Genomic DNA, 53660 nt, shown 5'->3' on the forward strand with positions numbered 1-53660 from the left:
ATCATTGCGGCTTCTCATGTCCATGGGCATTGCATTCCAGTATACTGTAGCTATTACAGAGAAGGCTGATTGACCGATTTTACTTTGTTGAAAAGAGACAATGGAATCCCCTCTAGTTACAGCCCTTGTTATCCCGAGGTGCTTTCCTTGAGCATGATATGCTGGCATAGGGTTTTTTCCCCCCAAAAAGTTGGATACAATATAGCACAGTTTTTTTTGTTATTTTATACATTCAATATTGCTCATCTTTATCAACGGTATCTTTAATATCGTATCCTACTGTATGTACAGTGGGGAGAACAAGTATTTGATACACTGCCGATTTTGCAGGTTTTCCTACTTACAAAGCATGTAGAGGTCTGTAATTTTTATCATAGGTACACTTCAACTGTGAGAGACGGAATCTAAAACAAAATCCAGAAAATCACATTGTATAATTTTTAAGTAATTAATTTGCATTTTATTGCATGACATAAGTATTTGATCACCTACCAACCAGTAAGAATTCCGGCTCTCACAGACCTGTTAGTTTTTCTTTGAAGTCCTCCTGTTCTCCACTCATTACCTGTATTAACTGCACCTGTTTTAACTCGTTACCTGTATAAAAGACACCTGTCCACACACTCAACCTCTCCACAATGGCCAAGACCAGAGAGCTGGTAAGGACATCAGGGATAAAATTGTAGACCTGCACAAAGCTGGGATGGGCTATAGGACAATAGGCAAGCAGCTTGGTGAGAAGGCAACAACTGTTGGCGCAATTATTAGAAAATGGAAGAAGTTCAAGATGATGGTCAATCACCCTCTGTCACGCCCTGGTCTAAGTATTTTGTGTTTTTCTTCATGTATTGGGTCAGGCCAGGGTGTGGCATGGGGTTTTTGTATTGTGGTGTGTTTTGTCTTGGGGTTTTGGTGTGTATGTATTGGGATTGTAGCTAGTGGGGTTATCTAGCAAAGTCTATGGCTGTCTGGAGTGATTCTCAATCAGAGGCAGGTGTTTATCGTTGTCTCTGATTGGGAACCATATTTAGGCAGCCATATTCTTTGAGTTTGTCGTGGGTGATTGTCCTATGTGTCGTTGTTCCTGTCTTTGTGTTTTGCACCAGATAGGGCTGTTTTGAGTTCTCACGTTTATTGTTTTCGTTAGTTTATTCATGTATAGCGTCTTCATTAAAGAAACATGAATAACCACCGCGCTGCGTTTTGGTCCTCCTCTCCTTCACCACAAGAGAACCGTTACACCCTCGGTCTGGGGCTCCATGCAAGATCTCACCTCATGGGGCATCAATGATCATGAGGAAGGTGAGGGATCAGCCCAGAACTACACGGCAGGACCTGGTCAATGACCTGAAGAGAGCTGGGACCACAGTCTCAAAGAAAACCATTAGTAACACACTACGCCGTCATGGATTAAAATCCTGCAGCGCAAGCAAGGTCCCCCTGCTCAAGCCAGCGCATGTCCAGGCTCGTCTGAAGTTTGCCAATGACCATCTGGATGATCCAGAGGAGGAATGGGAGAAGGTCATGTGGTCTGATGAGACAAAAATAGAGCTTTTTGGTCTCAACTCCACTCGCCGTGTTTGGAGGAAGAAGAAGGATGAGTACAACCCCAAGAACACCATCCCAACCGTGAAGCATGGAGGTGGAAACATCATTCTTTGGGTATGCTTTTCTGAAAAGGGGACAGGACGCCTGCACCGTATTGAGGGGAGGATGGATGGGGTCATGTATCGCGAGATCTTGGCCAACAACCTCCTTCCCTCAGTAAGAGCATTGAAGATGGGTCGTGGCCGGGTCTTCCAGCATGACAACGACCTGAAACACACAGCCAGGGAAACTAAGGAGTGGCTCCATAAGAAGCACCTCAAGGTACTGGAGTGGCCTAGCCAGGCTCCAGACCTGAACACAATAGAAAATCTTTGGAAAGAGCTGAAATTCCGTATTGCCCAGCGACAGCCCCGAAACCTGAAGGATCTGGAGAAGGTCTGTATGGAGGAGATGGCCAAAATCCCTGCTGCAGTGTGTGCAAACCTGGTCAAGAACTACATGAAACAAATGATCTCTGTAATTGCAAACAAAGGTTTCTGTACTAAATATTAAGTTCTGCTTTTCTGATGTATCAAATACTTATGTCATGCAATAAAATGCTAATTAATTACTTAAAAATCATACAATGTGATTTTCTGGATTTTTGTTTTAGATTCCGTCTCTCATAGTTGAAGTGTACCTATGATAAAAAGTACAGACCTCTACTGTCATGCATAGGTGTAATAGGTGGCAGGGAAGTCAGGCGCAGGAGAGTCAAATGGAGTGTAAAATGGAGTCTTTTAATAAAGTCCACGGAGTATGCTCCATAACACTACATGTACATAAACACACAAACATGGGTACGAGGACCCGACGCGCACCTATACAACAATCACACTACACTGACAATAAAACAATCTCTGACAAAGACATGAGGGAAAACAGAGGGTTAAATACACAACAGGTAATGAATGGGATTGAAAACAGGTGTGTGGGAAGACAAGACAAAACCAATGGAAAATGAAAAAAGGATCAATGATGGCTAGAAGACCGGTGACGTCGAACGCTGAGCACCGCCCGAACAAGGAGAGGCAACGACTTCGGCAGAAGTCGTGACATCTACATGCTTTGTAAGTAGGAAAACCTGCAAAATCAGCAGTGTATCAAATACTTGTTCTCCCCACTGTATATATACAGTTGAAGTCGGAAGTTTACATACACCTTAGTCAAATACATGTAAACTCAGATTTTCACAATTCCTGACATTTAATCATAGTAAACATTCCCTGTCTTAGGTCAGTTAGGATCACCACTTTATTTTAAGAATGTGAAATGTCAGAATAATAGTAGAGAGAATGATTTATTTCAGCTTTTATTTCTTTCATCACATTCCCAGTGGGTCAGAAGTTTACATACTGTACACTCAATTACTATTTGGTAGCATTGTCTTTAAATTGTTTAACTTGGGTCAAACGTTTCGGGTAGCCTTCCTCAAGCTTCCCACAATAAGTTGGGTGAATCTTGGCCCATTCCTCCTGACAGAGCTGGTGTAACTGAGTCAGGTTTGTAGACCTCCTTGCTCGCACACGCTTTTTCAGTTCTGCCCACACATTTTAAATAGGATTGTGGTCAGGGATTGTGATGGCCACTCTAACAACTTAACTTTTTTGTCTTTGACCCATTTTACCTCAACTTTGGAAGTATGTTTGGGGTCATTGTCCATTTGGAAGACCCATTTGCGACCAAGCTTTAACTTCCTGACTGATGTCTTGAGATGTTGCTTCAATATATCCACATAATATTCCTCCCTCGTGATGCCATCTATTTTGTGAAGTGCACCTGTCAATCCCGCAGCAAAGGACCCCCACAACATGATGCTGCCGCACGGTGCTTCACAGTTGGGATGTTGTTCTTTGACTTGCAAGCCTCCCCTTGCAAGCCTCCAAACATAACAATGGTCATTATGGCCAAACAGTTCTATTTTTGTTTCATCAGACCAGAGGACATTTCTCAAAAAAGTATGATTTTTTTTCCCCATGTGCGGTTGCAAACCATAGTCTGGCTTTTTCATGACGGTTTTGGAGCAGTGGCTTCTTCCTGCCTGAGCGGCCTTCCGGTTTATGTCGATATAGGACTCGTTTTACTGTGGATATAGATACTTTTGTACCTGTTTCCTCAAGCATCTTCACAAGGTCCTTTGCTGTTGTTCTGGGATTGATTTGCACTTTTCGGCACCAAGTATGTTCTTCTCTAGGAGACACAACATGTCTCCTTCCTGAGCGGTATGACGGCTGAGTGGTCCCATGGTGTTCATACTTGCATACTATTGTTTGTACAGATGAACGTGGTACCTTCAGGCGTTTGGAAATTGCTCCCAAGGATGAACCAGACTTGTGGAGGTCTACAATTTTTTTCTGAGGTCTTGGCTGATTAATTTAGATTTTCCCATGATGTCAAGCGAAGAGGCACTGAGTTTGAAGGTAGGCCTTGAAATACATCCACAGGTACACCTCCACTTGACTCGAATGATGTCAATTAGCCTATCAGAAGCTTTTAAAGCCATTACATAATTTTCTGGAATTTTCCGAGCTGTTTAAAGCCGCAGTCAACTTAGTGTATGTGTACTTCTGACCCACTGGAATTGTGATACAGTGAATTATAAGTGAAATAATCTGTCTGTAATTAATTGTTGGAAAAATGACTTGTGTCATGCACAAAGTAGATGTCCTAACCGACTTGCCAAAACTATAGTTTGTTAACAAGACATTTGTGGAGTGGTTGAAAAACTATTTTAAATGACTCCAACCTAAGTGTATGTAAACCTCCCACTTCAACTGTACATATTATACATTTTTCCTCCAAAAGTTCACAACTTGGTCATATTAAGTTATTCTAGGATACCAATCACTCCAAATCCACCGTTGTCGATTCCATTAAAGGAGGGGATGTGGTGTCCTACTATGTTGTGGAAGCAGTAGGCACAGTGTGCAGTGGTCACCGCCACCACCTTGGAGAAGTTGGAGAAGTCCACTCTGTACTTGCCCTCTTTACTGCGGGAGATGATGGGCAGGAAGTTGTAACCCCACATGATCTCCTGAGGGATGAAGGAAGTCCTGACCTGGCAGGCTGAGCTGGTGGTCTCGGCTGTGCCGTCCAGAAAGACCACCAGCTCAAACTCCTGTTTATGGAAGGTGTCCTCTGCCATGTCAAAAAAAGGGCTAGCCTTGTCAATCACATGGTAGAGTGTGAGAGGGCACACAAAGAAGAGGTTGTCCTTCCCAGCGTCCATCAGGAACTCAATGTTCACCTGGTCCATGATGATTGTCTCCCCATCGGGTTTGACGGTTGTCCTCAACAGCTTGCCGTAGATTTGGCTCCCGATCATCAGGGTCTTTCGTAAGTTGGCCACTCTTATCATGAGGCAAAGGAAGTCCTTCTTAGGACAGATGACAGCCATCTCACTGAATGTGATGGTCTTGGCCCTTTTCTTAGGGAGGGATATCTTGGACACGATGACTCCACATATGAAGCAGTGTATGAGGGCCCCTATGAGAGTCTGGATAATGATGAGGGCTACAGCAACAGGACAGTGAGGGGTAATGGCGCGTACACCATACCCGATGGTGGTCTGGGTCTCCAGGGAGAAGAGGAAGGCTGTAGTGAGACCGACGACGTTCCACACACAGGGGGTGTGATCGTTTGAGGGGTTCTGCCACTTCAGATCCCCGTTGTTCCGGGCAATCCAGAACCACAGCAGGCTGAAGATGAACCAGCTCAGGGTGAAGGAGGTGATGAAGAAGAAGAGGACAAAGCGCCAGCGGAACTCCACAAAGGTCGTCCAGAAGTCCACGAGGAAAGCAAAGTGGTTGCCGTATATGACGTTGCCAAATTCAATGTTGCAGCGGCCATCTTTGGTCACCAGCCGAGTTCTGCGGATTCTTCGCTCCACCAAGTGGTCCTGGATGAGCTTCTGGATACCAAACACCATTTTCTAGCTCCTGTCGTCTGTTAGAGAGGACAATGTGTTAATTTAAATTTGGTACACACCCAGAAAAATAAATCAAATATCCTTATCATCCACAAACTGTTAGATGTATACAGACTAAATACTATTAATACAGAGGGGTTTTCTGGGGGTTTTCATGAATATGTTTAATCTTCCAAGATTAACCTGCATCCCACCCTGTAACCAATCCCTCCCTCTGTGCCAGTTGTTTAATTAAGGTTCTTGGATGCTTTGAATTGAATGGAACAAGTATTATGAACCAGAATTCAATGATTAATAATGTCCTTATCCTTTGAAATCATTGTTTTTCAGATGAAATAGCTGCCCTTCACAACTTTCTAAATGCAATAATGACAAACCAAGCATTGGTCTATAAGAGGCTGTAAGAGAGAATGGAGTTGTGTAACATTCACTCTTGGATTCAGACTTGTGAAAAAGTTAATGTTTTACCTTCTTTAATTCTTAATTTCACACATCGTTATTAAACTATTTAGGTAAAACACAAGGTAATAGTCCCACTGACCTTAATTGTCATCAAAATATCATTATTTGAAACAGCTTAGTAGCACAAACGCCTCAGCCAGTCTATGATCAATGAAATGATTTCACCTGCTCCAACCCTCAGTCTTATTACTTAACTGTAAAGTGTTGCTCTAGTTACTAGCAGTTGCTATGCATCACTTGCACATTTTAATCCACACTTAAATCCTGTAATCCTGGGCACATGGCATAGTTAAGACCCCAAGTCATTACAGAAAGAAAGTTATTGTTGAAATATATCACTCCACTGACCCAAATCAGTCAGATCCCCATAACCTCCCTAAATCCATTATCATCTAGCCTATTACAATCATATATAGTTGAAGTCTGAAGTTAACATACACTTGTTGGAGTCATTAAAAATTGTTTTTCACCCACTCCACAAATTTCCTGTTAACAAACTATAGTTTTGGCAAGTCAGTTAGGACATCTACCTTGTGCATGACACAAGTAATTTTTCCAACAATTGTTTACAGACAGATTATTTCACTTATAATTCACTGTATCACAATTCCAGTGGGTCAGAAGTACACTAAGTTGACTGTTCCTTTAAACAGCTTGGAAAATTCCAGAAAATGATGTAATGGCTTTAGAAGCTTCTGATAGGCTAATTGACATCATTCGAGTCAAGTGGATGTGTACATGTGGATGTATTTCAAGGCCTACCTTCAAACTCAGTGCCTCTTCACTTGACATCATGGGAAAATCCAAATTAATCAACCAAGACCTCAGAAAAAAATTGCAGACCTCCACAAGTCTGGTTCATCCTTGGGAGCAATTTCCAAATGCCTGAAAGTACCACGTTCATCTGTACAAACAATAGTACGAAAGTATAAACACCATGGGACCACGCACCTGTCATACCACTCAGGAAGGAGACGCGTTCTGTCTCCTAGAGATGAACGTACGTTGGTGCGAAAAGTGCAAATCAATCCCAGAACAACAACAAAGGACCTTGTGAAGATGCTGGAGGAAACGGATACAAAAGTATCTATATCCACAGTAAAACAAGTCCTATATCGACATAACCTGAAAGGCCGCTCAGCAAGGAAGAAGCCACTGCTCCAAAACCGCCATGAAAAAGCCAGACTATGGTTTGCAACTGCACATGGGGACAAAGATTGTACTTTTTGGAGAAATGTCCTCTGGTCTAATGAAACAAAAATAGAACTGTTTGGCCATAATGACCATCGTTATGTTTGGAGGCTTGCAAGGGGGAGGCTTGCAAGCCAAAGAACAACATCCCAACCGTGAAGCACGGGGTTGGCAGCATCATGTTGTGGGGGTGCTTTGCTGCAGGAGAGACTGGTGCACTTCACAAAATAGATGGCATCATGAGGCAGGAAATTTATGTGGATATATTGAAGCAACATCTCAAGACATCAGTCAGGAGGTTAAAGCTTGGTCGCAAATGGGTCTTCCAAATGGACAATGACTCCAAGCATACCTCCAAAGTTGTGGCAAAATGGCTTAAGGACAACAAAGTCAAGCTATTGGAGTGGCCATCACAAGCCCTGACCACAATCCTATAGAAAATGTGTGGGCAGAATTGAAAAAGCGTGTGCGAGCAAGGAGGCCTACAAACCTGTCTAAGTTACACCAGCTCTGTCAGGAGGAATGGGCCAAAATTCATCCAACTTATTGTGGGAAGCTTGAGGAAGGCTACCCGAAAAGTTTGACCCAAGTTAAACAATTTAAAGACAATGCTACCAAATACTCTTTGACTGTATGTAAACTTCTGACCCACTGGGAATGTGATGAAAGAAATAAAATCTGAAATAAATCATTCTCTCTACTATTATTCTGACATTTCACATTCTTAAAATAAAGTGGGGATCTTAACTGACCCAAGACAGGGAATTTTTACTAGGATTAAATGCCAGGAATTGTGGAAAACTCAGTTTAAATGTATTTGGCTAAGTTGTATGTAAACTTCCGACTTCAGCTGTAGCTGCATATAAACTGGCACTTTCATAGTGATCAATGGTAGGGTATAGCACAGAAATATTTGATGGATGACCTCTGGCGATATGAAAGGCATAGGAGTTTTCTGAATAAATTTGTCTTGTCCTGCTGCCAAGTTATGCCAAATACTGATTTGGGTGGTGGTGCGCTTGTTAGAGAGTGGTGTGTACAAATGACCAGTGCCGTAAGCTTGTGCCGTAAGCTTGTGCCGTAAGCTTGTGCCGTAAGCTTGTGCCGTAAGCTTGTGCCGTAAGCTTGTGCCGTAAGCTTGTGCCGTAAGCTTGTGCCGTAAGCTTGTGCCGTAAGCTTGTGCCGTAAGCTTGTGCCGTAAGCTTGTGCCGTAAGCTTGTGCCGTAAGCTTGTGCGTTTGTTTCTACGCTCAAAGCTTTGAAACGTCCTGTATTGTATTTCACAAACAGAAACCCGATAATCACACACCATGCTTTGTTGTGAAGCTTTTCCTGTTGGGTCTCACAAAGCATTTTACCACTAATCATTATTTCTTCCCCATTGTTACTGTGTAGTGATGTAATGAATGCTGATTTTAGGTTTACTTTGATACGATGCTTGGCTGATGCTTTTCAGTAATATACTTTTGAAATAGTGATACTTTTATTAGTATTGTATGGTTCAATTGTCAATGTCAGTAATAACTCTTCAACAATGAATGGTTTCCTCAAGGAAATCTTATAATAATTCATTTAGGCGTGTTACACACTGCTCTGCAACCAATGCCAAGGTAATAGGGACCATTTCCACCCTTGTAATCATCAGTTTGTGATTAATTGCGATGTTTTGACTACACTTATTCAGATTTTAATGTTTGAGCCAATTAGATACTTCACTCAATATTTACACTGACATATGTAAACACATGTTGTACACTTTGCTTCTGCAATGAGAGGTCAGAAAGTCCGCTAATTATTTTACCTTTTGTGAGAAAGGTAATAACAATAACAATAAAAATATATAAAAATATATATATTTATTTTCCCAAGACCATTTCCTTTTAATGTTAAGATCCTCAATAATTTACAAGACGACAAACTAGCCTATACATGTGCCTGCACACAAAGTTAGGAGTGGAGTCATATCAGTCATACTACATACAATATGCTCACTGGCAGACATGCCACTTTCACTCATAGTGTTTTGGGAAGCAGCGCTTCTTTTAAGGAAGAAGAACATTAGCGGAATGGCGATTTAAAAATATATGCATCACATATTTGTAGGAGAGAGTAGCTCTAACACGACAAGCTCACCCTAGGCTCAAAGTGGCTGCATTTAAACATGATAGATATTATCATTACACTGTTGTTATAACAGGAGAATACAAAGTACTCACTGGATGATAATGGTCCAACTACAGAAGATGAGATCCTCCCTCAAACTGAGTTTTCCTGTGAGTGTGGAAACTGTGTTGCACCCTGGATCACCTCTGTCTCTGTCTCTCTCTCTCAGCCAGTCTCTGATGGTGTGCCCTCTGAACTGTAGTGTCTCAGTGCTACAGCTGTGTGTGCTTTTATAAAGCCTTGTACTGATGGGATTGGAATCACTTCAGGTGATGTTTACACACATACAAACATGAAGTAGGCTACCCATACAGCCCTCGAGCAGTGGGCATGTGTTTAACCCACACTGCGCTGGTACCCGGGTCCAGCCTGACTACCCCCTGGAAGCTGTGTGCCACTGTTTACTGTACACACACATACATAATCACACACAATGGGAAAAATAAAGATCTTGAATCGAGGGACAGCTTTTCTGATAAGACGTGTGACATAGGATTTGAGTTGTATCTGCTATTGAATTGTCAACCTGAGTCAAACAGTGATGCTGCATTTATGATGCACAGTCGCACAGTCACACAGTTCCCCTGATCTACCCGTAGCTCACAGCTCCTGAAGTGCTGTGACTTGCACTTTCTCCTTTTCTTATTCACAGATTACTGTGATACTTCTAAGGCCTGGTGAGCTCATCCCCATTGTGAATGAAAAGTAAACCTAGCAACATGCATAGGTTAGACTAACACAGAGAAAGGAGATGAAAGAAAGAGACCATGTCCTAGATCAGATAGCAGATAGCTCTCTTGGGTAAGACTGGTATTATCTTTGTTCATGATTGTGGAGGATATGTGTGAATGCGTGGGGTAGGGGGTAGACGTGGTGTGAATTGCTGTTTGTGTCGTCTTTCACCTCGTATTGTTTCCATGAAAAATTTGCGTTTTTATCTTCCAAGTCTACATGTCTGTTGACACACAAGAAGGGTTCATGGCTGACAAAATGATTACCGTACTTCATCTTCCTAGGTATAATGGTTTCCACTAGCTACCACAGCCAAAAAGTCCAAATTGGCTATATCGTAAAAATCATAAAAATGAATTAAAACAAATATTTGCTTTTTGGTCTTCATTTCTGGTTAGGGTTAGGCATAAGGTTAGCGGTGAGGTTAAGGTTAGGTTTATGTTCAAAATCACATTTTAATAAGAGAAATTAAGAGAAATTGAAGAAATAGGCAAGGTTTATGACTTTGTGGCTGGGGTAACTAGGGACGACCAGGTAGTTTTTTAGTTTTGTTTATTAAACAACTAACAACTAAACCGTGAAAAAGCCATACATGCACATTAGTAAAATCATAGAGGATAACACACAATAAAATCTGGGACTTATTCACATTGTGGTCCTCTTAAGACAAGATCAAACACAGTTGCACACAGAATGACCTTGAAATAATAAAACATAAAAACAAAGAAGAAAAACTATCTCATCACTGCAGTTACATCATAGGGCACATTCACTTGGGCACAGAAGACATCAAACAGTTTGGTACTTTGTTTTTAAAGCTGCCCAGAGAGGAAGTTGTTTTTATGGGCAGAGGCAACTCATTCCACTCTGAGGCTCCAGTACACAAGAATGTACCTTTCCCAGCATTACTCCTGAAACTGTATAAGCTATAATGCTTTAGTACCTGTTATAAGCATGTATGAGCCAGCATTATCTTAACATAAGGTTAATAATACACTACATGACCAAAACTATGTGGGCACCTGCTCGACGAACATCTCATTCCAAAATCATGGGCATTAATAGGGAGTTGGTCCCCCCTTTGCTGCTATAACAGCCTCCACTTTTCTGGAAAGGCTTTCCACTATATGTTGGAACATTGCTTTGGGGACCACAAGAGCATTAGTGAGGTCAGGCACTGATGTTGGGCGATTAGGCCTGACTCGCAGTCAGCGTTCCAATTCATCCCAAAGGTGTTCGACGGGGTTGAGGTCAGGGCTCTGTGCAGGCCAGTCAAGTTCTTCCACACTGATCTCGAAAACCCACTTCTGTATGGACCTGGCATTGTGCACTGGGGTATTGACATGCTGAAACAGGAAAGGGCCTTCCCCAAACTATTGGCAAAAAGTTGGAAGCACAGAATCATTGGGAATGTCATTGTATGCTGTAGAGTTAAGATTTCCATTCAGTGGAACTAAGGGGCCTAGCCCAAACCATGAAAAACAGCCCCAGACCATTATTCCTCCACCACCAAACTTTACAGTTGGCACTATGCATTCGGGCAGGGAGCGTTCTCCTGGCATCCGCCAAATCAAGATTCATCTGTCGGGCAGCCAGATGGTGAAGCGTGATTCTTAACTCCAGAGAACGCGTTTCCACTGCTCCAGAGTCCAATGGCGGTGAGCATTACACCGCTCTAGCCGGCACTTGGCGTTGCGCATAGGGAATCTTAGGCTGGTGTGCGGCTGATCGGCCATGGAAACCCATTTCATGATGCTCCCGAAGAATACTTATTGTGCTGATGTTGCTTACAGAGGCAGTTTGGAACTCGGTAGTGAGTGTTGCAACCGAGGACAGACGATTTTTATGCGCTACACGATTTAACACTCGGCTGTCCCATTTTGCAATATCCCTCAATCAATTCGATTTTCAGCTCTTTTTCATGGAATGTTTATAGGTTTTGGTCGAAAAATCAGGTCAGAGGAAGTCCACAAAGACTTGGAATTAATTCAAGTTGGAGGATAATTTAGGCTTCTTGATATGAAATTATTTTCTTTTAATTTATGATGAAAAAAATCTGTCTCACGTGATGGTTTTCAGCAAGGGGTCCGTTTTTCTACAGGGAAGCTTTCTGCAGAGTCATCATATTGAGGGACATTCATGTTCCTCAAACATCAGTCTGCCCTGCAGAGTCTCTGGCAGAAATGGTAGGCTGCTACGCTCTCAAATGTCTGACGTGGAAAATTGGGTCGTACTCAAAAATGATTGGCTGCTTTTGATCACACAAATAGTCCTTCAAAATGATTTGTTTGGCATGTAGCTGCCTCATTGTCTGTATGCATCGATGCTCACCTCTAGCTGACAGATGAGAAAAATGTAAACATTCAGAGAAGCAAGCTTTTATCAATATGATTGTAGGACAGAGGCATACTGCGATATCTTTGTGTATATGAGGTGGGTGAGGCTGTACATGTCAATGGTACTGTTCCAGTTAGACCTTGATGTGGCTTTCAGGCTTTCCTCAAACACGCTGTGGCTGCTGGTTACCATGCTGGCATCTAACAAGAGCAGGTATAGACTCTCAGGGTCACATGGAGGTGTGGGTGTGTGCGTGCGTCTCTTCCTCCCTTGTCTTGCATTACCTAGCTCATGTCCTCCCCTTGCATGTCCTCCCCTCCAAAGACTTCATGACGATTAAGCAGCCGTCTAGCTTGTAGAACGTAATTACACTGAAGTGAAAGAAAAGGCCTAAATTAAATCTGAGCCTATGAAAAGCTGAAAATCTATTATTTTCTCTCGAGCGGCCTTTTTCATCCTGTTCTGTTCTATAAGGGGTGCAGTGGCGTGTGTTATGGTATGAGTGCCAATGTAATTTCTTACAGATGTAGGATCTTAATTTGATCACCCTGATGCAGGAAAACTTGTCGTTTTTAGGTTTAAAAAGCCTTTTGAAGTTTGTGATTCTCAATTTCTGACTTGATTTTCCCTTACAAAAAATGTATCTACCCCTAAAAAAATGTCCATTAATTATAATCCACAAAACAATTCACATTTCCTGTTGCTGTAGGATTATTTTCCTGCTGTAGCAAACAGGCTCAAATTAAGATCCTACATCTGTAGAATGATATGTGACACTAAGAGGTGGAAAGAGCACCATTTGTAAGAGAGAACATTAAGTTAAAGCCCGCTGCAAGCTCTTTCTATTGTCCCCCCTGTCTGGTTTAGTTTTGCCACGTCTGCTGTTGTAGATAACACCGCACCATAGTTAGTTCCCATTTCATTTACAATTACAGGTACAGTCCTTTACATTTAAGCTTCCATTTCTGGTTGTTGTGAAATAATAGAAACATTGTCTGACCACCTTATCCCACTGCTGAACATTTCCTTTCAGCCTGTGTTATTTTTCTCTGTCAGTACTTCACTCCCCTACCTTCACTCCCCTACCACAACACAAGGCTGATTGGGGTCAGAATGAGCCTACAAAGTGGAGGTACTGATCCTTCTAACCCCGCCAGGCCTCCCTGAGAACCACAGGGCTGGTCAGCTTGATGAGGAATTACTATCAGACATTGGTGCCAATCCAACACTGTTCCACTTCCAGAGACCAAACACCGGCTGGAGTGTTTTTTTCCCCCTCTAAGCATGACAGGACCTCCCAGCAGACAACATGAACATTTGTATAGACAACACTGTTACAAGAGATGGCTTACAACAAGCCTAACCCCCCAGCCCAGCCAACAGCCACATCCTGTCCTGTTGTAGTTATTCACCTCTACAACAACAGTGCAGCAATACTTACACACTGTACATTCACACAGAGAACTGCAGCAGTCAGGGCAATTCTTCAATGGTTTACTGCTACTGCTTCTCTCCACACAGTGTCTGTGTGTCAGGGCTGTCCTTCTCACGCACAACACACCATCGTGGGCAAGTGGTCTAGTCTTCCAGTAGAGTGCATCCTTGCTTCCCTGTTTTTAAGTTGAAATCCAAACCTCTTCCAAAGAAATTGTTGCAGTTCTCTCAGTTTAAATATTGTGCTTGATAGGAGGTAGAACGTTGGAGAATCTAACCAGTACTTCAAAAACATTGACAATCTTTTTAACTGCGGTGTCAGAGATAGTTCAGTGGTCCTGGAATGTTAACTTTTATCTCCCCGTTTTATGATTTATGTTAAGAGCCCCATAGAGGAACTGAAAATGTCCTAAACAATAGGATCAAACCGCATGACATGAGCTTGAGTAGATCTAGATGAATAATGTATCCTCATAAAAGAAGTAGATCCACACACCATAGAATAATTCATCATTTAAACACTAATAGAAGTTATCTTGAACAAAAATATAAACTCAAAATGCAACCATTTCAATGATTGCACAGTTCATATAAGAAAATCGGTCACTTGAAAAAATATTCATAGGCCCTAATCTATGGATTTCACATGACTGGGAATACAGATACTGTATGTACCTGATTGTACTTCCGGCGCCGACAGAGATGGCCGCCTCGCTTCGCGTTCCTAGGAAACTATGCAGTTTTTTGTTTTTTTACGTGTTATTTCTTACACTAGTACCCCAGGTCATCTTAGGTTTCTTTACATACAGCCGACAAGAACTACTGAATATAAGATCAGCGTCAACTCACCATCAGTACGACCAAGAATATGTTTTTCGCGACGCGGATCCTGTGTTCTGCCTTACAACCAGTGTAACCGAGTGGATCACATGCAGCGACCAAAAAAAAAACGACTCAGAAAAAGAGGGAAACGAAGCGGTCTTCTGGTCAGACTCCGGAGACGGGCACATCGTGCACCACTCCCTAGCATTCTTCTTGCCAATGTCCAGTCTCTTGACAACAAGGTTGACGAAATCCGAGCAAGGGTAGCATTCCAGAGGGACATCAGAGACTGTAACGTTCTCTGCTTCACGGAAACATGGCTAACTGGAGAGACGCAATCCGAAGCGGTGCAGCCAACGGGTTTCTCCACGCATCGCGCCGACAGAAACAAACATCTTTCTGGTAAGAAGAGGGGCGGGGGCGTATGTCTTATGGCCAACGTGACATGGTGTGATGAAAGAAACATACAGGAACTCAAATCCTTCTGTTCACCTGATTTTAGAATTCCTCACAATCAAATGTAGACCGCATTATCTACCAAGAGAATTCTCTTCGATTATAATCACAGCCGTATATATCCCCCCAAGCAGACACATCGATGGCTCTGAACGAACTTTATTTAACTCTCTGCAAACTGGAAACGATTTATCCGGAGGCTGCATTCATTGTAGCTGGGGATTTTAACAAGGCTAATCTGAAAACAAGACTCCCTAAATTTTATCAGCATATCGATTGCGCAACCAGGGGTGGAAAGACCCTGGATCATTGTTACTCTAACTTCCGCGACGCATATAAGGCCCTGCCCCGCCCCCTTTCGGAAAAGCTGACCACGACTCCATTTTGTTGATCCCTGCCTACAGACAGAAACTAAAACAAGAAGCTCCCACGCTGAGGTCTGTCCAACGCTGGTCCGACCAAGCTGACTCCACACTCCAAGACTGCTTCCATCACGTGGACTGGGAGATGTTTCGTATTGCGTCAGACAACAACATTGACGAATACGCTGATACGGTGTGCGAGTTCATTAGAACGTGCGTTGAAGATGTCGTTCCCATAGCAACGATTAAAACATTCCCTAACCAGAAACCGTGGATTGATGGCAGCATTCGTGTGAAACTGAAGGCACGAACCACTGCTTTTAATCAGGGCAAGGTGTCTGGTAACATGGCTGAATACAAACAGTGCAGCTATTCCCTCCGCAAGGCTATCAAACAAGCTAAGCGCCAGTACAGAGACAAAGTAGAATCTCAATTCAACGGCTCAGACACAAGAGGTATGTGGCAGGGTCTACAGTCAATCACGGACTACAGGAAGAAACCCAGCCCAGTCACGGACCAGGATGTCTTGCTCCCAGGCAGACTAAACAACTTTTTGCCCGCTTTGAGGACAATACAGTGCCACTGACACGGCCTGCAACGGAAACATGCGGTCTCTCCTTCACTGCAGCCGAAGTGAGTAAGACATTTAAACGTGTTAACCCTCGCAAGGCTGCAGGCCCAGACGGCATCCCCAGCCGCGCCCTCAGAGCATGCGCAGACCAGCTGGCCGGTGTGTTTACGGACATATTCAATCAATCCCTATACCAGTCTGCTGTTCCCACATGCTTCAAGAGGGCCACCATTGTTCCTGTTCCCAAGAAAGCTAAGGTAACTGAGCTAAACGACTACCGCCCCGTAGCACTCACATCCGTCATCATGAAGTGCTTTGAGAGACTAGTCAAGGACCATATCACCTCCACCCTACCTGACACCCTTGACCCACTCCAATTTGCTTACCGCCCAAATAGGTCCACAGACGATGCAATCTCAACCACACTGCACACTGCCCTAACCCATCTGGACAAGAGGAATACCTATGTGAGAATGCTGTTCATCGACTACAGCTCGGCATTCAACACCATAGTACCCTCCAAGCTCGTCATCAAGCTCGAGACCCTGGGTCTCGACCCCGCCCTGTGCAACTGGGAACTGGACTTCCTGACGGGCCGCCCCAGGTGGTGAGGGTAGGCAACAACATCTCCTCCCCGCTGATCCTCAACACTGGGGCCCCACAAGGGTGCGTTCTGAGCCCTCTCCTGTACTCCCTGTTCACCCACGACTGCGTGGCCATGCACGCCTCCAACTCAATCATCAAGTTTGCGGACGACACAACAGTGGTAGGCTTGATTACCAACAACGACGAGACGGCCTACAGGGAGGAGGTGAGGGCCCTCGGAGTGTGGTGTCAGGAAAATAACCTCACACTCAACGTCAACAAAACTAAGGAGATGATTGTGGACTTCAGGAAACAGCAGAGGGAACACCCCCCCATCCACATCGATGGAACAGTAGTGGAGAGGGTAGCAAGTTTTAAGTTCCTCGGCATACACATCACAGACAAACTGAATTGGTCCACTCACACAGACAGCATCGTGAGGAAGGCGCAGCAGCGCCTCTTCAACCTCAGGAGGCTGAAGAAATTCGGCTTGTCACCAAAAGCACTCACAAACTTCTACAGATGCACAATCGAGAGCATCCTGGCGGGCTGTATCACCGCCTGGTATGGCAACTGCACCGCCCTCAACCGTAAGGCTCTCCAGAGGGTAGTGAGGTCTGCACAACGCATCACCGGGGGCAAACTACCTGCCCTCCAGGACACCTACACCACCCGATGCTACAGGAAGGCCATAAAGATCATCAAGGACATCAACCACCCGAGCCACTGCCTGTTCACCCCGCTGCCATCCAGAAGGCGAGGTCAGTACAGGTGCATCAAAGCTGGGACCGAGAGACTGAAAAACAGCTTCTATCTCAAGGCCATCAGACTGTTAAACAGCCACCACTAACATTGAGTGGCTACTGCCAACACACTGTCAATGACACTGACTCTACTCCAGCCACTTTAATCATGGGAATCGATGGGAAATGATGTAAATATATCACTAGCCACTTTAAACAATGCTACCTTATATAATGTTACTTACCCTACATTGTTCATCTCATATGCATACGTTGATACTGTACTCTATATCATCGACTGCATCCTTATGTAATACATGTATCACTAGCCACTTTAACTATGCCACTTGGTTTACATACTTATCTCATATGTATATACTGTACTCGATATCATCTACTGTATCTTGCCTATGCTGCTCTGTACCATCACTCATTCATATATCCTTATGTACATATTCTTTATCCCCTTACACTGTGTATGACAGTAGTTTTTTTTTTGGAATTGTTAGTTAGATTACTTGCTCGTTATTACTGCATTGTCGGAACTAGAAGCACAAGCATTTCGCTACACTCGCATTAACATCTGCTAACCATGTGTATGTGACAAATAAAATTTGATTTGATTTGATTTGGTAACAGAAACATTTTTTTTAAAAGGTAGGGGCGTGGATCAGACAACCAGTCAGTATCTGGTGTGACCACCATGTGCCTCATGCAGCGCGACACATCTCCTTCACATAGAGTTGATCAGGCTGTTGATTGTGGCCTGTGGAATGTTATACCACTCCTCTTTAATGGCTGTGCGAAGTTGCTGGATATTTACGGGAAATGGAACATGCTGTCGTACACGTCGATCCAGAGTATTCCAAACATACTCAGTGAGTGAGATGTCTGGTGAGTGTACAGGCCATGGAAGAACTGGGACATTTTCAGCTTCCAGGAATTGTGTACAGATCCTTGCGACATGGGGACGTGCATTACCATGCTGAAATATGAGGTGATGGCGGCAGATGAATGGCATGAAAATGAACCTCGGGATCTCGTCACTGTATCTATGTGCATTTAAATTGCAAACCGCTCTCCTACACGATCCCATACACATGCTGACAAAACTGCCATTTTTTTGTCCCCAACACAAGGTGCATCTGTATAATGATCATGCTGTTTAATTAGCTTCTTAATATACCAAACCTGTCAGGTGAATGGATTATCTTGGTAAAGGAGAAATGCTCACTAACAGGGATGTAACCAAATTTGTGCACATTATTTGAGAAAAACAAGCTTTTTGTGCAATATGGAACATTTCTGGGATATTTTATTTCAGCTGAAACATAGGACCAACTGAAACACAGGACCAACACAACATTGCATTGATATTTTTGCTCAGTGTTTATTGATGGTTGGCTGGTAAATGGATGGTCTAATGATCTACACGATCTGAATGCCAAAATGTTTGCTTTGCTGACAAGGTGATTTATTGAAGTTAAACAAATCGGTCCCAGCACAGACGATAAATTAATCATTTAATCATTTTCTGGCGCCAATTGATATGCTTCATTATGAATATATCATTACCATGCTATTCATGTTGGCCCTCTCTGCTTAATATGAAAATGATAATTTAGTGAAAATGATAAATATTGTAGACATTAATACAGGGACTGTACCTTAAAACCAGTTAAAACCTACTGCACTATTTAGTTAGCCAACAAGGCAGAGTGATTATGGAATACTATTTCGATTTTTTTAAGCAATCCCTCCCTCCCTTACAGTCCCTCCCTCCCTTACTCCATAGTCCTGTTTCTTCCATGATGAGGAGTTTATTATTTGTGTAAGTCCTTGGCTCGCTCTGATTTCCCTGCTCTGCTACTGCCTGGTCCTCCTGCCTGATCCTCCTGCCTGGTCCTTCTGCCTGGTCCTCCCACCTGGTCCTTCTTGTTCTTGGGAGCTGGTAACACTTCAGTTCATTGAGGTGCTTAGTTCACAACTAATGAACTCTGGGACAAGGCAGGGGAATGTAAATGAGGAAGGAAGGAAGGAAGGAAGGAAGGAAGGAAGGAAGGAAGGAAGGAAGGAAGGAAGGAAGGAAGGAAGGAAGGAAGGAAGGAAGGAAGGAAGGAAGGAAGGAAGGAAGGAAGGAAGGAAGGAAGGGGAGAATGGAGATAAATTACTCACTCATTCATAATTTTGTGCCTCCTAAGTCTGGGTAATTAACATTTTCCAGGGACACATCCGTCAACCCTGTGGCCCAACCTCCCATCAGTCCAAGGTAAATGAGGACAAGGCTTGTGTAAAGGGTCAGACAGATGGTAGCAGGTTGTGAAGGAGATGTGTGAAAGGAGATGTTTGTACTGTATTTTCCTATTTATTATTGGGATCCAATGTAGCTAACAAAAATAGTGCAACTCAATTGTCACCCAGAATACATTTACATAATACCACGGTTCTGGAGTTGGGGAAACACCAGGTCCAAACTTCGCTCCCCTGATCCTCCCTTCCCTTTCCTCTCCTCTCACTGTACCTATACCTCTTCCTGTTAATACTCTCTCTCTTTCTCTCTCCCTCTCTCTCTCGCTCTCTCTCTTTGTGTCTCCTTCCCTCTCTCAAGCCCTTAGGGCCTTTTCCTCAACTGCAATTTTAGAGGAATTGATTATACAGCACTTCCCTTTGGCGTATCTCTCTGTCTCTCCCTCATTCTCTTCCTATCCTCTCTCTCTCTCCCTCACTATCTCCCTAATCTGTCTCCCTCTCCTTTTTCTCCCTATCCTCTCTCTCCCTCACTGTCTCCTTCAATCTCTCTATCCTCTATCTCCCTATCCTCTCTCTCTCCCTCACTCTCTCCCTATCCTCTCTCTCTCTCGCAGTATTTTCTCTTCCAAGCTCATTCCTCTATGCCTTTGCCTGCAGAGTGAAACGAGCCATGTGGCAGGCAGGCACACACACATAGACGCTCTCTGCACACACACACACACACACACACACACACACACACGCACAAACACACACACGTAAAGGACAAATCCTGAGAGACAAGAGCTCTGTGTGGAAGTGAGAAAAGAGCAAGAGGGGGAGGGGGGTGGTTGGGGGAGGAAACACTCACACACATATTCACATGCTCTCCCTCTCTACCTCACACACACTCAAACACACACTCAAACATACACACACACACACACAGGACTAGAGCGGTGAAGAGGAGAAGAGAAGAGCTGGGAGGCAGGAGGGCTGCTGAACAAAGCAAGGGAAGGAGAGTGGAGTCCAGGGGAGAGCAGCAGCCGTGAAATGCCTCAACGGGAGCCTGCCAGCTACTCTTGTGGCCACCTAAAGGTAAGACTCATGCTACACTGAGAAAAGTGGGAAGACACGGACGGAGCAGAGCGAGAGAGAGGGGTGGAGAAAGTATAGCGCTGATGCAAGCCTAACGCTGTGGTTATAGGGTACCCTCAGGCTGCAGCTGAGTTGTTCGATGAATGCAGTGCTGTGCTGTGCTGTCATTACCTTCCGTAATTCTTCACCTTGACATCGTCCATTTAGCCGCGTGTCAGATCAAAGAGTGTATGTTAATTAAAATCATATAGTATGGCTCTTATGCTCCCCAAGAGAGAGACTGATACGGTGTGTTGTGATGGAGCTCAGCTGCCTCAGATTCCTCCAGCCTTCCTCCAGCCTGCTAGCCTGTCTGCCTGCCTGCATGCATGCCTGCCTGCCTGCCTGCGACCTCTGTCCCATCACAGCCTGCCTAGGTTCTATATCACTAATGTCACTGCAGTGATAGATCACCCATGCATTTGTTTGCCCTCAATGCGAGGGCTAGGTAATCAAAAAGCAATGGGTTTTCAGCCCTGTCAGACCACCATGAGAGGCTGCTGATGCTACTGCCTTTGTGTGCCTGCCTAGTTGTCTGGTGTGAGAGGACTCTGTAATTGTCCTATAGTACAATGCAGGAGTTTTACGAGTGCAGCAGCCAACAGTGTGGGGGTTTGCTACAGAGGGTGGCAGCACAACATAGTCCACACATTCAATGAAAGAAGGAATGGTGGAGAGAGAGGGATAGAGAAAGAGGGATAGAGAGAGAGGCCATTATCTGTTTGCTGTAGTTTTCCGCTGGAATATTACAGACTATCAAAAAATGTAGACCAAATCATTTGTATTGATTCCATTGATGTGTCTCTGAGCCGGGCATTAGAGAGTCTGATTTCAGTGCCATTGTGATGTACTATTGTCTGCTGATTCCGTAAGCTCTCCTGTTACCGGCTGTCCTGGAAGAGTGTACCCTGCACAAAACATCTTGAGAGTTGTCACTGTGAAACTTTCATGACAATCAGGTCTGTGGCCATGGACAACAAGATTTTTTTTCCCTACGCAGTGTTCCCGGGCATGTCCTCAGCAGGGAATGCAGAGGTGGTGTAGTAGCGTTCAGTATTCATGCAGAATGTGTACGTGATCATACATTTCCCCTTGAGCAGTGTAAAAGCAGGGCTAACAGGGAAATGCTATAGGATAAGGATGGTGCAGACCAGTAGCACATAGCACATATTTTATTCTATGCTCACCTTTTGACCTTTTGATACAATGTGCAGTTTTTTTTCTCCCAGTCCATCCATATAGGCATCACTTCATTCTGAACAGTCTATCCATCTGTACAGGTGGTAGACATAAGTTAAAAAGCAGCCCATCCCAGCTTATATTATACAGTGCATTTGGAAAGTATTCAGACCCCTTGCCTTATTCTAAAATGGATAAAAAATAAATCTACACACAATGCCCCATAATGACAAAGCAAAAACTTTTTTTTTTTAAACTATGGAAATATCACATTTACATAAGTATTCAGACACTTTACTCAGTACTTTGTTGAAGCACCTTTGGCAGCAATTACAGCCTTGAGTCTTCTTGGGTATGATGCTACAAGCTTGTCACACCTGTTTTTAGGGTGTTTATCCTATTCTTCTCTGCAGATCCTCTCAAGCTCTGTCAGGTTGGATGGGGAGCATTGCTGCACAGTTATTTTCATGTCTCTCCAGAGATGTTTAATCGGGTTTAAGTCCGGGCTCTGGCTGGGCCACTCAAGAACATTCAGAGACTTGTCCCGAAGCCACTCATGTGTTGTCTTACCTGTGTGCTTAGGGTCGTTGTTCTGTTGGAAGGTGAACCTTCACCCCAGTCTGAGGTCCTGAGCACACTTATCATCAAGGATCTCTCTGTACTTTGCTCTGTTCATCTACCCCTCGATCCTGATTAGTCTCCGAGTCCCTGCCACTGAAAAACATCCCCACAGCATGATGCTTTCACCACAATACTCCACCGTAGGGATGGTGCCAGGTTTCCTTCAGACATGACACTTGGCATTCAGGCCAAATAATTCAATCTTGATTTCATCAGACCAGAGAATCTTGTTTCTCATGGTCTGAGAGTCTTGATGTGCAATTTGGCAAACTCCAAGCGGGTCGTTATGTGCCTTTTACTGAGGAGTGGCTTTTGTCTGGCCACTCTACCATGAAGGCCTGATTGGTGGAGTTCTGCAGAGATGGTTGTCCATCTGGAAGGTTCTCCCATCTCAACAGAGGAACTCTGGAGCTCTGTCAGAGTGACCATCAGGTTCTTGGTCACCTCCTTGACCGAGGCTTTTCACCCCATATTGCTCAGTTTGGCCAGCCGGCCAGCTCTAGGAAGCGTCTTGTTGATTCCAGACATCTTCCATTTAAGAATGATGGAGGCCACTGTGGTCTTGGGGACCTTCAATGCTGCAGACAGTTTTTGGTACCCTTCCCCAGATCTGGGCCTTGACACAATCCTGTCTCGGAGCTCTACAGACAATTCCTTTGACCTCATGGCTTGGTTTTTGCTCTGACATGCATATAGACAGGTGTGTGCCTTTCCAAATCATGTCCAATCAATTGAGTTTATCACAGGTGGACTCCAATCAAGTTGTCGAAACATCTCAAGGATGAACAATGGAAACAGGATGCACCTGAGCTCAATTTCGAGTCTCATAGCAAAGGGTTTGAATACTTATGTAAATAAGGAATTTCTGTTTCACATTTTTTATAAATTAGCAAAGATTTTTTTAAACCTGTTTTCGTTTTGTCAAAATGGGGTATTGTGTGTAGATTGATAAGGATTTATTTATTTTTAATCTATTTTGGAATAAGGCTGCAATGTAACAAAATGTGGAAAAAGTTAAGGGGTCTGAATACTTTCCGGTTGCACTGTAGCAATGCATCTGTGTCAGGAGCTTAGCCAGGCGTGAACAATTTGTTGTATTAAACTTGTATTCTTTATGATTAAAATAGAAAGCTATACTCTATATTATATATTGTGTAATGGTCAACTGTGGATGAAAGGAGTGCTCTCCTCTGATACCTGTTGTGTTGTTGAATTAGTTAGCGGAATTAAAAAGTAATCTACTGTAGAATTTCTCTAGCCTATAGCATGTTCTATCATTGAAATATATAGTCGACACTGAGCTCTGTTCTGTTAAAATACAATTCCAAATCAGAAGAAAATGATTGAGGGTAATGTGTGGTTCAGTTGGTATGATGAGCATGATGCTTGGTAGAGCATGGGGCGGTAGGTAGCCTGGTGGGTAGGTGCGTTGGGCCAGTAACCGAAAGGTTGCTGGATTGATTCGCCAAGCTGACAAGGTAAAAATCTGTTGTTCTGTCCCTGACCAAGGCAGTTCCCCGGGCACTGTGGATGTCGATTAAGGCAGTCATCTGCATCTCTCTGATACAAGGGGGTTGGGTTCAATGCTGAAGACACATTTCAGTTGTATGCATTCAGTTGTACAACTGACTAGATATCTCCCAATGCCAGGGTTGTGGGTTTGATTCCCACGGGGTGCCAGTACAAGAATGTACATGCTCAGTACTGTAAGTTGCTCTGGGTAAATTGCTCTGTCTCCTAAATGACTCGAATGTTAAAGGTATTCTTCCAGCAATCTTTGGCCATTGGTAATGGAAAGAGCTCTGTGTTTATACTGTATTTAAACGTGACATCGTACATGTTTAATGTAGGTGAGTTTTCCTTGAGTTTTCCTTGTAAAAGTATATATGCTCTGTCTATTGCTATTGCCTGGTTCTGTCATAACATAAAGTTGGAAGTCCACACTGCTTGTAAGCAGATCAAACGCACTTCCAGCAGCCTGTAAACAGATGCAGGTCGGGCAGCTGCAGGGATCACCTTTTTGTCCTCTATGCCCCTCAGCTCTCTGCCCACAGCCAGACCTCCTCGTACAGCAGAGACAGAGCTAGCAGATCACCTTCAGTCTCTACTATCGTGTCTGGCAGTGCAGTACAATAATTTTCTCCTTCCCTGTAAAGCCACTCACCTACAGAGAATGGGAAGAGCATTCCTTGTCCAGGTTAATTGGCCGTTACCGAGGTGGAGGTGGGAGGAGAGTAATCATTGGCCATGCTCTAATCTGTCCAGTGTCATTGACTAGAGAACAATCTGGGATGACATTGAGGTTTTAGAGACAGATCTCCTTGTTAAAGCAGTGATGTCCTTTATCCCTAACTAGCCCCATTGGAATATCCACGGGCATTACGATTGGGTTGCGTGCAGCTGCGCTCCGAATTGAGGATTACTTGTGTGCTGCCAGCTGTGGGCATGTGTGCAGGATGGAAACAAACCCAACCTGTTTTACGTTCAAAAGTCTGTTTTGTATCCGACTGACTGTATGACCAAAATTATCCTATTTACACTTTGTAATCAAGTCAATTGAACCTTATCTTTCAGGGTGAGACTGGTGCATTAATCGTTTCTCAGTATGTGTTCTCCGTAAGTCCGTTTGGATAAAACCATTTTATTTGTATCTACTTCAGAACAGCTTTGATGACATTCAAATCCTTAAGAGTCGATTGACACACGTATTTAACAATCTAGCTGACATAATTTGACTTTTAGAGGATAATGACAAGACTCTTCCCTTTCCTCTCATATGACAATAATAATGTATTATTTGTTCTATAATAGGACGGTGGTATAAAGCAGTAGTCGTGTCTATGCTGGAGAATCATAATTACTACCAAAGATATCATTAAGGTGAAATAACTGAATATGCTGTTGACTTAACCATCTCCAGAGGAGCTTTTCTTTGCATACACATCTATCTATGGAGGCAAGCTTGATTATTCATCACCCAAGTTGCCCTCAGTCACAGCCCATTAACACAGAGAAAAGAGACATATGTTTAATATAACAGGCTCAAGGCCATGGATGTTCTGATGTGGTATGGTGGTGGCGAGTGGAACGGCCTCCTGATAGGACTGGAGCAAGGACAGAGCGAGGTGCCGCAGGAATTCTAATGAGGTGTGTGACCTTTGGCTCTTCCTGCATGCACTTCGCACCCACTCCTCTCTTCATCTCCTGCTCTCTACATCCTCTCGTCCATCCATCCCTCACTCTCTCACTCCTACAGCGATGGAGCTGTGAGAGAGGAAATGTGGGGTCTGGGCTGTAAATCATGACAAGAGGCTGACGAGCCACCTGATAAAAGCGGGACAGGGTGTTGCAGGGTGTTGGTGCTCCTTTCCTCTCTTTAACCCCCATCCCCCGCCACATTCATTCCTGTAGGACTGCTCTGGTCCAGTAGAGTGGGTGTTTTTGGCTTGGCCCGGTGCTCAGTCCGTCCAGCATCACTCAACAGTGTTGGGGAGTCTGGGGCATCGCTTTTATAAATACACGTACCCTTGGCGCAGGGGCGCGAGAGGACGAGATTGGAGCAAGCAGCAGAGACTCAACTTGCAACAGCTATTCCTGGCTGAGGCTGTGTGGTGTTTTATTTGTCTTTTGTCAATTCATTAGACTAATAGTCTCCAGTGTGGGCAGGACATCTAGCTGAGGCAGTGTCTATTGCTCTGGAGAAGGTGATCCGTGAGAGATGTACTGTATATTCTCAAGGCCGGCTATCAGCCATGGGGAGGGGAAAAGGCAGTCTGGGCCTGGAGCCAAGCTGGCTGGCATCCGCAGGCTTTGGAGACGTTTTTAGTCATTTGCCCTGACCGACCTCAAAGTGTCATAGAGATAGGGACGAAGCGCTGCACTGTGGGCCACTTGTCTTAGCCTGAGACGAACGCACGCATGAGAACCTGGTAACCATGACGCTGCTGAGAGAACGTTCCGGTACGCTCCCAATACGCTGGGCTACAGAGATGAAAGAGACATTGGAGCAAATTATTCCACCAGAGGAGATATCTATCTTCTGCACTGATTGTGCAGATCCTCCCAGTGCAGATACTGTTTAAGACTCAGCTCTCTCTCTCCTCTCCTCTGCCAGATCTGTGCTCTGTTTTGATGTCTCCTCAGAAGTGCCTTTCAGTGGAAAACGTGAAGATTCTGTATGACCTCGGAATATATGGATGATTGCCCTCTCATAGCAGAATTTGTATTGTAAACTGAAGGTTTACTGTGGAATTAGCAGTTTCTCACTGCACTCATCATTCTCTGAGGAATGGACAGTACCGTGGTATACTGTAGCTTGTTCACAGATCTATCTTGAAACAATTTTCAATGGATATTTTTAGGCAGAAAATGTGTTTGTTTCCCAGACTCCCTAAACTTGCACTTTTAAAGAGCTTTGATTACCTTCAAATTATGAGAAAATGTAAGCTAATCGAGAAAATAAAGTGATCCAAACTCAGTTATCTTGTTGATGAAGTTCTTTGTCTTCTCAGGCAGAGTAATGATTAGGGGGTAATCTAAGGCCTCTGTACTACGGTCCTCCAGAGGCCGGTTTAACTCTGCTGGGCGACGGCCGTGTTATTGGAGCAGTAATTAGTATTGATACAAGCCCCATCCTGGCCTCGCCACCTGGCTCCTCACGGCTAGCCCTCACCTTTCCAAACTGCACTGAGGGCTGATATCGAATACATTTTAGAAGTGCCTTTAATTAAGATAATTAAACCTTACAATAGCTGTTTGTGTAACTCAAACAAAGACTTGGACTGTCCTCAAAAAACATAATGTGAAAGTATACAGGTGGAAACACTACAGAAGCCTGACACAGCTGCTGTAGTGAGAGACAGAGAAAGATAGAGAGAGGGGGGGAGGCAGGTTTACTTCTCTGCCACTGTCACCCTGCCTCTAAACACGACAGATGAGCGCTCACACTATCAGAGCCTAAACACAATTTACCCAAAGCATCCTGTCGCTCTTCAAGTAACAAGATAAACGCTTGTTACCCTCTTAAAGATAAAACACTGAGCTGGAATCTGTGTTCGCACAACCGCTGGTGAGTCTGCAGCGAGAGCAAAGCGGCAATCAAACGCAGGCAGAGTATGCACACAGGTCCTGGGTTCACCAGTCACTGGGGAGATGTTTAATGCATGAAAGCCTAAACTGACTTGGAAAGCAGGACCTGGTGACACTATAATGCATTCACCCAGGGTTCTTCTGGGGCTTTGTGTGTCTTGTATTCCTCTGTCTGTCTGTCTTTCTACATCTCAGATGCCTGTCACGTCACTCTGCCCTTTGCTTTAAACCCGTCAATGTCAACACTGTATTCCTGCGTGGATCTCCTGTGTGACGTGAGCCCTCATTCCTCCACCCTGCTTTGCAATTTCTCTCCACGATGCCTTGCCTTCCATCTCACTGATCAAAACAGATCAATGTCAGAGCAGGATGACAGAGACTAATCAGATGGTGTTGTAGAAGCAATCTGGTGATTGTTCTCTGATTGGCAGAGGTGGGATCAAGTCACTATTATTTTGGTCACAAGCAAGTCTCAAGTCACAAGGTCCGAGTCTCAAGTTGAGTCCCAAGTAGAATGGGGCTGCAGGTAGCCTAGTGGTTAGAGCGCTGTAACCGAAAGGTTGCAATGTCAAAAAAGGTTGCAAGATCCCCGAGCTGGTAAAAATCTATCGTTCTGCCGCTGAACAAGGCAGTTAACCCACTGTTCCTCGGCTGTCATTGAAAATAAGAATTTGTTCTTAACTGACTTGCCTGGTAAAATAAAAGAATAATGGGTGGAGTCTCGAGTCAAGCCCAATCATACATTGGAGCAAATCGTTTAGTCAAGTAAAGAAAAAGCTGTACATGCAATGAGTTGTTCAACCACACGTCTTTGTCTATTTATTGAGACTACCAGATAGCTTTTTTCATTATTTTGTCTAAAACATATTTTGATTATGTACAAATTCCAAATGCAAGCTTCATAAGTAAATGATCAATTTCACGAAATGTTTGACACACCAAAAGACCAGTAGGCGTACGCTAGTAATTGTTGCTTGATGCCCCATTGCTGGTGAGCTTGCAAAGTAAACAGTGAATATCACCAAACAATTTTTGGAGCTGGATATTTATTTATGGAAATCCTCTCCATAAAATGTGATGTTTGCGCTGCACCCCGATCCTATAGCTGTATAGCAAATCAGCAATCTGTTCGCTAGCTCAATGGCTCTCAAAATGTTTGACCCTTGACCCCCAAAAACCAGTGGTTAGAAGCTTGTGACCCCCCGTGCACGCACGTGCATGTTTTACACCTGCATTTTGAGCTGAAAGTCATTCATCTTAGCAGCCAATATCAAGATGGCATATCATGTCACTTCTCTGGAGGCCAGAGCAAGCAGAATCATACGACCAACCTACCTGTATGCAGTGGAGGTTGCAGGATCGAATGGAAAGCATGGTCTGTCTACACCAAACACTATCCCTTTCAAGGTCTGCCCTTCTCCAGAATACTCCTTGCCAATTGGGTAACCCTTTTCTTCCTCACAAATACTGTATTTAATTCACCAGAATATGTTCAATATTCATCCCATAATATTGAAGGCAGTGAGATATTACAGCTATCCTTAAAGCTATCTGAAATATGAAAATTATCAATCAAATCGCCAGGTAGCCTATTGTTCCGGCATAGATGATTCAGTAGTACATTTCTAAATTGTATTTTATTGATGGATTAGCTGACAATGTCACAAAAACAATGTGCACACTTCAATGGGGCAGAAGTCCGTGAGTTGTGATTCTGGATGGCCAGATAACTACCAACAATGACAAGAAACTGCCATGTGGGGAATTGTAAGTGACCCGTTTCAGCTAGTTTCAGCTTGTTATTGATGCCATCTCTTGTTTTTGGGGTGTTTTGACTGATTTCATGTCAATGCTAAAATGGCAAAAAATTGTCCACATACCTTTGTATATATATATCAAATGGGTTTCATGGTCGAGTAGCCGCACACAAGCTCAAGATCACCATGCACAATGCCAAGCGTCAGCTGGAGTGGTGTAATGCTCTCTGCCATTGGACTTTAGAGCAGTGGAAACACGTTCTCTGGAGTGATGCATCCCGCTTCACCATCTGGCAGTCTGACGGACGATGCCAGGAGAACACTACCTGCCCCAATGGATAGTGCCAACTGTAAAGTTTGGTGGAGGAGGAATAATGGTCTGGGGCTGTTTTTCATGGTTTGGAATAGGCCCCTTAGTTCCAGCGAAGGGAAATCTTAATTCTACAGCATACAATGACATTCTCAACGATTCTGTGCTTCCAAATTTTGCCAATAGTTTGGGGAAGGCCCTTTCCTGTTTCAGCATGACAATGCCCCCGTGCACAAAACAAGGTCCATACAGAAATGGTTTGTCGAGATCGGTGTGGAAGAACTTGACTGTCCTGCACAGACCCCTGACCAAAACTCCATCGAACACCTTCGGGATGAATTGGAACGCCGACTGCGAGCCAGGCCTAATCGTCCAACATCAGTGCCCGACCTCAGTAATGCTCTTGTGGTTGAATGAAAGCAAGTCACCGCAGCAATGTTCCAACATCTAGTGGAAAGCCTTCCCAGAAGAGTGAAGGCTTTTATAGCTGCAAAGGGGGGACCAACTACATATTAATGATCATGATTTTGGAATGAGATGTTCAAGGAGCAGGTGTCCACATACTTCTGGTCATGTAGTGTATATGAATACAAATGGTAGGCTACATGTAACCTATTAAAATATGTATGAAAAATATGTATTTTCCCGTTCAGTTTCACACTCGCAACCCCCCAAAAACCTTCTCCCCACTTTGAGAACCATTGCGCTATCTCACCGATCTGTGTTGATTGACAGTTTTCTGGCCCAATCAGAGGGCCGAGCATGCATTTCACTAGCCAATCTGTTGCAGTTTTTTGGGATTTGCAACTGAATGCTGCGGCTACGGTTTCTGACTGTGTGGAGAGTAATCCATGGAGACTCTGTGGCACAAAATGAGTGACAAAACGTGGCCAGATAATTTCAAGTCCACAGTCTCAAGTCAATGTCGGGTCCCGAGTCTTGAGGCTCCAAGTCCAAGTGAAATATCAAGTTATATCTTTCTATCAAATTGAGTCTCAAGTCATCGAATTTGTGACTCGAGACAGACTTGAGTCCAAGTCATGCGACTCGAGTCCACACCTCTTCTGATTGGTGATTATGGAACACACAGTTCATACTCTCTGTCACTCTATTGGTTTATTTTCAAACACCAGTGACCCTATCAGTTATTATGCTTTTATATAACTGAAAAGGTGTTGCTATGAAATTGCTGCTAAAATTAGTCCCTATCGATGTGCCCTCTCCGCCTCTCATATCTGTAGTTCTGACTTCCTGTATGTGTTATTTCATCCTATTGCCAAAATATTGTTTTTTCTTTTTTTCCCTCTGTCAGTTTGAGTCATTGTAATTGATGTTTAAAAATAAAATTTCCAGCACTTTAAAATCAGATCACAGATACTGCAGTCTGTCACTAGATCACTGTATTACACCAACATACCTAAAATAGCAACAAAGAAACCACATTTAGTGTTCGAAAGAAGTCTTCGAAACTACATCAAATCACCTTTCATAGTGTTACTTTATTTTAAAAAGCCAAAGAGCTATTATTGTAGTCACATGGGAAGTTTAAACAAAGAAATGAAGGCTTTAAAATGTGCTGTGGACAGAATGTGAAAGGTCCAGGCTGGTGATCGTTGTGATTCAAGTAATGGTCAGCGTGTCCGTGCAGCATCAGGGCTTTTAACAGTTGGGTTGGTGTTCAGCCCAGGCAGCGTACTGGCACTGATGTGTTCTCCTCCACTCCTCCTCGGGGGGATAACAAAGGTTGAACACGGTAGCTACAGACAGCTGAGACTGCTTCACTCAGAGATTACAAATTAGCTAACAGAGTGATGCACATTTTGAACAGAGTCCCATTTCCCATGTGAGTTTAGAGATAATCCACACATTAGCATTCTGTGTTGGTGAGAAAGGTCTGTCTTATTATGATGAACTGAGAATCTGTTCTAATGTCCTCACTACTGACTTCACTGTCCTCACATATCACCTACTGTAGCATGGAGTAATGAATTCATTAATATACTGGCTATGTATTCTTATTGGCATGCTAGTATGGTTGTTGGAACATAGTGTTTTAGCCTAGATTTAACATGAAAATGGAGACCTGAGCAAGCATTGTTAAGATTCAGGCTCGCTGTTATTAGTGGCTCCTATTCAAACAGATGACTGGCATAGTAGTATTGATTTCATTAAAGTGATTGACATGATATGTGTAGAAACCTATTTATTGCGGGGTTATCACTCAATGTAGTATTGACTACGCAGAATTTTCCTGATCCCGGATTGTTCCTAAGTGATCTTATGGGATGTTTTGTGAAAAATCATCCATTGTTGAGAGTTGATTGATGCATAATTCTGAACATTAATGAAAGTGAAATGCTGAGTGGAGATAGTGTAGTGGAGATTCACAGTTTGTTGAACCTCCACCTCCCTCTCTCCCCACAGGTGGTGAGCTCCACCTGAGGATGGCAGGAGATTCTCAAGTCCACATGGACCATGACATGGAGACAGGAGTCACACCCACAGCGGTAAGAACATGTTTTCCACACGCACATACAGCCCTCTCCCTCCCCCAATTGTCCTGTGTAACACTGCTGGGAGGTAGAGAGAGATGGGGGGGCAGAGCAAGGAAGAGGGAAAGAAAGAGGGGGGGGTGAAAGATGGAAGTGTCTGGTGTAAGGGAAAAATATAAGGGGAGGAGAGGGAACCATTGTGGATCATGAGTTTCCTATAAGAAGGGTGATCATGTGTATGTGCCTGTCTGTCTCTGCAGAAGAGGATGGATGGATGGTTCATCCCACTACCATGGAGAGGATTGTAAGAAAACGACTCACACGTCCTGATAATGGATGGTGAAATAGTCCAGGTTATTTGTCTTCATTCCAGAGACGATTTCATTTATTCTTCCTAACCGAGTGTGGTGAGGCAAACCAACTGTGGAAAAATACCAGCACACAGCAATTGCTAATGAATTTGTTCATGAAGTGTCAGCACTGCGGACATCATTGACTCTGGGATGGCCAAACGTGGGCTCGCTGAACTACTGTAGCACTGTCTGTGATGGCTTCATCAGTCACTCAATTAGACATTTCTTCAACACTCTCAAATAGAAACAAAAAGGTCCATTGTCAGGAGAACTTGCAATGCAGGACATTTAAAACCTGTAGTGTGTTGAAGGTTTAAAAATGTCCATTCTAATCCACACAATAATTCACATTTCCTGTTGCTGCAGGATTATTTTCCTGCTAGAGCAAACTGTTTCAAATTAAGATCCCACATCTGTACATTTAAAGTCCTTGAGGAACCATAAACTGATCTTGTTGTCGGAGGGGGTCTAAAAGCTACCTTCTCCGAAGGAAATACATGTTGAAGTGACCCATGCGTTCTCCCAAACACAGGTCAAAGATCCCAATGTCATTGAGTGACTAATTGCTGTAATTGTCAATGGGTGTTGTCTTTCACTTCACTGTCAAACCTCTAATTACCGTAGAGAAAGATCAATATGTACAGAAATAAAGCAACATCTGATACATGGAATACTCTCCTAATGTGTGTGTACATAGAACTACAATGAAGAGACCCTAGCTAGAATTTCAAACAGTAGCTATGTTTCCATTAACTTGTCCAGTGATTTCTTTGGTCGACATTTAGAACATTTTCATAGAAAACAGATTCAACCATTGCCTGCTATCTTGTGTTTATAAAAAGAGCTGGCCGAAATGACATCACACCTAAGAAAAAAACAACTGTGTTGAACACAAATTAAGTGGTTGATGTGTTTACATTACCCATTTAGGCAAATTGCGGATGACTAAATTGGTGACAGGCTGTATGCCCTCCCACCTATCTGTTTCATGTCTCAGGTAGGCCGCAAAAGCCAGCATGGATAGAATCCAGGAATTTACTAATATTTGCCATATTGTAATAATTCTCGTGTCAATGTATTGTCAAAGTCCAGGCCATGGTGAAACTTACACTCCTGTAGATCTGACATAATTGGATGGGGAAACTTGTGTCCAGCAAATCAGAAAGCAAGTCGAAGCAAATCAGCCATTGTTGAAAGTCAGGACAAGGATCCTGCAAACAGACATTATTTTTATAGCCGAAAAAAAGATTTAGCAGGAGGTAGGCATTTAAAATGAAATGTGGAGTGGAGCTTCATAGTTATGTGTTGATATCACGTGCCCTGTGTATTCGTCAATCATAATTTATTTTAAAAAACACTGTTTCCATCATAATTTGTCTCGATAAATAATCTTTGACAAAAGAAAAATCCACCCGTTGAATGGATAAATGATGGATCATTTTTTAAACAAAATTTCCCCAATATCTTCTGCTTCCACTACACTTTGCAAAGATTTATTTTGAGCATTGCTTTTGTCGAATAAACCTGGGTCAAAGGAAACCTGCCTACAGTATTCAGATCTTTATTTAAATCATTTGCAGGACTATAACATGTATTTTGAAGGTTGTGTCTTTCATTTGAATTCCTTCAATCGGAGGCCATTATTTCAGGATCTGGTGCTGAATAATACTCAATACAGGTTGTAAAAAAAGAAGAGTAGTGTGTCAGTTTCGGATGTCACGCCACTCTGAGGAGAGGGTGAGCAGTGAACACAGGTGATTAACACCCTGATTTTGAGTATTTACACTCTGATTTTCAGAGGGCACAGGAGGGGCAACACCACTACGGCAATACCACATTTCAATTAACAACTGAGCTCGTCGTCTCCAACGATCAGGATACAGAGTGCCAATGTACCCTTGGCCTGTGTGTGCTGGGGGATAGAGTAGGAGCTGAGAGAGACAGGACAGTGGGGTGTTCCTATGTTCCTATCCAGACCTGCCAGTGTCCCATAGGGGGACACGAGGGACAGGGGAGGCACAGCTGTGGAGCCAGATTGCCTGGCTGGAGCTGGGCCAGCAGTGAGGAAGAAAGGCCCTGTACCCCTATGTTCTCTCTCTCCTTTTCTTCCGTTTTTCCCCTTCCTTCTTCCTCCCACAGTCATGGCGCACCATGTGCTTAGAGAGACACTCTCTCACACAATGTTATGGGAGCAGTGCAGCTACAATCACTCAAGCACAAAAACAAATGTAGACCTCCACTAGTCTGGTTCATCCTTTTTAGCAATTTCCAAATGCCTGAAGGTACCACGTTCATCTGTACAAACAATAGTACGCAAGTATAAAACCATGGGACCACACAGCCGTCATGCCGCTCAGGAAGGAGACGCATTCTGTCTCCTAGAGATGAACGTACTTTGGTTCGAAAAGTGCAAATCAATCCCAGAACATCAGCAAAGGACCTTGTGATGATGCTGGAGGAAACAGGTACAAAAGTATCTATATCCACAGTAAAATGAGTCCTATGTCGATATAACCTGAAAGGCCGCTCAGCAAGGAAGAAGCCACTGCTCCAAATCCGCCATAAAAAAAGCCAAACTATGGTTTGCAACTGCACATGGGGACAAAGATTGTACTTTGAGAAATGTCCTCTTGTCTGATGATGCAAAAATAAAACTGTTTGGCCATAATGACCATCGTTACGGAGGAAAAAGAGGGAGGCTTGCAAGCCAAAGAACACCATCCCAATCGTGAAGGACGGGGGTGGCAGCATCATGTTGTGGAGGGGCTTTGCTGCAAGAGAGACGGGTGCACAAATTATATGGCATCATGAGGCAGGAAAACTATGTGGATATATTGAAGCAACATCTCAAGACATCAGTCAGGAAGTTAAAGCTTGGTCACAAAAGGGGTCTTCCAAATGGACAATAACCCCAAGCATACTTCCAAAGTTGTGGCAAAATGGTGTTTGGAGTGGCCATCACAAAGCCCTGACCTCAATCCTATTGAAAATTTGTGGGCAGAATAAAAAAGTGTGTGCGAGCAAGGAGGCCTACAATCCTGACTCAGTTACACCAGCTCTGTCAGGAGGAATGGGCCAAAATTCACCCAACTTATTGTGGGAAGCTTGTGGAAGGCTACCTGAAAAGTTTTGCCAAAGTTAAACAATTTAAAGGCTACTACCTTATACTAATTGAGTGTATGTAAACTTCTGACCCACTGGGAATGTGATGAAAGAAATAAAAGCTGAAATAAATCATTCTCTCTACTATTATTGCAACATTTCACTTTCTTAAAATAAAGTGGTGATCCTAACTGACCTAAAACAGGGATTTTTTTTACAAGGATTAAATATCAGAAATTGTGAAAAACTGAGTTTAAATGTATTTGGCTAAGGTGTATGTAAACTTCTGACTTCAACTGTATCTGTAGCATTGACTTACAGTTTATTTGTTGTCAACAAGGGTAGCTGTAAAAAAGCTTTCGAATGTGTATTTTCTCATAATATAATGCACACATTGTAGCAGCAAGGGTAATATGAGGATATTTCACACATTTTAGCAACAGGGTAATGTGAGGAAATGTCACATATTGTAACAACAAGGGTAAAATGAGGACATTTCACACATTGTCGTAACAAGGGTAATATGAGGACATTGCACATGAATAGAGGCATACATTTTTGTTGACCTTTTGACCTGACCAGGAAAACAATGGCCTCTAGCAATAGACTGTAATGAGAGCACAGAGTGTTTCCTGAACAGGTCACTCCTGGCTACACACATGAACTTTTGAAGACAATGATAATGTGACCAACATCTCACCAGAACTGTCTCTATTCCTCTCTGTCTCTCCAGGTGAAAAAGCTTCCCAAACACATGCGGGAGGCCCAAATCTCCACTGAGCGCACCCACCTCATCGCCGACCCCATCAAGAAGCCCCGACAACGCTACGTCCAGAAGGACGGCAAATGCAACGTTCACCACGGCAATGTGCAGGAAACCTACCGTTACCTTAGCGACCTGTTTACCACCTTGGTGGACCTGCGCTGGCGCTTCAGCCTCTTCATTTTCACTTTGGTCTATGTGGTCAACTGGCTGTTTTTCGGCCTGCTGTGGTACATCATCGCCCTGATCCGAGGGGATCTGTGGCACAGCGACGAGGAGGGCTGGACCCCCTGCGTAGAGAACCTCAACAGCTTCGTCTCTGCCTTCCTCTTCTCCATTGAGACGGAGACCACCATTGGCTATGGCTACCGCGTCATCACAGAGAAGTGCCCTGAGGGCATCATCCTGCTGCTGATCCAGGCCATCCTGGGCTCCATCGTCAATGCCATGATGGTGGGCTGCATGTTCGTGAAGATCTCCCAGCCAAAGAACCGTGCCGAGACGCTCATGTTCTCCCACAAGGCGGTGATCTCTGTGCGGGACAACAAGCTGTGTCTGATGTTCAGAGTTGGGGACCTGCGCAACTCCCACATCGTGGAGGCCTCCATCCGGGCCAAGCTGATCCGCTCACAGCAGACCAAGGAGGGAGAGTTCATCCCTCTCAACCAGACGGACATCAACATCGGTTTCGACACGGGAGACGACCGGCTCTTCCTGGTGTCCCCACTCATAATCTCCCACGAGATCAACGAGAAGAGCCCCTTTTGGGAGCTGTCCCAGGCCCAAATGGACAAGGAGGAGTTTGAGATTGTGGTCATCCTGGAGGGCATGGTTGAAGCTACAGGTACGTCCTCTTGAAACAAGGCTAATTGGTCAGCAGGACCCCTAGCCCATAGACCCTTCATGTAGACCTGAAATAATTAGATAGGCATAAGCAATATGGTAGTAGCTCCACCTTGTCTTCTGATAGGCTTGGTGGAATTGTCCAATCTTTTTGCACCTACACAAATGCGTAGGGAGTAGGGGCTAGCTAGGGGTTGTTTCTGGATTGGGCCTTGGTCAATTACATTTGAACTATTGTCTGTTCAGTTAATCCATTGAGGTTCTTCATAATCATTGATATTGTAATATCTTTCATTCTACAAACCAGACAATTTCAAACCCATACAAACACAATTTCTAGAGGCACCATGTGGTACGGATCTGCATATAATAAATATATTCACCAACTCAGGTAAATATGGCTGTTATAAGTTCCATAAGACCATTAAAAAAATAGAAACAACACTTTTTGAGAGCATAGGTGTCACGTTGGTATAAAGGGTCGGCAGGGAGGCGCAGGAATGCGTAATAGGGGTTTTTATTTACCCAAATTACAGTGTGCCATGTACAGGCAAGGGGACAAAGACCAAACAAACACTATAAAAATAGGCAATCGCACAATGATTATCACATGGGACGAGACCCGTAATCATCTGCACAATACACGTCGGACGAAAGCACAGGTACTCACATCACCTGCACAGGTACTCACATGACCAACGGACATTGGAACAATAATCGACAGGACAATGGTGAACAAAGGGCACACTTATACAATCAAATGGGAATAGGGACCAGGTGTGCGTAATGACATTTCCGGAGGGATCCATGACAATAGGTTATATATCTTGTTGCCATGACCATCCTTGTAATTTTCTACAAAGATAAATTACCACAAAAAAACCAGTGGGTAGGGTCTTTATTAGGAAGGTTGTTACAGTTATGCATATGTTTCCACATCCATACTTAGGCCCTCATCTACCCTATGCTGGTGCATCAGAGAGACCTCTTTGAAATGTTTGTTCCAAAAAGGAAAGAACATTAGCTGCCTATGCTGGTCTGTGTTTGGGGAGAGGCGGTCTGTATTTGGGGAGAGGCGGTGTAATGATGAAAGCAATCGCTCCAGGGGGGTTTCAGACAGTACTGGCCTGGCCAAAGCATTATTAGCACCTTCTCTTCTCTGGAAAGTTACCAAAAACACAAAAACACAGTTTTATACAGATGTTTAAGGATAAGAAGATTTCACTTTTTTCTCTTGCAACATTTAAATTCAAGCTGTAAAAGACCTGTCCTATGCCTAATGAGGGGCAGATGCCGAAGTTGCATCCCAGAGACTTTTTAATTAATTGCATTCACGAGATCCCCCAGCTAGCTTCCTGATAGACTTGGAAATCCTTGTATGGAATATTGATTGAGGAAATCTGCTTATTTATCATAGTAGCACAGGGAATGTAGACACTTGTAGAGTCCTGGCTTCCTTATTTGCTTGTCCTAATATATTCCTGTGGTGTATTATTTCACTCATAAACACTGTACGTGCAAGCCTTACGCATCGTATACTGGCCGGTTATAATGCACTAATCTAAATACGATGCATTATACGGGTCACTTGCTTACTTTATTCAGTAGGGTCATGCTTTTTCTTCCTTGTGAATGTAAACATGTTTTAAAGAAAGGAGAAACAAGGCACTCTTCGTGTAATTACAATGCCTTTATTTGCATGGCATGTTTGCAATGTGTCCCCCCCCCCAACTCCTCTTTTGCGTTGCTGCTACTCTGTTTATCATCTATGCATAGTTACTTTAACTAGACATTCATGTACATATTACCTCAATTAGCCCAACTAACCGGTTTCCCCGCACGTTGGCTACCAGGACTATTTGCAATGTGTCCCACCACCCCCCACCCGCCAGCCCCCTCTTTTACGCTGCTGCTACTTTCTGTTAATCATCTATGCATAGTCATTTTAACTATATCTACATGTACATATTACCTCAATTAGCCCAACTAACCGGTGCCCCCGCACATTGACTCTGTACCGGTACCACCTGTATATAGCCTCGCTTCTGTTATTTTCACTGTCATTTTTCTTTTCTTTACTTATCTGTTGTTTACCTAATACCTATATTTTTACTTAAATTGCACTGTTGGTTAGGGCTTGTAAGTAAGCGTTTCACTGTAAGGTCCACACACCTGTTGTATTCGGCGCACGTGACAAATAAACTATGATTTGATTTGAACAAATATTTTAAAACTCTGACATGTTTCGGAAGTATGGCCTTCGTCAGGGAGTACAAAGTTACAATGACACAATTATATTTTTGTACTACTTGATGGCTGAGCCCAAAGGCCTGCAGATGGCGATATTAATTTGTTTCATCTTACCGTCCCCAAAGGAAATGAATGCAGCCTGCTATACATTCGTATCCCCATGGATCGGTTTGTTTATAAAACATTCTCCATTCAGGCTGCAAAGGTGTCGATTTCCTCATTAACTCGATTTAATGGAGAGAAGTTGAAAAAAAAGTTGGAAAATCGTTTTTTTAAAGACATTTAACAGTATAATCTGTTTGTAACTCCACTCACTACTTGTGAGTATAGTCTGTTTGCTTGTGTTGTTGATCTTGGCTAGCTTAATGTTCAGATAGGTAGGTAGCTAGCTAGCTAGCTAGCACTCACTCATGTGGCTGCTAGCACCTTAATGAAAAGGGACAAGAGGGAAGCTCTACAATGTCGTGTTTTTATAAGTAGAGAGAACTCTCGGGAGCAGGCAATGTTGAAAGTCATATTTAGACACATACTTTTCTTAAGTATAGTTTTGTAATTGACAAAATCAAGCAGAAAACAAGACAATTGTGTTTGAAAAGGGCAAAGATTTAGCTGTGAGACTGTAACCTAGGTAACCACATGTAACCACAAGAGGACAAGCACATTAGTGGCTAGTTTCTTCAACAGTGAATAGGTGACTCCGGGATGCTGGCCTTCTAGGCAGAGTTGCAAAGAAAAAGCCATGTCTCAGACTGGACAATAAAAAGAAAATATTAAGATGGGCAAAAGAACACAGAGGAACTCTGAGACTGGTGTTTTGCGGGTACTATTTAATGAAGCTGCCAGTTGAGGACTTGTGGGGCATCTGTTTCTCAAACTAGACACTAATGTACTTTTCCTCTTGCTCAGTTGTGCACTGGGGTCTCCCACTCCTCTTTCTATTCTGGTTAGAGACAGTTTGTGCTGTTCTGTGAATAATGGGTCTCTGTACACCTGTGTAAATATTCCATTAAAAATCAGCCATTTCCAGCTACTATAGTCATTTCCAACATTAACAATGTCATCGCTGTATTTATGATCAATTTGATGTTATTTTAATGGACAAAATATGTGCTTTTCTTTCAAAAACAAGGGCATTTCTAAGTGACCCCAAACTTTTGAACGGTAGTGTACATATTAGTATTCTTATATACAGTAGAAAGAGGATGGGAGCTGTGCTACTAGTTGTCTTTAAAAAATGTCAAAATAAACATGCTTTTTGCCTGAGTACCCTCTTGCGGCAGAGCATTTCACAATGGCATGGCTCTATAAATAAATGAGCAACTCATTAAATCTGGTTTTGGTTTGGGTACCGTGAAGAAACCCATTGTGGTATGTCTGTTTGAAGTGTATGCAGGTAGCCTAGTGGTTAAGAGGTTTGGGCCAGTAAATGAAAATCTTTGGTTTGAAACTCTGAGCAGACTAGGTGGAAAATGTGTTGATGTGCCCTTGAGCAAGACTCTTAACTAACACGCCCTGATCTGGTGTCACCCATTATCCCATGTACTTATACCTGTGTTCTCTATTTGTCTGTTGCCAGTTCGTTTTGTTTGTCAAGCTTACCAGCGTGTGTCCTGTCAGCTCCTGTTTTTCCCAGCCTCACTTTTTCTCACCCTCCTGGTTTTTGACCATTGCCTGTCCTGACCCTGAACCCGCCCGCCTGACCACTCTGCCTGCCCCTGATCCTGAGCCAACCTGCTGTCTTGTATCTTTGCCCCTATCTGAATTTCCGACTTCTGCCTGACCTGACCCTGAGCCTGCCTGCCGTCTGGTACCTTAGCTCTGTTGCTGTAATAAACTCTGCTTGCCCGCCCCCCTCCCGGAATGCTTTAATGGAGAGTCGGGCACCTGTCAGGCGTTTCTAGCTCAGTGTGCCCTCATTTTCGAGCTTCAGCCCTCCTCCTTCCCATCAGGCTATCTTGGAGAGATCCATCTCATTACGCTGATGTCCGGGATGACTCTCACCTGGGCTACTGCTGTATGGGAACAGCAGCTGGCCATATGTGTTAGTCTGGAGGAATTCTTGACAGAGGTGAAGAAGGTTTTTCACTCCCCGTTCCCCAGGAGAGAAACTGCACGGAGGCTAATCCAGCTTTGGCAGGGCTCCTGCAGTGAGGCTGACTATGCTGTGGATTTTTCCGCACGTTGGCAGCGGAGAATGCTTGGAACCAGGAAGCATTGTTTGATATGTTCCTGCACTTCGTTTTGGAGGAGGAGAAGTACGAGTTTGCTGCTTGGGAGTTACCTATGGATCTCGATTCCCTCATCGCTTCGACCATCTGAATCGATGGGCGACTACGGGAACGACGGAGGGAGAGGAAATTCGATTTTGCAAGCCCAGGGAACCCACCTTGCCTCCAAGTCAACCCGGAAACTCCTGACTGTCTCATTGCCGAGAGGACCAAAGTCTTCCTGACCTGCCCCGAGGGTCATCGCTTCCTGAGCCTATGCCACTAGGCAGAGCTGGGCTGTCACCAGCGGAACGGCAATACAGGGTTGACACTAAGAGTTGTCTGTATTGCGGGACTCTTGGTCATTTCGTATCCTCTTGTCCTCTAAAGAAGCCAGGCTCACCGGTAGGAGCAAGGACGTTCCTGCTTCCCCTGCTCACACCCATTTTCATGCCATTCTGCTGTGGAGAGACCAGTCCAAATCTCTCGGGGTTCTCATTGACTCTGGGGTAGACAAGACTTTTTTGGACGCTGTCCGAGCTGAACATCCCCACTCAGCCCCTCTCCATTCCCATGGATGTTAGAGCACTGGACGGGCGCTCTATAGGCCGAGTCACCCACAACACCACTCCCATCCACCTACGGATGTCAGCGAACCACAGCGAGGCTATCCAGTTCCTGCTCATCAAGTCCCCTCTGATTCCCATGGTATTGGGATTATCCTGGCTCCAATGACACAATCCCCTCATTAACAGGTCTACTGGTGCTATCATATGCTGGAGCCCGTTCTGCCAAGGCCATTGCCTGAAGTCTGCATAACCTGCCCCGGGACGTCGTCCTGGGGGTTCGAAAGGTGCCCCAGACATCTCAGCCATTCCTGCGGAGCACCAGGACTTCTGGGAGGTGTTCAGCAAGGCCCGGGCCATGTCGCTTCCGCCCCACTGATCCTATGACTGCAGGATTGACCTTCTATCTAGCACCATGCCTCCCCGGGGAAGTCTGTACTCTCTTTCGGGACCGGAGACCAAGGCTGTGGATACCTACATTGGGAACTCCCTATCAGCTGTATTTATCCGTCCCTCTTCCTCTCCCGCCGGAGCAGGCTTCTTCTTCGTAGAGAAAATGGACAAGACCCTACCCCAAACTGAGCAAATGGGGGACAAGGGCCTTGGTCAGGGAGGTGACTAAGAACTTGATGGTCACTCTGACAGAGCTCTAGAGTCCTTCTGCGGAGATGGGAGCAAAGTACAGAGAAATCCTTGATGAATACCTGCTCCAGAGTGCTCAGGACCTCAGACTGGGATGAAGGTTCACATTCCAACAGGACAATGACACTAAGCACACAGCCAAGACAGCGAAGGAGTGGCTTCGGGACAAGTCTATGAATGTCCTTTAGTGGCCCAGCTAGAGCCCGTACTTGAACCTGATCAAACATCTCGATCAAACATCTCTAGAGAGACCTGAAAATAGCTGTGCATCCAACCTGGCAGAACTTGAGAGGATTTGCAGAGAAGAATGGGAGAAACTGTAGCATCATACCCAAGAAGACTCGAGGCTGTAGTCGTTGCCAAAGGTGCTTCAACAAAGTACTGAGTAAAGGGTCTGAATACTTATGTAAATGTGATATATATATATATCGATTTTTTTATATAGATTTGCAAAAATTTCTAAAAAACAGTCTTTGCTTCGTCATTATTGGGTATTGTGTGTAGATTGATGAGGGAAACGATTTAATCAAATTTAGAATTTAGATAATGCTGTAACGTAATAACATGTGGAAAAAATCAAGGGGTCTGAATACTTTCTGAATGCTCTGTATCTCTCCCCATTTGTAAATACAGTGTAAATGCAGTGACTACAAGAAATACATAGTAGCATAATTAGGAATATTTTCATCGGTGGACAGAGGATTTTCAGTTTACGTTTCATCTTCCCATATTTTTAAAATACAGAAATCTCCAACCTCTAATTTGATCTGGCATGGCTTTTCATGCATCTGAACATTTCTGCTCTAGTTCTTTTAGGATTTTTATTTATTTCATTTTTCTTCCCATACCACAAGTAGTCAACCCTCACACTCACACCGTGCCTGATGCCTAGACTCAGGCAGTAAATCGCATCGCTTTCCTCTTGACCAGTAGGAGCATGCCACGATGGGCCCATGTCGTCATGTCAATCACTGGTCGTTGAGTAATCCCTCCTCCACTATGTCATGATACTAAAGGGGTCTTACACAAGCAATCACAAGCGTTTCTCACAGGAATTAACAGAAGGACCTCTCCTGACTTGGGAATTGTGGCCTTCAACCATTTTGCATTAAATGTTGTTCATCTGCAGGAGAGGAAATCAATATGGTCGGCTCTTGCTAATGACATTGATTTTGTGGACTTTGTGTAAATTATAAAGTACTGCATCTGACGAATGGCCCAATTGATCAGTCATCTTGGTGTCGGCTATAAGCCAGAGAAAGCATAAGCCTACAACTCTCACTGTTGGATCGAAGCCCACAGTACCTGGACTGGGTAATGATAGCTCACTTTCGATTCGTTACTCAGAATTAACAACCAGTGGATGTATTATAAGGTCAAAGACACCATTACAGTAACCCCCATGCTGCAGCAACTTTTGAATTTATGTCCACACTTGTCATTATAAATGTATGTGTTTGTTATTCTGCTCTATTATGGCTAGATAGCTTCTAGATGGGGTGCATTCTCTGCTGTAGTGCTAAATTACTAGGCTTGTACTGTAGTTAATGTGCTGTTGACAACATCGTAATGATTTTGATTAATAGTGGAATCATCTGGATGGTTCGTGGGATCCATTCCTATAGCCAAGCTGAGGGCATGCTAAACAGCCCCCAATGCAAAACACATATCCATCTCTTGAAGTACAGTAAACTGCCCTTTTCATGTACCATTTTTGCACCGTGGACATGTATAGCCCTGCAGCAAGCATCTGATTGCATAAGCATAATCTCATTGACAAAAATAAAATCTGACATTTGCTTATATCACTGACAACTTACCACCCTGAAGATAAAAAAAACACTGAGTCAGCCACTTATACCACTGACAAATGTAATTTCTCTCACCTTGAGCATTTCAGATAATTAGAAAACAAGATGATGATTTATCTTGTCAAAGAACATTATATCCATGTCTTTGTCAATGCAACAGCAACAGATATAAAGGGAATACATCAAATGGTCTTGTAAGATACTCTGATTATCATTCTCTCAGCACATTATTAATATATCAGTACACTGTTTATTAGAACCTGCTTCAAATTACAATATCACAAATCAACATCTTATGAGACCCTCTACCATTTACAATTCAAGCCTAGCTAAGCGAATAAGCTTCTTTTTTTATCCTCCTTGACAAACTGAACAGAAAACACACATCGGCAGGTATTGCAATTTACAAGAGAAAACAGGGTGTTTTGTGTCCCCGTGCAGCCTGCATCGTGTTACCAGCCGTCATTCTGTGTGTGTGTGTGTGTGTGTGTGTGTGTGTGTGTGTGTGTGTGTGTGTGTGTGTGTGTGTGGGTGCATGTGTCATTGTCGTACCGGACACCCCCGCAGCCCCCTAATATCCATATGTACTAGGAAGCTAGGTGTTTGTTTCTTGGGCTTCAGGAATTTGACTGGAAAAGTGCCTTAGGGCTTGAAAGTGATTTCTTTTCATTTTCAGACTGAGAGCCTAATGCTTCTTAGGTAGTTCTTTATGATGTTTTATTTAGAAAACAATCTCCCTGGGATGGTGAAAACAGCAGGATTGCAGTAGCACCATCAGGGAAACTGGGTAGAAGGGAGTTGTGCTTCAAATACGGTAGTTTTGCAACATCTTTAATTGAGCATCTCATTCTCTTTAATTGCTGGCCTCAACACGTTATGGAAAGAGATAAACTGTATAGGAAGCTCTGGGGACAGGTCGTCTGGACACGGGACAGCCAATAAATTAGCAGATGCAAGGAGGTTGTCATACTTAGCGGACAACAGTTCTTGAGGGCTTGATTTCATTCATACTGGTGAACCAGTGTTTGAATTGTGTGGTTGCAAATATCAATAGTCCCTTATCTCTGATATATCTTGGGATGCATTATTCAACACTAAGTGTAAATTGTGTGCAGTGCAATGGACATAGGCCTATAATGTCTCAGGAAAGACTCTCTGGGTTGGCAATACTCAGTATAGAAAACAGTCTTGTGCACAACCTGGACCTTTAACCAGTGGTGAAAACATTTGCACACAAAAAAGCAAGTTGGATTTAATTTAATGTAATTTAAATTACCTTGATTATTGCAGCCCATTTGTGTAGGCTATTAGCCAGACAAAAACCGCTAAATTCAACAATAAATAGTGGTCGAAAATATCATCAAGCTGACTACTTTTTTCCACAGTTAGGCTATTTGATATGTCATTTTTATAAAACGTTTATAAATAGCAGCTAAATAGCAGCTAAATATGGTATATAAAGTAGCTATAGATAGTACACATTATAATGAAACAATCCCTAGTAAGCTAATGTTTTGAGGGTGGACTGACTATATTATTTGGTCCAGAGAAACTGTGTTACCCAGTGCTGTGTGTGCATGTGTGCCCGCGTACGAGCGTTCCATTGTGTCAGCTGAACTCACTGCAGCACACACACAGCTCTTTAGATAAAAATAGCCAGAGGAACCCTGGCCTTGAGGTGATGGCCAGTGTTTTTAAGGGGACAGAAACACATTCCAGTGTTCTATTGACTCCCAGGCTTAAGAGGGATCCAGGTCCAGTATGTGGGTGAATGGGCTCTGTTGTGCTGCTGCTGGATGCTAAATGAATGCTGCAGAGAGGTGACATCTCTCTCCCACACATGCCTCTTCAAGCTTGATGGCCCTGAGAAGTGACTGTGGATGGGGATGGAGAGGAGGGGTGTGTAGAGACCCCCGTGGCGTAGTGTTATTAAAGTCCATGGATTCTTCCAATCTCAACTCTGAGAAGAGCTGTTGAAAAATGGTGGTGAACAACATGCACTGGTTTACTTCAAAGTCACTTTTTAAAATGTGGAATATACAGTATTTTTTGTGTTTAATCACAAATAAGAATGCCCTGCTGATAATGATGTAGCTAGTGGAGCTGCTACGCCCAAAGACCCTAGTCATCAAAGAGCTTCCTGTTGTGTTTATTGTTGCCTACATGCACTGCTGTTGTTTTTAATGTTCTCAGAAGAGTTGGGGGATGAAACAATTTCCCCTTATTTATAGACCAAATATGCCTGTTATTCCTTTATCCAACAACTTTGTTGTTGAGTAAATGTTGAAATCTATATAAAGATGTCCTTGGGTATGCATTGCTTTAAAAGAGAGAAGAAACTTAGTCCTAGGGATATGAAAGGGAGGGAGGGTGGGGAGAGAGATAAAATACAGTTTTGTCTGTTTACTGAACATTCTTCCCCAATATCTCTCCTTCTGTGCGATTTCAAAGAAGAGCACGTCAAACTTAAAAAAATAATTACTAACAGATTCATGAATATGTAAAATATATTATATTGTTGTTGTATTATGTAACATTTGCATGATATAATCACATATAGTTTACTCGTGTAGTCCAGACACATTTGTATAATGCACACTCAGCCCACATATAATACACATGTTAACCTAGATTTTGAAAATGTATGGAAAAACATCCATTGTACATTATAAGGTGGGTTTAATGCTTAATTTGAAACATGAACAAACACTGGTTTCAGAGTCAACCAACCAGGTTTCAGAGCATTTTGTTTTATTCTGTACCTAATTTGTGGATGTCCACCACACATTTCATATATGTCACGAGTTACAATCCATATTATACAGCATGTTATAAATTTACTGAACGTACAATATGTAACAATTTTTTAAAATGTATAATATGGTATAGACATAGTATATAGCATGTGCATAGTCACTTTACACCTACCTACATACAGTCGGGAGAACAACTCCTACTTACAAAGCATGTAGAGGTCTGTAATTTTTATCATAGGTACACTTCAACTGTGAGAGACGGAATATAAAACAAAATCCAGAAAATCACATTGTATGATTTTTAAGTAATTAATTAGCATTTTATTGCATGACATAAGTATTTGATCACCAACCAACCAGTAAGAATTCCGGCTCTCACAAACCTGTTAGTTTTTCTTTAAGAATCCCTCCTGTTCTCCACTCATTACCTGTATTAACTGCACCTGTTTGAACTCGTTACCTGTATAAAAGACACCTGTCCACACACTCAATCAAACAGACTCCAACCTCTCCACAATGGCCAAGACCAGAGAGCTGTGTAAGGACATCAGGGACAGTTAGCCTAGTGGTTAGAGCGTTGGACTAGTGATCAAAAGGTTGCAAGATTAAATCCCCGAGCTGACAAGGTAAAAATCGGTCATTCTGCCGCTGAACAAGGTAGTTAACCCACTGTTCCTAGACCGTCATTGCAAATAAGAATTTGTTCATAACTGACTTGCCTAGTTCAATAAAATGTAAACATTTGAGTCAATTGGAGGTGTACTTGTGGATGTACTTTGCTTGACATCAAGGGAAAATCAAAAGAAATCAGCCAAGACCTCAGAAAACAAATTGTAGACCTCGACAAGTCTGGTTCATCCTTGGGAGCAATTTCCAAATGCCTGAAGTTACCACGTTCATCTGTACAAACAATAGTACGCAACTATAAACACCATGGGACCACGCAACCGTCATACCGCTCAGGAAGGAGACGCGTTCTGTCTCCTAGAGATGAACATACTTTGTTTGCGAAAAGTGCAAATCAATCCCAGAACAACAGCAAAGGACCTTGTGAAGATGCTGGAGGAAACAGGTACAAAAGTATCTATATCCAAAGGTAAATGAGTCCTATATCGACATAACCTGAAAGGCCGCTCAGGCAGGAAGAAGCCAATGCTCCAAAACCGCCATAAAAAGCCAGACTACAGTTGGCAACTGCACATGGGTACAAAGTTTGTACTTTTTGGAGAAATGTCCTCTGGTCTGATGAAACAAAAATAGAACTGTGTGGTCGCAAAATGGGTCTTCCAAATGGACAATGACCCCAGGCATTCTTCCAAAGTTAGGACAAAATGGCTTAAGCACAACAAAGTCAAGGTATTGGACTGGCCATCACAAAGCCCTGACCTCAATCCCATAGAAATATGTGGGCAGAACTGAAAAAGCTTGTGTGAGCAACGAGGCCTACAAACCTGATTCTGTTACACCAGCTCTGTCAGGAGGAATGGGCCAAAATTCACCCAGCTTGTGGAAGCTTACCTGAAACATTTGACCCAAGTTAAACAATTTAAAGGCAATGCTACAAAATACTAATTGAGTGTATGTAAACGTCTGACCCGCTGGAAATGTGATGAAAGAAATAAAAGCTGAAATAAATAATTATCTATACTATTATTCCTACATTTTGTCACACCCTGACTTTAGAGATCCTTTATTCTCTATTTTGGGTTACGTCGGGGTGTGACTAGGGTGGGCATTCTAGTTTCATTATTTCTAGGTTGGCCTGGTATGGTTCCCAATCAGAGGCAGCTGTCTATCGTTGTCTCTGATTGGGGATCGTACTTGGACAGCCTTTTCCCATCTGTTTGTTGTGGGATCTTGTTTTTGTGTAGTGCCTCTGAGCACTGCATTTGCTTCACGTTTCATTACTTTTTATTGTTTTTGTGAGTTTCATTGAATAAACATGTGGAACTCCACGCACGCTGCGCCTTGGTCCGTTAATTCTACAAACGCCCGTGACACATTTCACATTCTTAAAATAAAGTGGTGATCCTAACTGACCTAAGACAGGGAATTTTTACTCAGATTAAATGTCAGGAATTATGAAAAAATGTGTTTAAATGTATTTGGCTAAGGTGCATGTTATTTTATTGTATTACTTTTTACTTTAGTTTATTTAGTAAAAATTGTATTAATACTATTTCTTGAACTGCATTGTTGGTTAAGGGTAAGTAAGTATTTCCTGTTGTATTCGGTGCATGTGACATAACATTTGATTTGAAACGTAGCATATCATACTAATTTGAGTGTCCCGGATGTACCTTTACTATGTTACTTCTTGTCTATAAGACCAGGCTGAGTCAACAGGACCATATCGCATCTTTCTATCCTTCCCATAGAATAGACAGTGTTTGTCTTCTTCTTCCCACTCAGAGTAATGGATTTACTATGCCTTGATGTAATCACAGCAGGAGTGTAGCAGGCTCCTGAAGATGCTGTTATTTAGCACTAGATCACAGCAGATAGGTGGGTCTTTGTTTTCCCCAACAGACCCAAGAGATGTTTATTCAGTGATTCACCAAGAAAAAATGATCCTATGCCAGTTCCCTAAAGAAGCAGTTGGCTTCTCAGATCAATTGATTGTCTATCAAGGATGCTGTGTGCTGTCAATTACCATGAGGACCCTCCAGGGTTCACCCCTACCAAAAAAAAGAGCAGCTGATTAAGTGGAACTGATAAAAATGGCTTTAAAGTAGTTTTATTGTCCAACCAAATTAGTTGTAGGCAGATCACTGGATATGTGGTTATTTCTTGTCTTATTTTTTATTCATATTGATCCTGACCTCTGACATGACCTTTGACCTTGGTACACCCAGAGGAATACGTTTCAATTACATTTTGTTTTTACACCAACATATGTTCATATATTTATTTGTATATGTCTGTCAGTTTCATATAATTTGATACTTGTATCAGTTAAGAACAATCAATAATACAGCCCAAAGCTCGGTGAAACCAAGGTAAAAGGCAGTGACTGACGTAAGTGATGAGACCCCCCCATTTTCTCCATAACACAACACAATGGAGGCAGGATATTTGTCCACATGATAAAGCATGGTTTAAATGTATAAAAATGTTTTGCCCATTTGCCCATTTGCTTGGTAGGGCAGTATATGCTGCATACTCAATTTGGATAGATACTGTATTCCCCATCAATTAAGTTGGACACTACAGCAGGCTGTATGGTTAGTGAGATCTAACTTACAATGCTTTGTAGAGAACACTTTGGATTCCTATCAGGTTATGAGACAGATTCTCCAGAGGTATGGATATTAGCATAGACACACAGAGAATCCCAGGTGGAACATATCTTCTTGGACCTCTCAGTCCTGATGCTCCTCATATCTTATTCTCACTGATCCTCCCTGTTTGTTGATCCTGAGACCTCAGACCATTATTGACTCTGGAGTTGAGTGTTGTTTGTGAATAATTTATTATTCCTCTTCCTCCCTCCATCTGGCTCTCCCTTTCTGTGTGTGTGTGTGTGTGTGTGTGTGTGTGTGTGTGTGTGTGTGTATTTCTGTGTGTGCATGTGCGTTTGTGTGTGTGCACGTGTGATCGCGTCTGTGTGTGTTAACAGGGATGACCTGCCAGGCCCGGAGCTCTTATCTGGACAAAGAGGTGTTGTGGGGCTGGCGTTTCACCCCGGTCCTGTCTCTGGAGAAGGGCTTCTACGAGGTGGACTACAACAGCTTCCACGACATCTACGAGACCAACACACCGTCGTGCAGCGCTAAAGAGCTAGCCGCTACACTACGAGAGGGCCAGCTGCTCCCCACGCTCTCTTCGCTGACGCCCGAGCCCCCCAAACCCTACACCCTGGAACCCCTGTCCACCCACAACCCACTCACCAAAGAGGTGGACAAGGGGGAGGAGGGGGAGAGGGGAGAGATCAACGGCTCGGCTGCAGCTCTGGAAGACCAGCCCGGACTGGACTGACTACTTCAGATAAGCCAAACCAGAGACAAAGTTACTAAAGACTATGCCTCATTTAGTCAATGGCCAGCTTGTTCCATTGCATTGCTTGGAGATAAAAGATCCCCCCCCCACCTCCCCATGCAATAATTCTCTAGAGTGTCAATCTGTAGTATATATTTGTTTTGCAGACACAAATACACACAAACAAACATACACATACACAATTATACAAACACATAATACACATAATATGCTCCAGATTGGTCGTATTGTCTTTTTATATTTGAGGTGAACACATATTTCCATTACAGTAGTAATAGCTCAAGTGATATACTGTATAACCTGAAGTGGAACAGGTAGCCATGACGAACGAATATCACAGCTTACAAATGATCCAATATCCTAAATTTAGAGATTGTTGATTCCGCTTCTGACAGAATATATGCAGACCAGATCATTATCTTCAATCCCATCACGCTTTGTTATTACAGTAGTCCACTATGGAATCTCTTAACTGAAGGCAATATGTACGCAGCCGCGCTTTAGCCCTCCTTCGTACCTGTAGGCAGGAAGTAGAGCTCAGCTCAGTTCAGCTCGCCACTATAGATCAAGCGCTGTCTCTTTGTCCAATCACCCTCGTATTTTGTCCAATCTCCCTTGCGGTTCCACTGTCATGCTTAATCGCATTACGTGTGACGAATATACTAGAGCAAAACACAGAACCCAGAGAGTCCCTCAGTATTGGACCCAGAGGAACGGGCAGTACCTCATTTTGATATTCATGATACATAAGCACAAGCCCTGTGACCCTGATATGCCCCCCTTCCCTCCATCCCTGCCCCCCCTCCTGCCCCTGACTGGTGCATATTTTAGTGCATGGTGTTGAGTATAGGCTACTGATGATACAAGCAGGTTTATAATGATATGTACGCTCATAAGTATTTCTTCCCTGCACTGTGACATAAGCTTTTTGTGCTATTCGTCTTATTTCACCTTTGGTTAGTTCTGTTTAAATCAAATCTAAATAAAATGCAATTGTATTGGTCGCGTACACAGATTTTGCAGATGTCCAGATTCAGTTTTATTCTACCCATAGTCCTGGTCTGGACTCAGCTAGCTACTGTTGTCTCTGCTTGAGAGAGTGTATGACTCTGTCGCTTGTCCTGTGTGTCACATTTTCTACAGTTTTCTTTTGAGGATGTGTATGACAGAGCTTGCATGATAATGAACTGTCCCCTCGACATAGCAAGTTTAATACACTGCTAATAATACAGGGTATTTTCTAGGCATGCAAACTACAATGAACAATTTCTACAGATATTGTAAACCAATATATTGATGATAGCTAAGATGACAAATCTCTTAAATTGAACCCTTCTCCCCCTTCTATAACATTTATTTGCATTTCTCCAAACACTTGTCCCATCAATGTATTTTATTTCACTGTGACATTGTAGCATCATATTTATGCCATTTGCATAAAGATCCTTTATCATTAGAGAAAATAACTTCTCCCATAGGTGGAATGTCATCTGTTTTATGTGTGTTCTCATTGGAATAAACCTAATATGGCCAAAAGCACAGTACAGTATGTTTCTGTTAGAGAACCGTGCACGTGTGTGTGCACGTTTATGTGGGTGTCTGTGTCTGACTGTCTGCGTGTGTGTGTGTGTTTGTTAGTTTGTTAATTGATTTAGTCCTCTGTAAGTATGTGTGGTTAGGAGTTATTTTCCTGACAGAGAGAGCTAGTGGAAGTGAGAGTATACAGCCCAAGCTGCTGCGTGAGCAAGTCCTGATTTCACCCAAGGCTCTGTAAAATAGTTGAGATTTTTACACATGCTACCTGACAACTGGATTAGAGGTGCATCGAATCATGAGAAACAGACTTAAGCAACCATTTGTAATTGGTGTGGAACAATCTCATCTTGCACAGAAGCTCTGGGCACAAACACACTACTAAGCACAGGCAGCTGGTAGAGAATAATGATACAGTACAAACAAGAAATAGAAATCCAAGGCAATGTATGAATTTAGTACCGTCTGTACTGTAAATACAGCATGCATTGAACCACCATTTTTTGTATGACTGCCAAGAACTATGTGGGTGATACAGTTCTTCTGTCATCATTATTGACCAAAAACATAATGTCATAGGGTACCAGGGAAAGGAGCCAAATCCTGGCTATATTATTCCCAGCTTATTCACTGTTGCCTTTCTAAATGAT

General features: G+C 43.2%; 2 protein-coding genes across 2 annotated transcripts; one reads left to right on the forward strand and one right to left on the reverse strand.

Annotated features, from left to right (window-relative positions):
• Positions 1–4301: 4301 nt before the first annotated feature.
• LOC112267606 (ATP-sensitive inward rectifier potassium channel 1-like) lies at positions 4302–9521 on the reverse strand. The gene is made up of 2 exons (XM_024445805.2): positions 9384–9521; positions 4302–5532 (listed from the first exon to the last, which is right to left on the reverse strand). Exon 2 carries the CDS (start codon positions 5513–5515, stop codon positions 4415–4417), a length of 1101 nt encoding a protein of 366 aa, XP_024301573.1. The 5' UTR covers positions 5516–5532; positions 9384–9521; the 3' UTR covers positions 4302–4414.
• A 10962-nt stretch (positions 9522–20483) lies between these two features.
• On the forward strand, positions 20484–53008 carry LOC112267188 (G protein-activated inward rectifier potassium channel 4-like). Its single transcript, XM_024445389.2, has 4 exons — positions 20484–20699; positions 32118–32200; positions 36374–37247; positions 51098–53008. Exons 2-4 carry the CDS (start codon positions 32138–32140, stop codon positions 51454–51456), a joined length of 1296 nt encoding a protein of 431 aa, XP_024301157.1. The 5' UTR covers positions 20484–20699; positions 32118–32137; the 3' UTR covers positions 51457–53008.
• The last annotated feature ends 652 nt before the right edge of the window (positions 53009–53660 follow it).

The sequence above is a fragment of the Oncorhynchus tshawytscha genome, linkage group LG14 (genome assembly GCF_018296145.1).
Source record: "Oncorhynchus tshawytscha isolate Ot180627B linkage group LG14, Otsh_v2.0, whole genome shotgun sequence".
NCBI lineage: Eukaryota > Metazoa > Chordata > Actinopteri > Salmoniformes > Salmonidae > Oncorhynchus > Oncorhynchus tshawytscha.

Bases quoted from the DNA above. Each gene is read 5' to 3' on its own strand.
- LOC112267606 (XM_024445805.2), bottom strand. From the start codon at position 5,515: ATGGTGTTTGGTATCCAGAAGCTCATCCAGGACCACTTGGTGGAGCGA.
- LOC112267188 (XM_024445389.2), top strand. From the start codon at position 32,138: ATGGCAGGAGATTCTCAAGTCCACATGGACCATGACATGGAGACAGGA. The intron at 32,201-36,373 runs GTAAGAACATGT...CTGTCTCTCCAG, and splicing joins CAGGAGTCACACCCACAGCG to GTGAAAAAGCTTCCCAAACA. The intron at 37,248-51,097 runs GTACGTCCTCTT...GTGTGTTAACAG, and splicing joins GGGCATGGTTGAAGCTACAG to GGATGACCTGCCAGGCCCGG.